This window comes from Anopheles moucheti, chromosome 2, assembly GCF_943734755.1.
Source record: "Anopheles moucheti chromosome 2, idAnoMoucSN_F20_07, whole genome shotgun sequence".
Lineage (NCBI taxonomy): Eukaryota > Metazoa > Arthropoda > Insecta > Diptera > Culicidae > Anopheles > Anopheles moucheti.
The window spans coordinates 59942367-60013643 of NC_069140.1; the positions used below are offsets into that span (position 1 = coordinate 59942367).

Genomic DNA, 71277 nt, shown 5'->3' on the forward strand with positions numbered 1-71277 from the left:
CTATATCATTCTTTTCATTTTGATATAATTATACAAATCTAAATACAGAATTTAAAATTACAATCCAATTCTATTCAAATGATCTGCCAACAATCAAAATGGTTATAAAAAACTATAATCTTTATTCTATTCTCAAAATACGACCTGTTCCACTGTAGACGCGTTGAGCATCTTTCTATTTACTCTCGTTACTCGCGACTTCATTAACACATTAGCTGAAACAATGCTAGAAACAGCAAAGAAAACGATACAACTTGCACATGTGGCTTACTTACAGTGTAAAAAAGCTTGCTGCTGCGTTGTCATTAAACTTGCAGTGTTAGTAAATCATTAGAATATAATAAATTTAATAAGATACATTATTTATCTAAACCTTACACTGTTCATAACAATAGCTTGTGGTACAATGGTGCAAAAAAAATATTCGAAAACAACTAACTACAGAGAATACCGATAAATACAGTTGTATCAAATTGGTTACATTTACAAAGTTAAATTGTGTGATTCACAACCCCTGCTAAGATTGTCGTTCCGACAGCGAAAGCGCCACCTATTGTTTGAATTGTGTCAATTTTGAATTGTTTGAACATGTCATATTGATATCCTCCGCATGAACCAAATGCATTCAATACCATAGATGGCGCTAGTATGACATGCGTGGAATTATTTTCAGTGGAACAGTTTTCAATTATTATTGCGTTTAAAACATACCTTAATCTCTCACAAATGTGATTTGAACATGATAATAAAAATTTCATGTTTTGGACCTGATGTCATTATTTCGTTTACTGCATGAGTTCTATTTAGCCAATTGGTATTAATTTTGTGTTATGATGTATGTCACACAGTGCATAGTTTAATATAATTTTTATGTTTTATAGCTTTACTGTTATTTCTCTCACGGATTGTTTCAATTCGAAACCATTTCGCAAATACGTGTCAATGACTGTGGTTTTACCATTCTAGGCTTTTTATCACGTGAGTTTTAGTTCCGGGCAATTTGACAGTGTTTTTAAATAACCTTCCTATAGAATAAGTTTCCATGCGTTTTTCCGCAGATTTTCAGATTTTTAAATGGATTATTGGACAAATATTCAATGTTAAACTGCAGCTTTCGTAAGCTATTTGAAAAGTAGTTGTACTGCTAGTTGTTCGCTGCAATTACACATGCATTTTCGGATGGATTTCCTTGAACGTTTCAGGAATTTTCAGAAAGGTTTTCACGGGCTATCAGTTTTTTTTTTCTTGGGGAGGCAACACCAAATCATAATGATGCGGTCCAATCAAAATAGGCAAAATATGTAATTCGGCCATAATTTGTTCAGACATCTATTGTATGGTATGATTAAAAGTTAGGCGACAATCTGAATTTCATCACGATATCTAAATATCTCCGGATATTTCGCGTTTGCGGATGAAGAAAAGTAACCGTACGTATTTGATTTTTGACAGAACGGGCAATCTTTGATGGAACGAATTAAAATCAGACCGGTTCCTGTTCAAGGCTTATCCATTCTAAGCTGATTACACCTTGAGCGAAACCGAAACGCTACGTCAATACTCCATTTCTATAATAACAACAATGATACAACCACCGATTGTTGAATTAGCAAACTTGCACATAGTTATCTCATTTTAGATTAGAAAACCCATGGCGAAATTCCGCGTCATAAAATGAAGACTTATGAGACTTATCACTTATGAGGTTATGAGTTGCGCCAAGCGTATGATTCCAGCCTAAGCGACAGCTGGAATAATAATAATTATGTGGTAGAACATGGGTCAATCAAGCCGAGTATTACCATGTTTTGCTGATTAACGAATGAATCAATTTCCAAACATCGCACGATAGATACAAATAGACTAAGTGTGATTTGGAATACCCATGACAAAATGGTATGCATTAAGTATGCCGATTATAGTCCAGGTGTTAGTTGAACGCCAGCTCGACGTGTAGTACATTTTTCCGATACATTTACTTCAAGGTTCCCGACCGATCAACCATCATGATCAAATTGTTATAATACTACACCAGATGTGTGACGAATGATTATGCCAGATATAGAATATCCATATGAAATATAACTTTTTGTATTACGACGAAACTACGATTTGTTAAGCGGTAACGGTAATGCGGTGTATTTGGTAACGGCGTCGGTTTCACACGACTCGATCGGTTCAAAATTCCACTCGGATACAAAACTGACTATAGAGCTAAAGGTAAATGAAGAATTAAAGAAGGCACGAAATGGTAAGCCACGACAACCTATCAAGTTGTTGTAGCGCTAAACAAGAAAAAATAGTCCACACCAACAAGACATGATATTCTATATTGATTGACTTCTGCATGGATGACTAACGTTGAACTATTAGAAAGAAATTCGCCTTCTATGCAACCTGCAGTTTATTAAAACCCTGGAATTTTGTTGAGTAGCCCTGTAACCGGGTCGATTAGCTAGACTGTACAATATATAGACTTTCTCTCTTACTTTCTCTCTTTACTAACATAATGGCTACTCGATCTCTACTCCACCCACGTATTTTTGTTAAACATCATATTTTATGCCTAATTTATTGATTTGAAATTTTATCATGATTAATCCAAAGGACATCTCTGCAGTATAAATTATAAAATATTTGTGATGCTGTAATTTAACGATAGTCGTTTGAATTGATTTGATTGAAAAGAATTAAAAAAATAACAAAAACTTGAAATCTCGTTTTTTGGTCAAATGCGCTAAAACGAAAGAAAGCAATTTGATAAATGACTAGCATGATTTAATTCAGAAACTTGAGACTTGATATTTGATTTGAGTATTTGATTAGTCCTTTTACCCTTTCAACGCCGTATCAAAATCGCGTTAGGCGATTTCCATAGAGCTTCGCCCAAATCCGGTTGGTACCTCCCGGAACATGTTAACTTTATCAAACCTTAACTTTATATGTTAAAATACAAAAGGAATACTTCTCAAATCAAACCGTAAGTTAAAACATTCTAAACATTTCATAATTTGTTTTATACTTTTATAGTACATATAATATATCTAATGTGACGACGGATATTTAAAGTGCCTGTTAGTCATTTTGTATATTTATCTCAATGCAATGTTAACACAATGAAGCAGAGATCCATTTTAAAAAATGATTATAAAAATAGCTGTGAGAACGTTTCGATTTTAGTTTATTTAATCCCTTTAATCTCCTTAAACCTTTAATCTTTGATTTAAATGTGTAAATGATATACAGTAATAACAAACTGAAAAATTTAATTAGTATGTTAGTCGTGTTTGTTATTATTACAGTTTAGAAGCATGATTTCAACGATTCATGTATGTTCTTTCCAGTGTTTCAACCAGTGCTGAGTGTACCCGAATTACGCGAATAATGCGTGCCAGAGAGATTTCACATTTTTACGTTAGTGGAAATCGCTTTACATATTCGTTTTTGTTTAGTATTCAGGGATCGAATATTTTCTTCCACGTTACGAAGCACATTCCTAAATTAATATTTCTACACTTGCAATAATTAAGAAAAAATTGCAATAATTAAGAAAAAAAATTACCAAAAGAAGTTATAATAAAAGCAAAATTTGATATTTGGCAAATGAAAAATTGAATTTCATATACAACTTTAAAATATCTTCCAATCAATGCAAATGAAAAAAGGTATCTTAAACATTCTGCACAGAGAGGTATCATAAACATTCTACAGTTGCAATCGTTTATTTTTTTGTCATTAATTGATTCAACTTGAAAGCTATCTGCACTTGAGATAACCAAATTAATTAGCTAATCATTACTTGGCTATTTGAATAATTCACTTATAGTGCTGCTTAATACATAATTCTGTAAAAATAATGTAAAACATATAATAAAATGTTTTGTTCGTAACATTCGAATATAGAAAACAAATGCAATACCTACATCAATTATAGAAACGTTATACTTTTTAAAGCAAGCTAACCATTTAGTTGTTGCCATTTTATTTAATCGTAAAATCAGTATGAAGTGAATAATTTACGAAATGAACCAAACCTTTACCATGCTTGCGCTGTGAATTTATGCCTTTAACGAAACTCGTTACATTTTCGAATAGGAGCCACGCCTACTTTTTCGTTCCGCGCCATCTTAGTTTTTTTGGGGCGGTTCTTCGTTGAGTTTGATCTTTTTCAACATTTTAACGAAGAAGCGAAGCCCGCCATAATGCGCACGCTCTATTGCAAAACCAAATGCAAATGGAAGCCGCCCGAAATAAATTCGCCATACTCCTCATATGTCGCCGCAATTGTATTTATTGCAACCCACACATACCGGGACATGGACAGCTAATCCTTTCCCAAATTTCTTTTTAATTACATTTCCCGGAATTTCTGGCGCATGATGTTCTCTTAACTCTAAACCCCTAAAATAATCGCTGCTCGAAACTAATTTATATGCTAAATCTGATTCTAACCTGCTGGCGTTGAAAGAAAATAAACACAATCAAAGCGAAATTTGAATCTTGTTCGACACAATGACCATTTCAGCTAGTTTTTAAATATGTTGACTTATGAAAGGTTGCCTTTACCACGTGTGAATTGTTTGAACCTGAGGTGTTGTGTAAAACAATCGCGAGACACCACATTTCCAAAAAAATTCCCAAAACAATAGAGCGCCTCTAACAATCGTCAAACCAAACAAACATTTAGCATGCATCGATTAGCTCTTGCGTTCTGCTAACACACTCACTAAAGCATTTGAATAGAATCCATAGAAATAATAAATCACACCTTCATACATTCTTAGAGTCTTACGCTTCCGCAAAGACCCCGCACAAGGAAAGAATCTTCATAACTTGCTTATGTTTATGAGAACAGTAAATATTTGCTTTTCTTACAAGCGGCATGTTTGTGTTTGCTTTTCATGAGCATGAGCCGGCGCGGTAAACCTTTTTTACATGCTAAAGTGGTTCGAATTTGATTCACCCGAAGTGAGGAACGGTCTTTTAGATGTAGGAATGTTTTCATAGCGGAATTTAATTGTAACTAAGTAATTGAGGAGGAGATGCGTAACCAACCATTAATTTATTTTCAATTAAGCATCGTTTTTATTTAATATTTCATCACCGTTTACCGTATCATTTTACCATACCATTAATTAAAATGTAGTTTCTAAACAGTATTTATGACGATGATTTATAATTACGTCGTGAATATAACCAAGTAGCTTATAGCTGGTATTCACAGTATGTAGTAGTAAAGAATACACTTTCCCAATATTCAAATTGCTATAGGATTTAATATTCTTGAAAGAGCATTGTCCAGTAACTAGTGTGTTGCAAACGAATCGGTTTATTTTTTCTGCTTTGACCTCAATGCGCTCATAACATACGTAACCCTGTTTTACTGCCGCGTAGATCGCAACAAGGAATATTGATTATTTAAATGTTTGCTTTCCGATACGTTTAGTTTGCTTATGTTTCCGTTCTGTTTTCCCATTGTTAGGGCCTTTTTTAAGACAACATTACAACGAGGTCAAACAAAGTTCACATCTCGTAGCCGTTTGAACGGGTTTATTGCGCCCAAGGTTGCGCCTGGTTCAAAATCATAACACTGCTAGCCATGTCTAAGGATTGCGTTTGGTTTTTTTGTCAATCGTTGTTTCGGAACCTTCATGAATTTTAGATTCTTTGTTCTCTTTTTGCCTATTTTCGCTCTACTTCAGTAATCCTTTGAGGTCATTTGGTTGTAAAACGTTGCTACAAATGAAGGTCGAACCTTTTCAGTTATGGTCTAAAATAAATAAGTTAAATTGATGCTTTCTGTTTACGATTTTAGATTTTTTTGGCGAGCTTTTTTATTGTTTCTCAATATTCACTTCATTTGTTGCTTATTTCACGGGCCATCTCAGGTTCAGAAAGACTCCCTGCACAAATAATTGGTATCTTCAAGGCGAATGCGATACACTTTTGCAAGCATTGTGGATTTTACAACATATTCCCGGCCACATTATGGTTTAGCTTAATTTTGTATATATCACTAACTACGCTCATCAACAGACTATTTCTGAAACAATCATACTTACCTTTTTTTATAATCATTTTCACAACGGCGTGTAACAGGTTTTCTTTTCTGTAAATTGCACCACTCCTTTCACGATCTTCACTAAAATTATGCTATCACAAATTAATGTTTCTGTTCGCTTCAAAACCATACATCATATCTGCAGATCAAATATAAAAATTCTGAAACTTTCCACATATCTTCAATAAAGTATTTTGAATTAATTCTTCATTATCGGCTAGGTTTCGATCTGCTATTTCTGGTTTTTTTTTAACATCATTGCAAATATTTCAACATTTCGGTCGGTTTTCTGCTCTTTGCACTCTTCCAATATCTACCTTGTTTATGAGTCACACGCATACGCACCGGTGCATGTGAAACATAAGCCAAGAGTTTTATGATTTTATAATGCTTGTTAATGTTTATGGTGGGTTGTTTGCTACTACTTTTTTTGTCTACTCATTTCACATAATTGTTGTAGCACCCCGATACAACGCGAGCACAGCTATCACGCTTTATTTTTCTTCCGTAACGTATTTTCACAGATTCTGACCTATCTTTCTGCATACATTAGTTAGTGAATCTTTTGTCATTTTTATTTCACAAAAATATAGGTCAAACTTGTTTTTGCTTTGAACATTCATCATTTCACTTAGTTTGCTGAACAAATCCTAAAACAGTTTGTCCAGTTACTTTTTAACACCTTTTGTCGATTTATAATTTTATTGAAAAAATCATTCAATAATCATCATAGCTAAGGACCGTGATTGCGATACAGCAAACAAAAATCTAATACTCTATCTATTTTCTTGAGTATTACATGCCGCAATAATTGAAGAACACTTTTCACCATTTATATGGATAAAAAAAATATGCACAGACATAAAATACACTACAAGATGCAACACTATTCAGTCTTCACCTGTTTTAACATATCACACCTATTCCGGTCGGTTTGTTTTGTTTGGGCACATTTTTGTCACTCTTCCTCGTCGGATTCGGTAAGGGTTACTTCACCGTTATTAAATGATTATGAGATTGGTGATGTAAATAAAAATTTTATGGAACACCATCATCACCGTCGGAAAGGACCGTAAAAATCCGTACGACTGCGAGCACACCCCGTAGCAAACCAGACTGCCTCAATGACTGCACTCGTTCAACTGAGGCTAACAGCGTGCAGATCAAACCGCACCACCGGACTAATGTGTCCAAGGCAAAAGGACTCACTGTCAAACTCTTGGTACCGGTGTCTCTGTCTAGAAGCACCGATAGTTGAAAGAATTCAACACCCCACGGTCCACTGCTACCGCGACCACCGTTTTCGGGAAGGCTGTCTCAATGCAGGGGCCATTATAATGATCAGAGTAGGCGCTGTGCTTTTCTTTCCTGGCATCCCACAGCCCCCATGTTTATATTGATGGGTAGGATTTCGTGCTTAGTCGACTGGTGCGACTGGTGCTCTCTTTCTATCTTTGCCCTGCTGGGGGATAGGTATGTTCCCGACCAAAACGTATTTATTGCTACTTCGAGCCAACATTTCTTCGCTTCACGTTATATATGGACATTATAACTTAACATTGAACCAAAACGTACATATACACAAGCAGCAGCATAAGTCATACAAACACAACAGAATACCCCAACGTACTAACGTGCATATTATCGTGGGAAGAACCATGTCATATAATTACACACACACGTATACGAGTGTAGCCTGTCCATGCTGAAAGCAAACCACTCTTCAAACACCACAAACTTACTCAAACAATTCTTAATTTATTTCAATGTTAATTAGTTTTATACAGCTAAAGGGTAAAAATAAATAAAAAATGTATATTATAAAACTAGGCATCTATAAACACTAAAATCGTCCATTTGCTGCAGCATTGTGGCGTAACACTTGAATTGTATTGCACATGCGCACTGGGTTCGCTTAAGCCTTTTTTCGCTCTTCTAACATATCATTTTGGAATGGTAAAACATGCAAAGCGTTCCTTTGCTAGTACAGGAAAACGAAAGCAATGGGTTGTCCGGAGAACACTTTCAACCTAATGGAAATTTTCAATCATCGTAATTGATCATGCGGCATGCTGTCGTTATTGGACTTTGAAATAAAAAAGGAATTGAAATATACGCTAACTACGATATAGCTAAATCGATAATATATCTGGTACAAATGTATACAACAAAGATATACAATTCATGCCAATTACATTGAGCTTTGATGAAATGTTCCTAAACAAGTTTTAGAACCTATCTAAATTATTCAAATTTATTTTAATTGAATACATATAACTGCAGCCCGGCGGGTTTGACCATCTTCTTTCAATTTTCGGCGTGTTTTCTTACAAAAATTTACATATAACTGAGTAGTCAGTCCAGCATAATAACGAACGATCAGGGGTGACAATAATACATTACATTACAAATACATTTGTTTATTTATAACTATATATTTATTTCTTTTTTATTTATATTAATACCCTTTTAATAAATAACTACTTAGACAGTATTTCAAGACATTTTTGCTTAGATGTTGTTATGTACAAGGTTAATTAACTTTAGATATTGTTTTGCATCACCAATAAATGATAGCATCCGAATTTCGCTTCTTTCTAACATCAAACCGAATAACTATACTTTCAGTTTTATCTGCATTCACATGAAACTTTCTACCATTAAAATATTCTATGGTCAACATGGTTGCTCTACCCCCAAAAACAAGTACATCACATTGTGCAATGTTTGCGTGTTGAACTCACGCTGTGGCCTTACTCGGGATGTTGGTAATAAGAGGAAAATATTTAAGGGCACGAATCTCATTATCAGTCTCTTCCATGTTCTTGTTGACAAACAGGAAAAATTGCTTTTGTTCACCGGCTTATCTACTGCCTCTGTTAGCTTATTAGGGATTTATGGGATATTATGTTTGCATCAGCAAAACAATTCTTCATAACGCCAAACGCTACATCATTGTAACTTGGCGATGGTAAAAGCTCTTAAAAAGTATGCTTTAAATATTAGGATATGCTGGCGTAGCGAAAGATTGAAAAGATATCCAGATTATAAGGAATGTTCAGAATATAGAATATAAACTGAAATTGTACTTCTTTATGTATATATTATCTATTTTTGTTATGAATTAGGAAATATTTGTACATTACTTTAAAGATCCATCATTTTTATTGATAACGTAATACGTCTAACATCAGACATTAAAAATAATGATTTTTGAATGATTAGTTAATTAGTTTACACTACTACGAAAATATGAATACGGTGCAATATTCAGTACCTGTGATTCTACACAGAAGTCAAACATACTTTTTCCATTTTCTGTAACGTTGCTTTATACAAATCCCAAATACTTAAACATTTCAAACAAAAAAATTTAGTCTGAAATCGTTATTTTAATGAAATTGGATAAACGGCCAGTCGTGATCTGTTAATCAAGCAAATTTAATTTTATCGCAAAACGCATTAAAATTATTGCTTTGATTTACATCCACACATCCTTAAACATTCATTTAATTGAAAAAATCGAATTTTAAACCTATTACTTTAATCGAAAGTTAAATAACCTTTCTAACACACTATGCAGCTTTACTCAGATTAAAACTTAGTTCAAATATATGAATAAACATATGAACATAATAACTTAAATAGCAATTTATTCCAAATTATACAGTAAAATTTCTACCATTCCGGATGTTCTTTAAATCACACGTAGCTAGGAGAGCCACTCTTGCTTGGTCAGGATGGGAATTGGTAATATTTTTTTTTTATAGTTCGAACAATACTTCAATTTTTACACTATTTTTTTAACAAAAATTTAATTTACAGGTATAATAATCAGGATAGCAAAACTCATCCATTAAATTAATCCTTGTACAATGCAACATTTTTAAATCACTCGTGTTGTATTACTTTACCGACGGTGCCAACGACATTCATTTATTTATTTCATTTTATTTTACTTTATTTCTCAAATAATATAGCCTGCGGCTTGATCTTAACAACAATTATTAATTTACCTCAACTACGTTGTTGCCTTAATTAACCTGTATTATTCTTCAAGTTCTATTAGCTATTTTTTATTTAAAAACGTCTCCTAACTCTTTAAAACTATTTAAATATATAAATAAACTTTTGACAGTTTAGTTTTGTCACGATTTAGATGTTAGATTTACATTTACCATTTATTGAACGGTAGTAATTTAATTCCAAATCTCCATCCTGCCCTCAGTTACCCTTTTCTCAGTTACGAAAATTACTACACTCAATTACTAAATTAAGCCTAGATGCATTTTCGTCCAAATCTAGTTTTACAAAATGGAAACAATTCGACCAAATGATCTGCAATACAACCCCCCGACGGCCAAAAACGTTACGTTTATAACTGTTTCAATCCTGCAACAACAATATACGGATAAAGTTAAACTCTTCAATGCTACAAATAAAATATAAGCCAAATGAAAACCTCTCGAACCAGAAAAAATGCTACCCCTTCACCATTTTGGAAGGGTTTTTAATCACTGTGATCGTAAAACTAGTGCCTTGGTGATGGGTATAGTGTTTCTTTTCTTCTTTAATTTATTTGTTCCTTCGTGTCCGTTGATTACGGATGCGTTGATCCTGATAGGCACTATAGTAGTCGAGGCACCCGCTACAAAAGCTTTGATGAGTTTTTTTTCTTTTTGGTCGAGTGACTGGAGAAAAAGAAACAAACGAAAACATTTCTAACGAATAAACGTCGCCCAATTCCAACCAAGACGCAAAGAAAATTGTTTAAGCGAGAATCAACCGGCGGTTCCCTTTCATCGCTCGTCACAATATCACATTCTTTGTGTGTGTGTGTTTTTTTTTTAATTTATATACATATACATATTTGTACATAAAGTTTTCTACCCAGCATCGAATTCAGAATGCAAATCCTTACTTCAACCATTCAACTACCATCCCACATTGGAAGCTTTTAAATAACACCAAGCTCCATTTTAAGCCGTTTGTTCCTTCGCTTTTGCCTGCATTTATCGAATTCCCACCAACTAAATCGACATGTTTGCCTCTTTTTTGTCACGTTCTTTCCACATTCTGTTCGAATAGTTCGAATTAAGAAACCCATTAGAATGTGCTCACAAACAGTTTTCTTTTATTCTTCTTTCATATTCTACGCATATTGATGGACGACATTTTATTGGATACCGCATAAGTAAAATGTGTGATCAGAGCTCTTTTTCAAATGACTTTTAAAGCATTCAAAACATTTTAAGAAATTACTTTCATGTAAATAGGCAGTGAATAGTGTCTGTACTAAATTAATGTATATCTCCTCCTTGTAGCCTGAGTCCTTGCAACTGTGAATATGCAATATGTTAGCGAAAACATGTAACAAAAAACATCAAGAACAACGAAAATATTCGAAACAAGAAATTACTACTAATATTCATTTAAGACATTACGATTGAAACCTTTTTTATTGACTAACCCCTTTACAAATTACCCTAAGCTTTTAAGCACTCTGCATAACTTTCTTGACATTGCACTTAATTGACGAAATCGGTACTGTCTCTATTGATCGAACTCAGCAGACCCTAGGGATGCATGCATTTATCGACGGCGGTCTGTGATCGCTTTTTTACGATAACTTAAAGCGGTTTTGAACATCGTAAACATACCATCTCAAATGTATTGGTTTGACTCTTTCCGTTGGCTCTTTAAATATACGGGGGACCCTAAAACCCGACGGTGACGAGTATTAGCAACCCGTAGGTACATATAGCAGCAATAAAGGCCTTTACAACAATGCTCAGATCGCCTGGGCAGCTATATCGGTCAGATCACTAGTAGTAGTAATCAGTTTTATGATGCAAATAGAATAAATCTTCAATACTAGTTCCCAAAATGCTACCCATCCGTTCGTCATCAGATGTGACCAAATTTGGCCACCTACGACGATAGCAGTTCAAAAAGAAGAGCATAATAAAATAATATTCCATTATAGAAAAAGATCTGTCACTACAACCATATCTGAATTACTGGATTCTGTAATAATTACCCAATTCGCTGTTCAACAATTACTTTTAAGTAATAATAAATTCAAACAAACAAATCGATGCTAATGTATATCATTTACAGTAGCTCAACCTATAAAGTACATCACTTATACATAATGTTTTTAAAGATATAGGATATTTTATACCATTAAATTTTAATCCTAACCATATTTAGCAAATGTACAGACGCGCCAGCATTAATCGAATATTTGAATCATGTACGCAAATCCTTCTTCTTTGTTTTCTTCTTTGTCGGTCTGTCTTTGTCTTTGACAACAACCCCAAGACGAGAAGCTTCAAATTCTGGCTTCCTTTGGCTTTAGTTACCCAAAGCTGGATAGTCTATCCTACGGATGAAGGACTGATTTGGATGGAATTTTTGGCCGCTCTTGTTGTGTGAAGACCGGCGCCGGTAGCAAATATAGCATCGAGTCACAAGTCTTTATTAAACCAAATTCCTCTTTCAGGTGGTAATTTCATGGCATGACGACAAGGTTGATATTTGTAAACATGAAATTTGTTTGTTTGTTGTTTAAAATCTATGTTGTTGTTTAAAATTGTTTGTTTAAAATTGTTAAAAAACTATGATTTGCTTCTTTGAAACGCCCTTTTTGATTCTTTACTCATTTACCTGTTTTTTTTTGTTGGAACGGCCTGGCCGTATCGACTTATTTCACCGCGTAGCTGGATAGTCAGTCCTTGCTACGGGGGATTGGTCCGGATGGGATTTTGGTCCGGTCCGTTGGTGTGAAGAACGGCTCCGTTACCATCATGCCACCGGACCGCCCCCTGTTTGACTCATTGACCTATTTGTCTCACAGAAATAAGGCCACAGCTTACAACGTAGGGACTAATTCTAGTTGATTACAGTTGGGTTGGTATAATCTATGTTATCGATATTCTACACAATCAACACAATTAAATTCGTCATATCGTTGAAATGACTATCGTTTTCAAGAGCCATATTCTACATGTTATTCCATAGTCGATTGGTTTGAGTTATTCTTCGTACTTGTGCGTGATAATACATTTGCGGGTAGTAATTATCAGAACGTTTGTGCATGAAAGTTCCATACATCTATGATAATGCGAAAAATAGCTATTTATATTCAACTTCTTTTGGTTTCAGGTACGTGTGAGGATTGCTTTGCATTGAATTGGTGAGAAGGGAACTTTTAAGATAGTTTCATAAGTAGCTGTAGCAGATTAATAGAGAAAAACTCATGTTAGTTCCTGAATGTTGGTATAGAAATGTGTCTTCCACCTTCAAGAAAATATACACATTACATTAAACAGTCTAAACTATCGCATGTCTTCTCTAGAACACAAAAAAACATAAATGGTGGGAAACCAGCACAAGCTGGAAGGAAGAAAATGAAACTTTTTTTCAAATGGTTCATAAATTTTATTCTGACATTTTTTTCTGTTTCTCTCATCAACAACAAATTCTTTTTTTACGTTTTTGGTATTACTCCATTCCACCCTAATCCGCAGCAGTTTTCTTCACCATTTTATTTTGCTTCGCTTGTCCAAGATATTCCTCCATCGTGGGGGACATACACACAATCTTGATACCATTCAAACGAGACTTATACGAATTTATTTACTTTATTCGAACCTCTATCTTTCTTTCTATTTTCGTTTTTTCTTTCTCTCTCTCTCTCTCTCTCACTCTATCTCTATCTCTCACTACTCACTATTCACTATCTATCTTTTATGCACCCTCTAACTCACAAGCATTTTCCTGGAACAATTATTCGAATCAAAAGTGTCAACTATCATTATATTACAATACAGATAAATATGTTATATTTTCTATAATAGTAGATAAATACAAAAATTTGCCGCGAAATTCAAAAGAATTTCTATGAACATACAAACAACTACAAGCCACAGAATAGACATTCACAGTTTCCTTCAACTCACGCTTTCCCTTCAGCGATGGAGTCACATTTACCCCATAGTTTATTATCACCCAGATTGTTAACGTTTGCCGATCATTCGATTCCTTTGTTTCCATATATTTGTTTACTAAAATAATACAGAAAAGACATGCCCTGTGTATGAAGATGGCAGTGTTTCTGAATTGCTGATCGAATTGTAAACTTACCAGCCCATTTTGAATCTATAGAAGCATCTTCAACTAACCGTGTTTAGTTCAACATTATATGTAACAACGTTATTCCTTTGTACGCAAAATTGACTATACGACTACGGCTAAAACAATTCATGATATCATGAAGTGCCTTATATTAAGCAACCACTCCAGCCCCTCAACCTGCTCAACCCTTGACAAACCAGTTCGTTAATTGTCTATCGTCTGAGTCTATGAATATTTAAGATTAATATTAATTGTCTTTCGTGTGGGGCCATGGCAGATCTACTGCCCCTAAATCTTATGCAGTCTGTTTCTCTACACTGGGAGTAGTAAACAAGTAGACGCTATTTCATGGATTTTTAAGCATCTTTAGATTCTGCCATCCCTTGCTGTTAGCTATATTTGTGAAATTTCTTTTTTGTATGCTCATTGTTACATGAATAAATCTTTGTAATCGATCATGCCATGTCATAATTGGCGCAATATTCCTTGCACTGTAGTTAGTAAAGTAAGTAAGTGTACTATCTGTGTAGTTATTTTTGATACCAGTCCATCATGTTACCTGCTCGCCTTCCGATCATATACTATAAGTTGAAGATCTTTTTACCTATTTCCAATGTAAATAATTGTGTTAATCTTGAAAACTTCCTTAAGCACCCTTGAAGGCTACCAATTCGCAATTGGTGCTCTGCAAATTTGAATGCGTTGATAAACATTCCGTAATATCTTTTACAAGTTCGATCATCGAATGTGCATTCGATTCTGCACTTCATTTATCTGGACTAAATCAAGTGCCTTCTATCAGTGATCTCGGATCTGATCTTTTGTGGTTGGAAGTGTTTATTAAATCATGCAAATAATACACGGATTAACACAGGACGTTAAAGACTCGTTTATGTTAAGACGTTATAACCTTGTTTGGTCATCATTTGAATATATAAGTATCATTTGCATCCGGGAGGTTCCAGAGGAATTTTAGGTATTGGCGCCGGTATTCACAGGATAGCAATCTTATTTGAACCAATCCCCCGTACGCAGAGCATTATTATCCAACTACGGATAAATAAAATCGCAGAAAACCAGATACAGTAGGCTCTCGAATCTCTCCTTTACTTACACTCTCATCAATCATTTGCCCTCGTTCTGTTCTCTCAAAACCTTTTCGACGTATCCATTGCGGCTCATCAGAACCTTTCCTACTCTGTCAATGTTCTTTTTAGCATTTTCATTACCATTTCATTTTCTTGCATTGTTATTCCCACTGTTAGCGTTTATTATTATATTATTATATATATATTTATTTGTAAGCCTCCAGGGGTTTACACAAAAATTGCTTGAACTAGGATGGACTGGATAAAAGGGATAATTGAAGATAAAAGGGCGAATGCATCAAGATCATGGAAGCTGGTTCAAAATTGGATGAAATAGGATTGTCAGTGGGAGTTTCACATTCTCAACGGTTCTAGACCAACTATACGACAACAATAGGGATAGTAGAAAGCAGCAAAGATTTTTTTTTCTTGTATATTCGTCCCCTCTTTCCTGCCCATCGCCTTCAGACTAGCATGCAACCAAATGACCAAAACATATTCCAGTACTGTGCGAACCTTGCATTGTTTTTTTTTATTTTTAACGGACAGTAAGACAAGAGTCAAACAAATATGTAGCGAAACAGTGTAACGAGCGAGAAAAGCGTGGCCTATTAAATTGCCGTTAATTAATTTTTCGCGCTGAACGCGCGTTACACTGGACATATTCTCACAGGCAAATGGATTTACTCACAGTTATTAAACTTGAGTCACCGTTTCGATGTTCCCTGATCAGGTAATATTCCCCACCCCACCTACCCTCTCCAGAATTTTTACATTTTTTTTAATTTCATAATGTTACATTTCGCGCGCATGTTTCTAATCATTGTTGATTCATTCTTCTTATCTTAACTTTTTTTCTAAACATTCTTATTATCACTAATATCCGAACAATGACGACTGTCCAGTGTAACTAAAACCATAATTTTACAAATATCCAAGAACTATTTACCTGAAATATTCGACGCACAAGAAACTATACAACGATGGTTCATTCATTACATTATAAGGCATTTTGTTATACATACTAAAATTTAGTATTTCACATTATAGACATTGAATAAATTCAACTATTGCTGAGATATTCCTCAGGCAGCAATATTATGTTTGAAATTAATCGCATAATCTGAACCCCTGTGATTTTATTCGATTTAAAGGTTTCGTTAATTTTATGATACTCTTTGAACATAACTTGAGCGATACCAACAGTCTTCAGTATCGGACATATTTTTTGCCTTTCGGCTGAAGGGACTAAAGGTAAGTTGTTTTGGGGGCGAATTTGTTTAGTTGGACCCAAGAAAAGGTCATCCAAATTGAAGTATTACAAAGGATTAAAAAAGTATTACAAAAACATTGCAAGCTAATTTTAAACCAGGGAGTCGATACTAGGTCAATACTACTATAATGGGGCTTTAAGCTGTCTGAAATCGTCACTCTTTCCAGGACCCGATGGCTCACCACCAACTGTTCTGAAACGTTGCCATGCTACGGCGGCACCCACATGCTCCAAGGTAGCAACATTGGCCCGCTCCTTTTTGTCATCTTTATGGACGACAACACTCAAGCCTTATCTTCCGGCAGCATCCTCTTGTATGCAGATGACGCAAAATTCTATGTATCGATCAGGGAATAAATGACTGCAACTCTCTCCAATGCTGCCTTGATTCGTTCTGTTCTTGGTGTAAGCGCAACGATTTGACAATCTGCATCTCATTCTGTAGGGGTAGGAACCCTCTTTCAGCTTTCTAACATATTGACGGCATTATAGTCAATCGACAAACTTATGCTTAAGATCTGGGTGTACTGCTCAATGCAAACTTGACCTTCAATATGCACACTGACGATGTTATTGCCAGAGGTAATCAACTTCTAGGTCTCATCATTAGGACTACCAAAGAATTTCGAGACCCTGTCTGCAGCAAAATAGTTTACTGCAGCATCGTTCGTTCGCTTTTGGAGTACGCTTATGTACTTTGGAGCCCTTCTATTTTGTCTATTTTCATTTGTATAGATATCTAATATCTATTTTCTAATTTTGTTTTGTAAATTCTGTTAACTAAATGTGCATCTTAATTAGCCCTCGAGGTCCGTTCAAGATTAATAAACACAATTAAATACGATACAATACATTCTAAAGTTAAGCCAAATGAAATAAATCTGTACAGTTCGTTAAATTATTTTACGAGAATGAACAAACGCCATTCTTCAAATTATGTAATTTCAGTTCGTGAAGTCAGTCGAGTTATGCTTTCATTGTAAAATAATTAAACGAACTTTTAAGCAAGTTGAATGGTAATGCAGGTTGAATGGTTTGTGATGCAGTCTGAACGGGTTTACGGAAGGTACTGTAGGTAGAGCGAAATAGAACGGCAGATTGGGCAATCTGCCCGTAGAGTAATGATCATTTAATGAACGACCTGGGCGGTAGGTTGAGTGAACAATATAAACGAGATAAATTATAAGAGGAACATATTTTATAAAAGACAAAAGAACGAAAAATCTGTACCGTTCGTCCAGTTCTTCACAACGCATCAGTTCTCTCAAGCTTTAACAATCTATCAATCCTTTTCTCAATTGATTTGGCTTGTTCTCTTAGGTATGCCTTGGAGCACGCCATTTGAACGTAAGGTGCCTCATTTTTTCACACCATCCGATCATGTTTTACGTATAATGTACACATGCCACCACATATACCAAAGCAATACTAGACCATCATGTTTCCGGATCAATGAATCATAAACGGCGATTTAGTGCCAGGAGTGTGACTACGCATCATTGTCTTCATGGTCTCTGAAAATTTGTCACAAATGGTTCTGACCACATTCAGACTGCTGTCTATCGTTTAGCTTCCGAGCCCGCACTTTAACGGATGCGGCCTACTTTTTAAGCCGAATCAATCAATTCGTTTTAGTTATTTCTGCATCTTGAAGGCCTTTAGACGAATTCTTGCCTGGGCACATACGATGTTGATCTTTAAAGTAGCTACTCTTTGGTCACATCTAGAATAGAACCCCCTGTTTTATTTTTAAAAGTCATCAAGATCTTCCGGTTGGCCGAGTACAGCCGGGATAACGTGAATTTTCACTGTTTGGGGGAGGAAATGTCTTCAAACAAATGTGAATTGTCCATTAGATTAAACCACTAGTTATAAGCAATAGGCCGTATTCCGTTCCCCGTTTCCCCCGGAATAAAAAAAATCTTCCGGTCGAACTTTGGGTCTACATGTCCTGGTTATCGACCACATTTAGACACATCTTCAAAGCTGAAATCGTCGCCAATCTTTCGAATTCTATTCTCTATTTCCGTTTCCGCCAATTGACGCAGCGAGATGATTGAAGTAGAACACTATATGTGCCCGATGGTTTTACGATTTTCGGGAGAAATTCCTTATATTTTGATTGAAAATAGTTCTTTTTTTGTTTTGCTCGAACGGCCTGGCCGTATCGACTTATTTTACCACGTAAAAGTTTCATTATTTTCAATCAAAATATAAGGAATTTCTCCCGAAAATCGTAAAAGCATCGTGCACATATAGTGTTCTACTATGAAAATAGTACCGACGCACAAAATTCTTGTTTCGAATGTAAACAATAATGCACACTAAACATCAGCCTTTTTTCATGCAGCCACATATAGAAATCGTGCTTATACTTTCTGGGCCACCAGAGCAGAAATACAATTTAATTCCTATTGCATTTGAAATATGCAAGGATTAGCCCTATTACGTTCAACCGTGGCCGTTTCGAAAATCGAACTGTTCGACATATATAGTTAAGAAGCGACTTATGCAGCGTAGCTAAAACATCGTTCTCACGGGTACCCTCCAATGTCATATTACAACTGCCAGCCAGTAACAATATCTGTCCGGTAAACTATATCACGCGACTCTCGATGCAACAACATCGATCCAATGTTTCGCATATTTCAATCCAAATATACCATCTCATTAAAAATATTAATGAATTAAACCAAATTAGTCAAAATCATTATCAGCCCAGCTTGAACAATTTTATTGTATTGTATTGTGTTGCTCCTTTTTTATCTAATCTTGGTTTTATTTGTTTCGGTTATGATTACATTCAAGCAGATATTCCAACATCCCCAATGGAATGTGTGATGGCTGATGTAGGTCAATAAAAGTCAATTCACTTAATGCTGATCGTTCTTGCATCAATCGCTAATAACTTATTGTGTACTTTCTATTTTAGTGATAGTATTAGAATATGCCATTGATAATGATAATTCTACTGGTGAATCTTCAGCGTCGGTACGTACACCAGATTGCGATGAAGTTATTATACTGCACAGGTGGTGTGTTTTGTGGCGCTTAAAACTGCTTCCATCCAAAAATCTATCACCACAGTTATCACACGCGAACGGACGCTCCCCTGTGTGAATACGCCTGTGTACTGTTAGCTGACCGCCCTGACTGAACCGTTTGTCGCAGAATTCGCAAACATATTTCTTTTCACCTAAAATAATTAACATATGATTAGTAATATTAACAGTGTAGCAGCTAAGAATAGAATAGAATAGAGCTAAGCGAAAAATGTATAAAACTGAAACATCGAAGAAATAAAGACTATCACTCGAACTTCAAATAAAGTCCACAGTGTCGGAAGGCTCAGCGAGTATTCTCGACTTCAAGTCCCTACCCTAAGTTGCACTGAGTGATCGATTGAGAGGCCTTAATTATCATTAACGAAATATAAGTAGGTCTTTACCTTGGAGGAGTTACTCAACTTCTTTGTGCAACGCTACACATATTAAAAATACTCAATTTTCGTGCCATGACTTGCGTATGGCGCCAACCAATGAATATAGATCGATATTTCTTAATAGACACTTTTCAATACCAACACATTTATAATGTATGTTTGTACTAACCAGTATGAGTTGTTAGATGCTTAGCAAGGTTCGAGCTGGATGTAAATTGTCGGCTGCACACTTTACAGTTGTACGTCTTGTATTTTTTTCCAGTAGGGCCAGCTTCCGGGGGCATTGCTACAGACTGGGCATTCGGTATGAACAATTTACTTTGAGGATTGAAGTGGGATGTATAGTGCCGACGCATTTCCTTCTTATCCACGAATCCCTTCTGGCATAACTGACACGAGAATGGACGTTCGCCTGTATGTATACGACGATGAATCGTCAGGGAACCCTTCTGCGTAAAGGTTTTGCCACACAAATCGCACATGTACGGCACCGGCTGATCGGCATGCATCTTTATGTGGCGCATTAGATTTTTATGGTGCTTGAAGATGCGATTGCAAACATTGCACGTGATTATACCCGGCAGTGTATGGCGAAATTCGTGTTCAACCAACGATTCTGCCTCACGAAAGATTAAATCACAATACCGGCATTTCCTGTCAGACATATCTGGTTCATGTTCAGTTTTCACGTGTTGCAGAGCTATGGAAAGGCTATCGAATGTATGTGCACAGAGTACACAGTAACACGATTGACTGGCTTCCGGCCCGAAGCAACTGAGTTTGTGCTCCTTTAGCACCTGACGAATCCGAAAACACTTTCCGCAAACCTCACAAATAAACGGTTTCTCTCCTGAATGTGTTCGACGGTGATCGATCAATTTGCTTGTTTCCTTGAATTGTTTACCGCAAACATCACAACTGTAAGGACTATTTTGATCGTGATTTCGTTTCTCGTGCATAACCAGCGAGGAAGATTTGCTAAACACTTTGCCACAATATTTGCATTCCAATTTATTTTCCAGCTTGTGAACATTCTGGTGGCGCCGTAGTGTACTTAGCAACGTATACGAACGATCACAGCTCTGACACTGAAATCGTTTTTGTCCATCATTTACTATAACTTTTGTATCATGTATTTCAGATTGGATTTTAGCTTCCTGCAGCTCATCCAAATGTTTCTCTTGCACGTGTTCTCGCTCTTCATGATGCTGACAATCAGCTAACGTTGCGAAACGCTTCTCACAGTAGACACACTTAATGGCCAGCCCGGTAGCATGCTGACGAAGATGTTCCCGTAGGACTCTGGTTGAATTTATCATCTTGTTATCACACTTGCCGCACTGATACGGCAACCAATCTGAGTGCATTCGGACATGTTCGTTAAGATCTTCGCGCGATTTACCGACGAAATCGTTGCAGATGTAACACATCAACTCACGTTTCAAGTACTCTTCGTCGCTCGATTGTTCTATATGTTGTTTTTTTTCATGCTTTTCTAGATCATACTTTTTCGTAAACTTTTGGGCACAGTAACGGCACACGAAGCGTCTGTTCTTTTCCGCATCGATTTCGTATTGTAATTGATGTACATTACGCATATGTCTACTAACGGCTTGACCACAAGAAAAACGAGCTGGGCAATAGTGGCAGCGTCGCTTTAACGTCATATCATGCTGCTGATGGTGCAAATTTAAACGTTGTAAATTGGTAATCGTTTTCGAAACACATATTTTACAATTGAATGGTATTTCTGTCACGTGTTCTTTTTGAAGATGTTCGTGCAGTTCTGCTCGTATCGTAAATCCTTTTCGACAAATATAGCACTGGATTGTATTTTCCATTTCCATCTCATCGGTTTCGTTACATATTCCATCCCTTTGATACATATGACTTTTCCGCCGCTTGCTGGTAGAAGAAACGAACCAGTCCTCTAACAGTTCTGCTGGTTTGTTGCGAGGTCTACCAACCTTTCGACGTTTTGACTGTTGGTCATCTTTAGGGCAACGTGCCTTTGGAGCCAACTTGCTATCACCACTACCATCAATGTCTTCTGTACTCAACGTATCTTGGACAGCACTTGTGTGAAAATCTCCATTTTCCGGAAGATTGGCAGATCTTTGTTTTGAACGTTGGACTGCTTCGCTCGACGCTCTGTTGACATTTTCTGAGCAATCTGTTTCATGTATCACTTTACTAATATCATTTTTCTGACGAGATACAACTTTTACAGTGGGTATAGTTTCCTCTATGCACCATTCCTCGCTCTTTTCCCTCGTGTGTTCTATCTCATCAGCGCACTCTTGTGATGTATGATCTTCAGTACAATCAATGATACTTTTTTCTTCACAATACCCTTCAGCCGGGTAGGTTTCAGATGATTCCTCGCTAGGATAATGTTCACTCTCCGGTTCACTCTTAATTTCCACATCTTCGTTTACAAAAGCCTGCGAAAGAAATTCTGAATTTGCTTCAGAATCTAGCGGGTTAAAGATCGATCCCTCTGTATCATCTTCCTGTTTTACAATGTAGATCTCTTCCACCTCATTGTTTGAAGGAATAATATGACTGAAATAAAATATAAAATAATGGTAATCATTATTTAGAATTTAATATTTCGACCAAGAAAACAAATCCTACCGAAGCAGCATTTTTCTCTATTTTGACTTTACTGCGACCACACAACTCCTTATGAAAACACACACAACCAACGCTGAAGGCCCTACATGAATGAAGCACAAATGGTCTCGTACTCAAGATTTATACAATCTTTTCCCGAATTACGGAACACTCGAGTTACGTAGATCACAAAATTTTGACAATTTGTATACAGGCAGTTTCCTAGAAACGCGTTTACTTTTATACGCGGATGCGGAAATATGTGTTTTTTTTGGAAATTTGGAAAAAGGTGGAAAATTGGTCGAATATGCGATCCTTTCTCATATAAAACATTTATATTTTATTTGATTTTAATATATTCTTTCTAAAAGTCGGCTGATTCGCTGAACAAATTAAGTGCAACATGGAAGTCGACCCTGTAGTTTTTAAGAAAAAAATAAATTGCTCCAGGATTTCAAGGGGGTTTTTGGCCGGGTAAAGGCGGTCCGCTATAATCGCGTATTTCGGGAACTGGCTGTATTTGATTCTTTGCTCACCGAAGTTTGTCGACCACTGGTGTAGGCTCTCCACTGTGAAACGAATCTGTATTTTTTATCCCTCTGCAACGCATCTCGAATCGTGTAATGCTTGGCGCGATACGCATAAAACTATGATAGTGAATTTGTTTAACTTAATGCTAAAATATAATTCTATAATAAGAAGAATAAATATTTCTATTTGAAGACTTCATCTTTTGTTTTGCTGTTTTATTCGCTTCAGTATAATTTTACATCTCAATTTACTATTGTATCCACTTTTACAGTCTTTCGCGATCGAATGTCTCATAATGTTTAATTCGATTTTTTCAAATGTTGCGATAGGAAACATTTATTTCCCCATTTGCTGCATCGCTAGGATTTGGAAACGATACAAACAATTTGCTACCCTTCTTGTAATGTAACCGCTTATGACGGTTCTTGGTAGAACTGTATTGAAAACATTTTCCACAAATTTCACACTTATATGGTTTCTCTCCTGTATGCATCCGTCTGTGGACCGTCATCGTGCTTTGCTGTGAAAATGATTTCCCGCACATATCGCATTTGTACGGTATAACATTCATGGTGTGAAGTCGTTGATGACGCCTCAGGTTAGACCGCTGTTTAAAGATTCTTCCGCATTCCTTACACTCAATTACGCCAGGTTGTCCATGTTGGGTTTCGTGTTCCAATAAGGCCTTATCAGATTTTAGTTTCTTATCACAATAACTACATTTGCTGTCTGTAAACATGTACTGCGAATGCAATTCCAAGACATGTTTTGTGAGCAAATGTTCGCTAGGAAACACACGTAGACAATGTTCACATCTAGCATCCTGAGCAGGAGGAATCTGTTTGATGGCGCACTTTACGGTATGTTCTTTAAGAAGCGATTTTAAACGAAACTGCTTCATGCAATGGTCACACTGGAAAGGTTTTTCGCCTGTGTGTATACGTCTATGTACAATCAAATGAATTGTTTCTTTGAAACCTTTACCGCAGTCACCACATTTGTACGGAATATTGTCCAAATGGGAACGTTCGTGCTGTGAGAGACAGGACTTTTTTTTGAACATTTTGCCACAAATTTTACATAGGAACTGTCTATTTTCGGTATGAATGTTTTCATGTCTACGTAAAGTGCTCAAAAGTGAATATGACTTATTACAGAAGGAACACTCGTAGCGCAATATTTCATTGGTGTGATTATCGTTTATCGACCTCTCACATCCTTTCGAAGTTTCATTTTCTTTATCGTTTTTATCTAAATTGTGCCCGTCACCTGATGAACCTCCATGGTTATGTCTTTCGTGTGTTTCACATTCCTTAATTGAAATAAAGGTCTCGGCACAATACATACATTTAACGGGTTTCTTCTCTAAATGCAAGGCAACATGCTTGTTCAACAAGCGCACGGAAAAAATGGTCACGTTCGAAGTTACGCATCGATCACACCGATAAGGTAATCGATCAACATGTACATGCAGGTGCTCGTAAAGAGTTTGCTTGGAAGTGAACTGCTTTCGGCACAAATAACAATGATACAAAAAGTCGAAAATATCCACCTCTCCGGACAGAGTCAGCATTTTCTCGTGGTTGCGCTCGTGTCGGCCAAAGTTCCATTTTGCTACAAACCGTTTCCCACAATATCGACAGGTGTATCTCCCTACACTGCTTCCATTACGCACTGTATTTTGATGGAATCTACGTTGGTGTGCTGAACGACGCATTGCACTATCAAATCTAGCTTCGCAATAACTACATTTGTGCATTTTGTTACGATCATGCTGGGAAAAATGATTGTTCAGCTGTAAAACGCTTCTTATTTCGCTAGAAGCACATGATTTGCACTTGAATGGCAACATGTGATGATGATTCAATTCTAGATGTTGTTTTAACATAACGCTTGTTTTAAATGTCACAAAACACAGCTGGCAAATGTGATTATCAGGTCCGGACTGAGATTGGGCAGATGCTGCGTGTTGTCTATTATTGCTTAATTTTACAATTGACACCGGGTGAATGTCTGAAGCTCTTGCATCTATGGTGAAATATTCTTGACGTGGTTTAGTGTCGGTCGGTTCTGTTTTCCTGTTACCGATGATTGTATTCTCGATGCGTGAAGCAACGCCCTGTTCAGCAGTATCATGTGTATCATTACAAGTTGCACTCCCGTTATCGGTCGTTTCGTTTACAAAACTCGAACAATCCGACTGCACAATGTAAATTTCTTCCACAGCATTACTGCCAGTTACAAATTGCCTGTAATGTTATCAAAATAGGATCCTGATTTTATTTCTCCATATTCTAAATACAAAACCAATCGGCACAATAGGCTTGTTCCATGTTCCGTACTTACCGAACAATCATTGTCTATTGCTCTTTTTTGCACGCCTGCAACTGCCGTGCATAAATCGGGTGATTTTGCTATAAAAGTATGCTTGCGAACATTAGGAGCCTGAAATATTTACTGCAAAAACGGTGATAACCTACTCCAACAGTAATTAGAAGATTCTACATGCTAAAACTTTGATTAATTGTTGTATTTTTCTTGTTGTTCATTTCAATTGTCATTTTGAGTTCTTGTTTTACCAATGCGACGACCAACATATATATAAGCGAGATGCACCTAAATGGGATACTTTTTTGATGAAGCCCATGCAAGATCCAGACTCGCATTTCAGATTCGAATAGAATACAGTCTAAATGAAATTTAGTTTGGTGTATAATAACATAATTTTAAAATATTACTACACTCTTTACTGTGGGAAAATTATATATTTCTTTTTTTTTTCTTTTGTCACCCTGTGACTGGTTGCCATGATCGACTCCGACTTCTGTACACCTTGGAGAACATTTATGAAATCGAAAATGTCAAACAGTTATTTGGAACGTAAACAAAAAGAACGCCATCGTTTGATCAGTTGCAAATATTTCGCTTACAAAATGCATAAATCATCCCATTTCGATAACAAATTCATCGATAACCATCTGAGACGATGTGCTAAAGTGCTATTTTCCGCTGTGCCTTTGCGGGTAAACATCGAGAGTGTTGGAATACGTAAACCGCAAATGTTTTACACCATCGTTGAGCAGATAGATCTTCAAAATCTCATAGTATGTTTCAATTTACTTTCGTTGTGTTTACAGCAATTAAGTGTAGTAAATAACATTTACGTAATTATGTGTTACTATTCTTCCAGCAAATAAGAATGACACAAGTAAACGATCATTCCAGAATGTTCCTTAGCACCATTGACAACGCAGCATACGAACAGATAAGAACCGAACAATCCTTACATGTTACATTCCAAGGGTTTGTCGATCATCTAATTAAAATTCTTGACAGTTGCAAACGGGAAGAATTACATCTAGCTCTGGTTACGGAAAACAATTGCCATATGCTGCAAATCTTTGAAAAGAGCTCATTCAAGAATTTAACACACTTGTTACTTGCAATGGAAAACGCACCAACCGAAACTGTTCTTTTTCATATAAACCAATCACTTCAAATGCTTCAAGAACGGACCTCTGCTTATTCATCCCAAGTGCAGAAGTACCAAATCGAGATGAGTTCAAAAGATGATGCTATCGGGAAACTGCAAGAAGAAATTATATCCTTAAATGGGAAACTAAGGGAACAAGAAAACATGGTATTCAACAGAAACACTGAAGAAGTAAATCGTCTGCATCAAACGATTAAGCATTTAAATGAAAACAAAGATGCGGAAGAAAAGCGATTGAAATCTATACTTCACAGCATGCAAGAGAAAATTGACCAATTAACGCAGGAAACTTATGACCGCACAGAACGTATGGTGCAGGAAACAAAACGTTTTGAAATCATTCGAGAAGATAATATAAAGCTTCGTAGTCAAAATGCGCAAATCAAGGAAGAGTTGGAACGGTTACAGGCTAACGTTTCATCACAGCAGAGCCGAGAATCTAGATCAGAGATCACAGTTGCAGAATTAAAGCGTCAACTGGCGGAATTGCTTAACAAACAGAAGATAGCCCAAAAGCAAAGGTCCGAATTGGAAGCTGAATTAGAAGCGGAGAAAAATATATGCCACACTAAAAAGCATGCATTGCAGCTGACCACCGACGAACTAGCAAATGCCTCTTCGGTTATCAATAACCTCAACAAGGAAAACGTTAAATTGCAAAGCAAAATCGACCTACGTACCGAAATAGCGATGCGCCAGGAGAAAATGTTGCTCGAGAAAGAAAAACAAATAATGGAGCTAAACAGTACAGTAGCAGCGATACAGCAGGAACACGAAAAAAATAAATCTTGTAATGAAGAGTATGCAGAAACGATCAGACGCATCAAAGAAACAACGGATTTAATAGAGGGAAAATACCGAAAAAGTAAGTATTTGCCTGGTACTAAACAAAACAAATTTGGAAACGGTATGTAATGCGATGTACTTTATATTCTGTTACAGAAATTAACGATTTGATACTGCGAATCACAAACAGTCAGCCTGTTGAAGCAACATCCGTATTAAGTTGTCATGGAAGAAACTTACGACCTCACAATAGAATAGAATAAACTATCATTCTTCGTACTGAATGCTTACCAATTGTTCGTTGAAAAAAATCTCAATATCGAATTCTGATGAGGAATTACCTAATATACAATGATGATGACTGAATTATGGAAAAGCTGATTTTTTTTATTAATCATTTGGATTATACGTTGCTTGTGTTACAGATGCAGCAGACGCTGCAATATTTACTGCTTGAAGTATGTCCTGCTCTTGACCGGCCTTTAGCCGCTCACGTATCAGTTCCGCGATAGCTTTTTGCGTTCTACGTTCTAATTTTTCCAACTTTTTAGAAACATCTCTTTTGAGATCCCAGTCAGGTTTCCGAGGGGCAAGATTAACAATATCGATCTCTTCAATAACGATCGGAGTTTTCATCATTTCAAGATGTGTACCAACCTCCTTTTCGACAACCCCGGCGTGATCGTCCATTGGCATCAGTTCTTGAAGTTCTTCAGTTTCTGGCTTGTAATTTCGAAACACAGGTCTGCAAAGAATTTGAATGAAACACATTGTATGAATAAATACGCTTTCTAGAATAACTCGGTGATCAATTGGGAAACTACTCACTTAGGTACGGTTGTACCTTCTTCGTTGATGCTGTTGTAATATTCCTCATGTGTTCGCTTTCCTCGTAGTTCTCGCAAACGATTTTTACGCTTGAGAGCTTCCTCTTCCAATTTTCCTGTCGCTTCTGCCATTTGAAGATCTATTACAGCAATCGCTTAATTACAAACGAAATGCTTTGTGCACGGACAAATGCACAGACAAAAATTATGCTTTCGTGTTGTGATGTTATAACAACAAATGAATTGACATTTGATGTCATGTTGAAAGCGGTAGTGGGCTTGCTTCACGCACTCAGTATGTCATGAAACTGAACAGTCGTCTTTGTCATATTTCGTAACTCAACTGTTCAACAGCAAAGCAGTTGTGCCGAAACCAGTCTTCGTGCTATTAAATTAACGTGAATAGGAGCTACAAGATGTTTGTGTTTTGTGAACTGTGTCACGAACAGCGAACAACGGGCGAGCTAGAATTCTACATAACAACTTGTAGCCACATATTCTGTCGAAAATGTTCATCAATCGCGAAGGAGTGCCCGGTTTGTGCGAAACTGTGCAGAATTATGCTAATGAATAAGGACTTGCCATTGAAAGTGAAGGAGTGCTTCATGAACCAGGAAGACCAACTGGGTAAAATAGGGAAAATCTATCAATTCCAAAATAGCAAAATGGATCACTTTATAGAAGCGAACTGGAGTGTATTCAAGGAGTACGAAACTAGAAAACAACGCTTTCAGAAGTTGGAGAAAATGTATGAAGCATACAAAAAAGGAATCGATGAGGAACAAAATCTTATCATTCAGTTGCAACAAAAGCAAAAGGAAGACGTAAAACACGGTAACGAAGCAAACTTTGAAGATAACGCTAAAGAAGATTTCTTTCAAAATGCGACTACTAGCCGTGCACCACGATTCTAGTTCTGAAACGTTGTTGGACAAATCCTTTGATATTGTTAAACTTAGTAAACATTAAAAGCCAAAGTTACAAACAAAACATTGCGTTGCATACGATTGAAAGCATTTTTTTAATAAGATTTTGTCCATTCCATCCGGTATTGAAGTTTAGTGTAGCAAGTGATACGAAAGAAGGAGTAAGAGAGAGAGCCTAGTAAAAAAAACCTTGGTATAGCTTCACTGTATTACACAGTCCAGGTGAATATTAGCGTGGATTCCGACAGAAAATTCATAAAGCCATCGTGTAATACGTGTTTCATAATTGCGTTTTGATCCACATTTGTTGCAAGTCTCACTAATTGATGTTTCGCTCCTACACGGCTCCTCTGGTCACTACAGAACTTATTTGGTTTCCTCGTCACTCAATGAAATTTCGAATCATTATTATGCAGCAGCTCTTAAACAAGGTCCTAGCTGTATATATGAAGAGCGCTTGTGGTCAAGCAAGTGGTTAACATTACCCATATTTTATGACTGCTCCTACCTACGATTACCTTTACATGGCGCTGTAATCGATACCCGTATGAGCAAAGCATTTCGTAAAAGTATAGAGTTGTTCCTCGGGTAAATCTGCCATTTTCGCAAGTATTGGAAGAGTTTGCTCATTCATCGCTACAATGAGCAACATTACAATGTTGACAGTTTCAACGATTTTTTTTCAGCTTGGGACGCCATCGTAATATTTGGAATCATTGGCGAATCTCTTTATTCACGATTTCTGTCTAGATATTTACGATGATAAAAGTCTACAACAAAGGTCGTAATGCGATGAAGTCAAAATCACGAATAATAGATTTTGCGCCTTCTATGCGTGTGCGAAAACGCTTCACATTGTTTTGATCCAGCCAAGCTTATACAGATTATTTGATTTTCTAAAAGATCCGCAGGAATATTCCTTTTCTTTTCTCTTAAAAGTTCATTGTACTCTCTTGAGCGACTTTCCAGCTGTGCGACTAATCCCCCGTACGCAGGGCTGACTATCCAGGCACGGGTTAATAAAGTCACAGAAAACCAGGAACGGCAGGAATGGCTCTCGAGGTTGGTGTACCGATAAAGAAAAATAAGTTTTTATACACAAAAACTTGTCCTAGCATTTGGGGTTTAAATGCCAAAAGTTATGCACACTCGCCCGGCTGTACGGGACACAATTATTATTATTATATTTGGATTTGTGTTGTTTGCTCAATGGGCTATAACATATATAGCAATTAACTAACTAATAAATACATAAAAAAATCGAAGTTCGCAATATAGTGACTCGCTCATTCTGTATTTCAAATCGAGAGAATCAATCGATCGACGCTCGACAGGATCCGACTCTTGCAGAAACAGGAGCTGCAACCTTCTGGGGACGGCAACGTTTGCATTGCGGCATGGTTCCGATTCAGGGTTACTGAAAGCTACTTTCTGAAATTGTCGATGTCGAACTATAAGTTGTCGCTGCGGATCAGCTTCTTGATCTCAAAGTTGGGGCACGTATGATTGGGGTTCCGTTTGGAAGGATACATATCCAGTGGTAACTGGTGTTGGTGTTGATGCAGCCGGTACCGATATTGCACTCAAAGATGATAAGTAAGCCCTGGCAGTCGTCTGGCGCCTACCACAGGAACTCTGAAAGACTGGTCGACCGAAGCAGGGACCTGATCGAATGATGCTGATGCTGTGAGACGCTTCTTGGCACTATAAACTGATTGTCGTTTTCGAGCAAGGCTTGCCTTCCTCTAGTTATATGTTTCTTCTTGTGGAGGGTATCTTGCAGCGTTACCAATTTCCATATTTTCCATATTTTATGATGCAATACCTGACGCGAATTCAACCGGAATGCTTCTATTATTCGCATTGCTGGTACTCATTATAATCTCTCGTTCGCTGAACGTGTTAAGACTTCTTAATGAAGCAATAAATCTAGCAATCTAGCTAGTTGTTCCGTGTCGGTGTTTGTTGTGGCAGTAACGCTCTTGGGGCTTTTCCTCACTTTCCCTTCCCATTTCTCCATAATTCTGGCTTCGGACAACCCAAGATTGGCACGCAATTTCCTCAACGCAGGTGCATGAAGATCCTTTGTTAATATATCCGTTTCTTGCTTTTCTGTTGGTACAGGAACTATTCCAATGCTACCCTTTTCTACCAGTTCTCGGACATAAAAATATTTCACTCACTGAACTCATGTAATTTTATAATAATCTTGATAGACGATTTATTATCTTCATGAAGCTTCCTTTGACCGATGTTTTAAACGCACGCACCCATACTGCCAATAATTTGAGCTGGTAGCACTGCTGCCAGTCACATGACGTCAAATTGAACCAAATAGTTTCGGTAAAAACCACAATTTTAATATTGATCAAAATTTTGTTTTTACTATTTGGTTCATTTGGTTTTTGGTTTGGAAATTTGGTACAACATTTTTATCACATTCGTCGGTTTTGAACGAACGCTGTACAAACTCGTCCATAATTGGTACAGTTAAACCCGTATTACCCGGTTACCCGTAGACGTAATCCGTCGTATTACACGATGGAATTTTGGCTAATTATTTTATATCAAATAGCGCTTGAAAGATTTTAGTCAACCCGTAAAAAGACATTCGACGTGAAAAATTCTTTTTTACCACCTGACTAATGACAGAAAATACTGTCGTTCTAGCTTCACTGCATCACACGATCCTGGTGGATCTTAGCGTCAAAGTTTGGATTTTGACAGAAAATAGCCAGCCAGAAACAGTGGCGGATTTACACGTCCCGGGGCCCTAAGCGGTAAAAAATGGGGCTCCCATAAAATTACAATTTATTTTCAATTCGTACTTTTTTCTTTATAGATTCAAATTTATAATTGAAGCAATACGGCCGGTAAAATCGCATTAAAAATCCTATTTTATTTGTTTTAATAATACGCTCAGGCCATTCTTCAGTAATTAGTAAACCATTTATCACTTAAGTATTAATAAAGGTTACAAAAATATCGATTAGGCAATTAGGTTATAACCACTTTAAATATTTTGCTAACCCTGGATTCTCTAATGCTGGGTTTTAGTTGAAAAAAAAAAATATATAAAAAGTGAAAAACTACAACCATTGGACAGGAGAGAAAATGTGTTCAAAGTACTTTTACACCTTCAATAATATTTTCAATTTGTCAAATTGTTAAATAAGTAAAAACAAATACATACCAACAATCTTATGATTTACTTCACATTACATTCTATACTTATGAAATAAATAATTCTATAAAAAAACACTTAAACCGAATAATTAAACATTATTATGAAAAATAACACAGAAATGAGTATTGTGAGGATCTTTTATTGAAATTAAGTGTAAAACGTGCGCTAGGAAGGCTTAGCTAGGAGCTTGTTTGAAGCTCGATGCTCCTTACTTGCTAGGGGGCCCTTGCTAGCTCGGGGCCCCTCGCGGCCGCTCAGTACGCGTACCGTTAAACCCGCTGCTGGCCAGAAACCATCGTGTAATACAGGTTTTATTGGCCCAAGCTGTCAAATTTCATGCATTCCGCCAGCAATATCCGCCAGTTGGGCCAAGGCCTTCGGAAACCGTTCGGATATTGTCAACTGGGTACTGCTGAAAATTGACGCTACTTGGGTATCAGTACAGGCAGTTCCCGAGATACGTTATAACCGCTGTAACGCGCCGTACAGGCAGTCCCCGAGATACGCTATAATAGCGGACCGCTATAACCCGGGAAAAATCCACGTAAAGGAGCGTCCAGACTGTAGACCATAACAGTTATACGTAACAAAATTTTGTTATGTTATACTTGTTACGCGTAACAAAAACAGAATGGCCAAATGTCGAATCCGTACCGTAACATATGCTCGAATTTAGCAAATTCGAGTTGTTTTGCACCGGAAACAATTTTTAAACATTGGCGGTTGATCTAAGCACGGAATTAAACTTTTTCCCATGGTCTTTGTGCGAAAATAATGTATTTCAGCAATAAAATAGATTCTTGTTACGCTACGCGGGGGAAATTGCGTCCACACTTGTTACGGTCCGTTCAGTGTTACCAAATCATCCTAAAACGCAATTTTATGTCAATTTGGTTGCCAGAAACGCCGATTTTCTGCTCGAAAACCATTCGAGCGTATGTTAAGGAGCGTCCAGACTGTAAGCGTAACATACGCTCGAATGGTTTTCGAGCAGAAAATCGGCGTTTCTGGCAACCAAATTGACATAAAATTGCGTTTTAGGATGATTTGGCAACACTGAACGGACCGTAACAAGTGTGGACGCAAAATCCCCCGCGTAGCGTAACAAGAATCTATTTTATTGCTGAAATACATTATTTTCGCACAAAGACCATGGGAAAAAGTTTAATTCCGTGCTTAGATCAACCGCCAATGTTTAAAAATTGTTTCCGGTGCAAAACAACTCGAATTTGCTAAATTCGAGCATATGTTACGGTACGGATTCGACATTTGGCCATTCTGTTTTTGTTACGCGTAACAAGTATAACATAACAAAATTTTGTTACGTATAACTGTTATGGTCTACAGTCTGGACGCTCCTTTACGCTTACAGTCTGGACGCTCCTTAACTCGAATTTATTCCTTCGAATCCTTCGCTGCACTTAATTTATTGATCATATATATCAGGCGATTTTTAGACAAATCACATGAAATTGAGTTAGAAAGAAATGTTTTGTTTAACAAAAACCAATTTTTCGATCAAGTTTTTACCTTTTTTGTTTAGATTTTGTGCTATAAACTAGCTCATCTGCCAAATTTCCAAAAACCGCGTATCTCCGCGAACCGCGAATTCGCGTATAAGAGGAATCGCCGATTTTCGCGCAAGTCGAATCCTGGTGCAATTTTGTTAATACTTTAAAGTGACATAATCGCCTTCCTTCTCTGCACTTAATTTACTTGGCAAATCAAGCGACTTTTAGACAGCATACATTAAAATCAAATAAAACAAACGTTTTATATGACAGAGGAAGGTATTTTCGAGCAATATTTCTCTTTTTTGCTTAAATTTTGTGCTATCAGCTGTCAATTACCCAAATCCGCACATAAGAGGTACCGCGTATATCGAGGACTGCCTGTATTTGTAAATAACAAGACAAATGAATAAATGAACCTGTTGTATTTGAGGTTTAAGCGTATTTTTTTTATGATCTCAGAATTTTAAAATTAATAATCTAAACCTGCTCATTTTTGCACTGAATTGAAGTTGTCAGCCGATGTGCGTACCAAAATGTTGGTCTAACTCTGTGTGATTGGACTGGAATGTGTATGTGCAGGCGTGTTTGAGGTGTAGAAGATAATGAAGAAGAAGAAAAGCAACAAAATACCAGGAGGTTGTGATGCGTGCATTTACATAGCTAATGCGGAGGGTATAGGTCTTCATATCGACACACGCTTTGTAAAATCTTGTTTATCTGCTGGCATAGAAAGTCGTAAATCAAAGTGCATCATGTCAGTAAAAATAAAAATGTGAAGTGGCATTTGTGCAAATGTGAAATACAATCAAAAATGTGATCACAAAAGGTGACAAAGCCAGCAGAAGACGAATAGAATGGGGTTTTCTGTTTTACAAGAGCCGAAAAGAGAGCGTGATCTCTGAGTTAGTGACACCAGTGGGCGTATGTGTGTATATAGCCAGTATGCGATAGCTGGGCGCATGACGGTATGTCAGTGTGCGTAAAGCAAGTGATATCCTAGGAAGGGAATTTTCTCGACCACGAAGGATACGAAAGCATTCTGTACGACGGTGGGTGAAGTCGTTTGGAGTAAATTGTATCATTTTCTGCTTTAAAAGATACCCAAAATGCATAGATAAAATGGGATGGTGTAAAACTTGCGCGGCACAGTGAAATGTAAATTTAAAATGAAGAAACGTGAAGTGCAAATATCGCTCTATCGTTTACATTGATGTGCATTTGTACGATGGAAGTATATATATGAAATGGTGCTGTGACGTAAAATTGTTCTTCGAATGGGTTGCTCTCAGCACTAGAGCACATTCATGCTGTTTTGGTTCAACCCATTTCAGTGAAAGTTGCATAGAAATGGAAGATAATGTGTTAAGAATTGTGTTTTATGCAACCAAAACATACATTACATACAAACATACATACAAAGTAAATACATTATTAGAAGTGAATTAACGCTGAAATTTCGTGTCTCAAGATATTTGCTGTTCAAATACTTATGCAAAAGGCATAATAGTTTTCTTACACGGTTAAATTGTTTGTAACATCCATCTGATAACTTAAATTCAAGTTTTGCACGTTTGATAACTATTATTGAATAAGTTCGTGAATTTGTTCGATTGTTTCCATTGCTATGTCGAGGTTATATTTTTGAAACTTGAATGTTTTGAAAAAAAATGCTAATCGAAGGTGCATGACAAGTGATTTGTGCTTTACTGCTTGCTGAAAAGAAAACCATACAAGTTACATTAAAAATGATTATGTGGAAAAAGAAAAAAGTGCACCCATGGCAGTAGTATATCGATGAGTTTAGCGTAAACTTAAAAAAATCGATTCGTTAGCATAGAATCTAACATTTGCTGTACAACGCAAAGACTGGAGAGGAAAAAATCGATGAAAACAGTTTGCTTTTAACGCAAAACAGTGCAAGAGTGACAGAGTAAGAGGAAGTGGTTGTTGAGAGAAAATTGAGAGAAAATTATGAGCCAACGCACGTACACACACGCGCGTAAGCAAATATACATCAAGAAACATTCACAATATAGCGAAGATTTCGAGCGTGGTCAGAATGCAGTGCGTATAGAAAAATGCCTTCTGCAAGAAAAGGTGTGCCGTCTTGTACTGAAATGTTCGCAAAAATTGCAAAAGGAACTACATTTATACATAAAAATAATACGAAAAGGATTTGTAATACCAGTTTAAAAATTATGTAAAGCCCATATTCGCAGATTGACACATAGATTAAATATTTTTCAATGTTCACGCAATTGATTGTATTTTTTGTTTTCACAATTAAACACAGGTAAAAGGTGTCAGGAGACGATTATAGCCAATAAAACGAGCGAACCGCGGTTGCCCATATTGGGCCAACCGGTTAAAAAGGTTTAAAATTCGTTGGACCGTGCTGAGTTTTTGAAGAACAAACCAAATTAAACGTGTGTAATGAACAAACGGTACATCATGGGACATAAAAGGATTAGCTTGCTTTTGTTAATAGGTAAGTTTCAATGAAATATACTATCAATATAGTTTTCTGCAATATTATGTAAATAATATCAATTGTTTGAATCAAATGTTTTGTATTTGGCACTGGTGCAGTGCATGTCAAGAACGTTAATAGTTATAACTTAATTTGCTGTTGAATGTTATGATAATACTTATCAAAATGATGCGGACCTCGGCGGTGTATTTGATAGCGGTACCGTGCCAACACGCTAGGACCGATACAAAATCGCATCCGAACCAAGGACTGAGAACAGGTGGCAAAAATAAATCGTTATTTGAACTTATTCGACCTAACGTTTACTAATGAAAATGTTTGCTTAGAAAATGTGACGTTTACGATAAGAGGTCTTTTAAAAGGAATGGCGTTGAACATAGGTTTCCAAATCATTCCCTTTTCTTTTGTTAATTATTTTTTTCTTGTACAAAGTTATCACTAGCAATACCGTCATTGGTCGTCCTGGAGGTTTCAATGGCCTCGTAGTTTGAAGTCCCTTGATGTAAAGTATGCACCTTACCCCGAAAATTACATTAGGTTACTTGCATACAAGTAACCCCGAAGATTACGTTAGCCATCACTTTTACAAGTCTTTCTTCAGAGTACTGAAAAAGCATTCGAATTTTAGGTACTCGGTGTAAGGTTTTGAGATATTTCAGGCCATGGCCATATTATAATGGACGCATTTGAATATAATATGTATATTGTCTGTGTCTGTGTAAGTGTTCTACACATAATTGAATTTTATGTATCAAATTTCACGCTTTTGTTTCGTCCACGTATATTGGAAAGATTTTTAACTCTTTTCTCCGTAAAATGATTTTTACATTTTAACATGTTTTGTGCTTTAAAAAACAACCCGTCCATCGTTATTAATGTTGACTCATAAAATGGCAAAGAAGATTAAACTTACATTCAACCCAAAGTGTTTTTAAATTGGGACATTGGGACATTGTAAAATCGAACGGACGCAAACATTGACTGAATCGCCTATTTATGGTTTTGAACGGAGCATTAGTAACGTTAATAAATAAATTAAATTACTTTTTTCTTAGCAAAATTATACTACTGTATGTAAACCGCCCGACCGATTTAGCATTCTCCAAGAACTTCATATACATAATTCAATTCACTTAAGTTTTTTGTGTTTCATTATGAAACTCACCGTGTATTTTGGGGAGTATATGCCGATACTGGTACTTGACATTAGTGTTCCGTGTGTACATCGCACGACACCAGAGTTGAAGGAATACCATTCAAAAGCTGTTGAACGTTTTGATAGAATGGTAATACAATATGTAACACATCGTTTCTCAGATTATGACAATGATGAAAGTAATATTGCTTGTGGACAAAAAAACGGAAACGAAATGAAAGTTATAAAGTTTACCAGATTCAGTATCCCTACAACAACAACAACAGAGGAGTATAGCGAATATTGTAGTAACTGTAATTAACAGCATATACCAAGAATACGATCATTTACTTACTTATCCGGCAATACAACCACTTCGCGGTCTTGGTCTGCTGCAGGAATCCTTTAAGCCACTCTCGGTCGAACGCCTTCGTCTGCCAATCAGTTATTCCTGCCTTTCTAGTAGACACATCAACGCAATCACTCCATCTCTCTGTCCATGTCCATGTGTTGACCCCAGAAAGATGAAATTTTTTGACGACTTCGAAAGTGTTCTATCCTATTTGTACGTAATTGCACGATTTGTTAGCAGGGCCGTTGGTGGTGCCACCATCAACTTGGCTTTGGTAATCTCCAACTCGAGGTTTTCCGCCGCCTTCTCAATCCTTTGGTAAGCATCCGCTACGTAGGAGCGCCGTAAACCAATGATTTCTGTGTCATCAGCTTATTCCGGGATCAGGATTGACTTACAGAAGATGGTTTCCGAAGTTTTAAACCACAATGGCGCTGCTTGGTGGTAGCAAACGGCTCTGAGAGTTTTCCATCCACCATCACTTGGCATGTGAAGTTGGTCATTGTCATTTGTACTAGTCTGATAAGTTTGGCCGGATTTCCAAAATACCTTATTACGTCGTAAAGTTTTACAAGTCCACTAGGTAGTTCCGATTTTGAGCTCCAAGCACTACAAACTGCTCGATACTTTCAAGTCTGGTGATGAGGGGAATGATGTATAGGGCAAAAAGGTGCATTGAAAGTGGGTCACCCTGGCAGATTGATCTTTGGATAGGAAAAGGAAGGAAAAGAGCACCATTTAACAGGATTCGGGAGGAGACTGCTCATCAACTCTCTGCAAAAGTCTCACTAGAAATGAAAAATAAAATGAAATAAATGCCTCAAAAGACATAAGCTTGCCTGACCTTTTCTCCAATTTTATTTCGATAATCCTTTCCTTAACAGAGAGCATAGCTTAAAATATGTGTTGAGGCTTGCTACTGCATTTTTGAGCTGCTGGAAATATATTCCATTTGGTGATAATGCTACTCAAACGCCGCTTTTACATTACTGTTGTAATCTGTGTTAAGTAGAGCTATTGGACGAAAGCCGGAAATCCTGTTTCGATATTTTTTAACTCAGTACTTAACCTACTCCAGACTCCTGGTCCTCACTGCTGGTGTGGTTAATGTGGTGTGGATGTTTAGTTAATTTTTTTTGTTTCGTTAGAACGGTCTGGCCGTATCGACTTATTTTACCACATAGCCGGATAGTCCTTGCTACGGGGATTTGGTCCGGATGAGATTTTGGCCAGGGGTCCGTTCGTGTGAAGACCGGCTCCGCTACCATTGTGCCACCGAGCCGCCCCAAATATTTAGTTAAAACATAAATAAATAAAATGGAACTTTGGAATGTGACAAACTTCAAACCAACTAAAAATTTTAAAAATTAATTTAGAAAAAGTAAATTTTTTTAACCTACAACCATGAGCCGTATTTCTATAGGTATTTTACGAACGAAATACGTCTTACGTAATCATTGCTATGATCTTGGTACGGACCAATGAAATCGAAACAGCTATTTGAAGCTGCTTTTAAACTAATGCTCTTTTCACTTGACTGAAACTGCTAAACGTTTATTTCAGATGTATGCTTGTAGGCAATCGATTTTTATTAGCGTGATCCAATTTTCCTTTAACAAACCAGCCTAAAACCTATCGTTAATGTGCTCCTTGTCTTTGCTCCATGAACTACATAAACACCACTAAGCCATGGAGCTGCAATCTCTTAAAAAATCAACAATATAAACATAAAACAGATTGCTATTTTATTTTTTTGTTGATTTTACGTGGGTCTGGCTTTCATGGAGAATAGGGATGATCATGACAAGATATTTCAACAGCGACTTTTCCTAATTGCCTTCGGCTTAAGTGCCAAGTGCTGATTGGCACTCACTTCACACGTTAATATGTTTTCCGATTTCAAGAATGTAGTGAAAATTGAAGCATATTCATCCGGATGCCTGTAGTGCGTTCTATTTTCGTTCAATTTTCGCTTTTTTCATTCTCTTCGAAACTGTATGATATTACACACTGAAATACTTGAGAAAGGGAGAGATAGAGAGGGAAAGATAGAGAGATAGAAAGAGAGAGAGAGAGAGGATGAGAGAGAGAGAGAGAGAGAGGGAGATGGAGAGAGATTAAGTGTTGAAGTGGGGGAAGGGGTTGGTTTCAAAATGCCGCGTTAAACGTTTTGTTCAAAAATATCACAGGTAGAAACCCAATTCCATCTGGATTTATCAACACCATACAAAGCACTACCTATACTGCTAGTGGGTAAACTAGGAAAGTGGGTAAACTGCTAATAGATAATGTCTAGGAAAGCAATATACGCTGCCTCAACCTAGTTTGACAAACTCCTTAGGGACAGGAAATTCTGCTCCGCCAAACTGCTCAGCTAGCTCGTGGCTCATTCTCCTTCTCCACTCGCCCTGCTCACAAGTACGGCTAAAGATAGTCCATAGCACTCACCGCCCGAAATGGTGAGGACGTTGGCGACCTCCGCCCGTATCGCCGAGGACTCATGATGAGAGAGAACTACCGGACGTATCAGTATGAGATTTATGCTGCATTCCGAATTTAATGAAGTCGGCTGGATCTTACGAGTTTATGGAGCCTATTTGATTCCCCATTGTAACGCGCATCCGTAGCTTAAGTGAGATTTCGTAGCTTAAGTTGTTATCCGAAGTTACGATCGTTCCAAGGTAGCAGAACTCCTCCTCTATAACTTCAAGATCGTCACCGTCAACTAATACTCTGGTCCCCAACTGGACCCTATAACAGTCAGAGCCTCCGGCAACCGGGTACTTTGTCTTCGTCGCATTGGTCCTCAATCCAATCCTTAAGGCTTCGCATTTCAGTCGGGTGTACGCTTCGCACACCGCCGCAGATGGCGATATCATCCGCGAAGTCAAGGAATTGAAGTGACGGAGTAAAAATCGCATCGAACAGATATTGAAGCTTCTCATGACACCTTCCAGAGCTATATAAAATAGCAAACAATAGAGTCTGTCCCCCTGCCTCAGTCCTCGGTGAGGTTCGAACGGTTCCTACAGCATGTTCGAGACTCTCATCCTGTACTGCACTCCATTTATTGTGGCCCTTGACAACCGACAAATTTCCCTGGAATTCCGTACTACTGCATGGTGTTCCATAGCTCTGTCCGATTTATGGAATCGTAGGCCACCTAGAAGTCAATGAGTAGATGGTGCGTCTGTCGTAGAATGCGGATTTGGTGATGAATTTTTGTTCAAAAAACCCAGCTCGGTAGCTTCCTATGAAATCTGTGGCAAGGGGCGCCAGTCTACAGTAGAGAATTTGTGATAGGATCTTGTAGGCGATATTTTGAACTGTGATGGCTCGAAAGTTGGCATAGTTCAGTCTATCAATCTTTTTATACACTATGTGTATGACAATCAGCTTCCACTCCTCTGGTAGTTCCTCCTGTCCCCAAATCCTTACGATCAACCGATGTATAATGGCGGCCTGCTTCGCCGGGTCCATCTTGAAAAAACTCCATCACTGCTCTGATCTGATTTGATCTGATCTGATTTGTTACATTTTAGCTACTTGAAGGCTCTGGTAACTTCGTATAAGTATGGCGTTGGCACTTCGACATTCTCGTGTCGGCAGTCGAACTGATACTCTTTACTGGTCCGGCATCCCCTGTATTCGCTCCGTTAAGGTGTCCATCGAAGTAGCTCTTCCAAGTGTCGGTCACCTCTCGCTAATATCGTTATGATGTTCCTTTCTAAGCTACGACCCATGGCAATGTTGGAAGTAAAACCGCCGCATTCAACATCCTGTAGAACTTGCGAGTTTGAGATAAGTGCTGCATAAACTGTTCGTCCGACTCTTCAAATCGGCGCTTCTTGTCCTGGATGAGTCGTGTCTGTTGCTTCCTCAGTCGTGTGTAGTTTTTCGCGGTCTGCCGAGTCTCACGTCTCACTAAACGTTCTTCACCAAACCGGTACTTTTTTTGGTTACGTGGTTTACGGTCGATAGGTTGCTCGGCTGTGATGCTGATAACTTCTTCCACCATCTGCCTGTGATCTTCTAGGGACTTCGCGTCGGTTGTGTTGTCCTCGAGCAGCGCTTCCACTAGCGCAGCCGCAAAGTCACTAGTTACTTCTGTGAGCATCCGCCGGTCTGTATTGGGCATCGGCGTTGGCTGTCCACGTAGTTTGTTAGTTACGGCATGATTATATTCGAAAAGTGCTTTACATCGATTAGAACGAAGTCAATGGGGGAATTTGTCTGGTGTGGTGATCTCCAGATGTAACTGACACTAGGAGCGTGCTGGAAGAAGGTGCTGCGGATGGTCATATGCTTAGAGGAGGTGAAGTTTATAAACCGAAGGCCATTTGTTAGCTGGTGGGTGCTAAAATTTCCGACCTGAGCATTAAAATTACCGATGATGATTTTAATGTAGTGTTGTGGGCAAAGGTCATACTCCCTTTCCAGCTGCTTGTACAAGCTGTCCATCTTATCATCGGTGCTTCTAAAGTGCAGACTATGCACATTGATAATGCTCAGGTTGAAGAAATTGGCACGTATCCCCTACCGGCACATCCCTTCATTGACCTTCCACCATCCGATCACTTTTTTCCGCATGTCACTCTCCACTAAGAACGCTGTACCAAGGTTATGCTAATCTCCACCGTTTTGGTAGATCATGCAACTACCACGGTAGAGACGTTCCAAGACTCTTCACACCTCTTGAAGAGCTACTACTTCGAAGCCGCGAGCCTTCACCTCTTTCGAAAGAATGTTGGTATGTTGAAGTTTGTCCCAATAAGTGTTCAGTTATTTCGTATATTCCTCACACCTATGTGTTACTTTTTTTCTGTATTCAAAAAGAACGGTCATGTCGTATTGCTTAGAACTAAAGGTAATTTAATCTAGTATACAATACACATTCGTTTCAAAACATTGTCTCCTCCAAACCGTGAAAGGTTACTGGGTGTACTCGGCCAAAGTATGTGTTTTTGATATGTTTCAAACCATGTCCATTGTCCTTCTGTGGAATTCAATTCATACTGTCACCAGATTAGAATAGGACAAGCAAAGTCCACTTAGCTTCCGTTATAGAGTTTGATGCAAATCCAAGTCTTTTTTTATTTATCACAAATTTCAACAAAACCCAAACTCAATTAAACTTTCGATTATCTCGCCACCAAGCCTAATGACGTAGCTCATCGTGACTTAACTTTTAGAAATGACGGGAAGTTTGGTTTTTTTATCGTTGCGGCAGATCATATCATAAGTTCATAGATAATAGATAAGATAGATAGATAGATATAATAGCATAGATAGATCATAGATAAATAAGCCTGTATCTTTCAAATAATCCAGATAACGGGCCGCATCATTTTGTACAGAATCGTAAAGACCATAGCATTTTGACATAAAGAATGACATGAAGGATAGTTTTTTGTGGAACCGAAGCTTTCATTAGGAAAGCAATCTAATCTTTTTGTATGGGGCGATGAAAGCGGATATGACTGGAAACGTCAAAACGCATACAATAAAAACTGACTCACAGTATAATCTTGTCACTGTAACTGTCACTGTTTTTTTTAATTGATCCACTTTTCAAACGCTCTAGATCTATCCAACGCGGTTCTAAATCCGTATGTTACATGCCTCATCTGCTTGTTTATCGGACTCAAAAACTATCGCTTTATCTGCGATATATTTGTATATTATTTATGTATGATATATATATAAAGTATCACCCTACTCCAGAGCAATGGATAGGCGATTCAGTCAATGATCGTGTCAGTTTGATTTTACAATATCTATGTGTCAATTTCAAAATTCCTTGCCTTTCGTGAAAGTTCATGCGTCTTTGTTATTGTATGAGTTAAAATCCTCGTTAAATCGTTGTCGGTTGACGAATTAATTCAAAAATATTAATTAATAAATATCAATAAACACTAAACGGGACATGATGGTAGCAGAGCCGGTCTTCGAACGAACAGACCGGACCAAAATCCCATCCGGACCAAACCCCCGTAGCAAGGACTGACTATCCGACTACGTGGTAAAATAAGTCAAAACGACCAGGCCGTTCTAACGAATAACAAAAATTAACATTAAACATAAATCGAATGGCTCCAAAACACTATCTTATGTAGCTCCAAGTGTGTTTTCAATCCAATGGAGTTCAATGTGTAGTCCAATGGAATAAGATAGACATATCCCAAACATAGTCCCCTGACTTCTACAGTCCGTAACCTAACTGTATGAAGAAGAAGTACCTAACTATATCACACCTAGTGATTTGCTAACAAAACAAAAAAAGCTGGAGAAATAGGAAAAAATATGTTTTGCAAAGTTGTTAAGGTTAAAAAATATATTTTTTTGAGGGGGACACATATTTCTACGCACGCTTATACATATTTATTTCTAAACATTGAAAATTAAGTCTGATTTTTTATAATTTTTATGTCTGAATTTCGGCTACTCTAGCACGTTAGAAGCACGTTGCATCGAAAAATTTGCATTTTTTCTGTTTTAATTTTATTGTTGTACACGTTGTAGTTTATGTAATCACAATGTTAAAACATATTTTGAAAGGTTACGTTAGGAACCTGGGTAACAGTTGTAACGTACAATTCCTTTTTTCTAAGGAGTTCTTTTTATTGTTATAATATCTGTTTGATTTTTTTCTATTCTTCTTCTTCTTTTCTATTCTATTTTTGGATCGTTTATCGATCATTTGAAAACATATGTTAAAGTGTGCGTAGATTTACTCCATAAAAAGATGTTCTTTTTTAAGTATATTGCTGTTCTCAAAAAACTTATGTGTCTTATAGGAATGTTACAGACTGTATCTTCTGAAAAGGTTTTTAAGTATTTGAGTTATGTGTTTCCAATTCTTAAACTCAGCTCAAACCGAAAAATCAGCCAGCATTACTTGTTTTCGCTAGATTAACTATTTCCAGTTTGCTTAGACATATCCTGTGTCACAAGTATGTTCCTTTTCGGTTCCGGTATCAGCAAATGGTGGTGAAATATTCCATAAGCTGTTTTTTACAACAACTTCTAGAATCTTTTGCAGTATGTTTAATAAATTTACGGGGTAAATCTCTTCCATTTTGACAATGCTTGACACTTTCTCTGCTTTGGCACTGATCTTAGATACCAGTCGAAATGTCTTAGATACCAGATAATGTCGAAATTGTGTGAAATTGGTTATTGCGTGAAAACAATCTGGAATCACCCGATAATTTATGTTATTGATATCTTCTGAGTTATTTAGTTTGAAGCAAATGGACCTTAGTTTATTACAATCGATTTGTCGGAAATGAAATTAGAGTGTAACCGAACTCATTGATCGCAGTTTTGCCGATTCATTTTATAGAGGCATACTGAAATGAATTTCTTTTATGATATTGATTATTTAACAAATGGGTCTTCAACAATGTACAATATATGAAATTTGTTAAGGTTTTTACTTAGAATAACATTGTAATTGATTGATTGTTTTGTTTATTACAGGTATTCTAAATCTGACGGTTGCAGTAGAAGTTCACTTCGAAACACCCGACAGTGGATTTTTTCTGAAGCATTCTCCACGACAAAGTGCATTGGCATCAATCGTTTCGAGTGCAACATCTAACAATGGCAAGGTACGATCAGTTAATGGCGATTCCTTGCTTTCGGTGGATCGATTTACGGTAGTACAAACTTGTCAACCAGTGTCTGTGCGAGCCAGCTATGGGCCTTTCTCAACGAAACAAACAGTACCCGCACGATACATCGTTCCCGATGTTCTGGAAACCACGAACCTTGACGGAAACTCTTCACAAAATACCACTGCCGCATTGATGGACTTGCAGCAGCAATCTAATCTGCATCTGGATATATCAGCCCATGTTGTACGGAGCACAGTTGCCCGTGATTCACCGGTGCTTCGTGTTTTGTTTCATGCCGGTGCCGATCCTGGTGGTCATTTGCAGCGACAAAAAATATGCGTACTATTGCACGCTTCAATGGGTAACAGAATCCCACTTAAAGGCAAATGTATGCCTGAAGGAGAAGATGGTGTATGTGTGGCGGAAGTAGTAATACCATCCAACTGGTGGCCGGCACTACCACCTCCAGAAAGAGATGGCCGCCTATCCAGCACTCCACCAAAAAGCCCACAAAGATTAGTACAAGTATCTTACAGTGTGTTTGAACCTCCTGCTAGGAGTCCTGAACTTTGTGAGCCTAAAGTGCAGATTCAACCGCTAACACCATTTGCAAAAATTCCTCTAAGTCAATCTCAATTGCCCTATAAAGAACTTCGCGCTGATAATACACTTACGATGATGGTACCACAGATACCATTGTACCCTCTTTCAAAAATACACGTTCCAGTTTTTCTTCATCCGGAAAATGGACAAAATATTGCAGTATTCATAGTAAGGTACGTAGATCATTACTAATCATAAGCAACCTATATAAATTTGCTTTTAATTTCAAATTTCTTCAGCTTTACCTACATGTACACAATATTTACATATACATATTTAAAAATATTTTTATTTTTACAATTTTAAACTTATACAACAAATATATGTAAATATATTTATATCTACACAATTTTTAACTTTTTTATATCATTCCGGATTATTTGGGTAGAAATTACAATAAGTCTGAAAAAATGTAAATATTTGTATAATTTCAGAGCTCGCGTAAAAGCCGGAATGCGTATCCTTGGTGCTGTAGCATCATCAGATGAGTGGAACGTTTCAGTAGAGAAGGAAAACACTAAACACACTGTGGCTCGGGTAACTGCATTTCGCAAAGATCAGGATCCAGACAGTCCTACGAGAGGAATACGTTTTGATGATGTATCTTCGAATGAGGGGTATGTAGCGTTATTGGTAAATTGGATATATTACGTATACACACACATGTGTAAAGCTACAATTATTTTTAAATTTTAGTGTTGTTGAAGTTTTTTCATGGTTACTTGAAGTTTCTAATGATACCAAGGAATATTGGGATGGTGGAAGAATCATTTGGTCCGTTAGCTATGTTCACGATGGACCAAAAATGAAAATAGATTTGTCGACCGAATCTTCACTGATCAGCGGTACTGGATTGCAAGACGAGAGTCGGAAAAAGATTGTGGCAAAACTTGAAATACAAAAGGATGATATTCAAGCTGTATTGCCTATTGCGAAGGTAAATAAAATTCATCTGTGAAACGGGTAGAAACAACAATATTTATGATTTTGAATTTACAGAATTGGGAACTTATGAATACGGCTGTTCTTACCGGTAGACAAGTATCACAGGCCATGAAAGTATTCATAGTATCACAAGCTGGCAAAATGGCTGATGTCACACTTCAGAGTTCATGCCAGACAGAAGATGAAAGTGTGATAAAAGTAAGTGAAAAGATGTAACTAATGATCGAACTTACGAAATAATTAAAAAAAAATCTTCTTTTTCTTTTCTCAAAGGTATCTTCGTCATGTAGCTCTGTTTATGTAGATGGGTCAGAAGTAAGAGGTTCATCCAATGCTTCAATATTGGTAAAATATGGAACATATTCGGGACTGGCTCGGTTCACCGTATGGATGCCTGAATTTCCCTTAGAGGTATCCGTCGCCGATTTTCGATTATCTCAGATCAAAGGTTGGAAAATTCCGGACGATCATAGCACGTAAGCATAATTTCACGTACTTTTTAATATATATTTCTCATGGCATTACATTCTGAACAAACTTACATTAGCAGTGCAAATGGAAAACCAAATCGGCGCAGGAAGCGAGCATATGGCAATGGTGGTGCATGGGGTCATCATAATGACGATTTAAGCAATGGAGTTTCACCAGAAAGAGGTGTGTGTCGTGCGAGATATCAACAAAGTCCGGTGGAAGTATATGCGAGATTCGTAGCAGTGGATCAGGATTCAGGACGTGTTAGCTATTTAATTTCCCGTCGAACTGGGTTGCGGGTTACGGATTTGGTTCAATCGTTACTGCGAGTAGCAGATCCAAAAATTGCTAGTCTAAGAGGACGAACACTTCAAGGGCGTGCCATGGGCCGTACGGATGTTCAGGTAAATCATGCAAATGTATCATGGTACAACATTACACAAACATACAATTTACGTTTTTTCAGGTTCTATCACCAATCAATGGAAGGGTAATAGGCGCTCGCGAAGTGCGTGTGGGTAGTGACAAAGTAACCATAACGCGGTTGATGGTTAAAGTGGTTTCCGGATTACAATTATCAATATCTGGTGACGGTTCAATCGACAGTGGATATATTGCCGAGACCTCGGTTACACGCAGGTTAACTGCACAGTATCAAGAAGGGCTTCTTGATATTGAATTAGAATTTTCCGATGGATCCAGAACACCTCTCAGGTTAGTAATGCAAACATATTACCTATTTAGGTAACATCATGCGTACTCAATTAATCCACACTGGTCTGACATGGTTTGTCATTTTGTTTTCTTTCTACAGGGATATTTCTGTCGATGATTATTTCCTCCTGGTCGAAAGTCTTGATACGGAAGTAGTTGCCTTTGCACCAATGCTTGCATCGCATCATCCAAGAGTGATAGCAGTTGGTGAAGGAAACGGGGAGTTATTAAGAGTTACCTTACTGCTTTCCGAGGAATGTCGTATTCGTCGAAATATGCCGGTTTCCAAACAGGTGCACTTTAAAGATACAAATCTTTAAACATACTACAATTACATAAGTTACATTTTTCATTTTATCTTAGGGTATTAAGACATCTGTTGGTCCGTTAGTTAGTGCACTTGCATCTGTTCAAGTTGATTTCAGTGGATCGGATACGAATACCAGGACAGACACGTTACAGAACGATGGCGCTGTGGGGCGTGATCGTAACAAAATGGGAAAAGAATTAAATGACTTAGAGGATATACTTATTGGGATTCCGCTGCAGGATGATAATGGCCACGAAACCGCAGCTGTTGTGCATTCTTCCAGCAAGCATCATCGAGGGAATGTAGGCGGTGGCATTATCAGCAGTAACAGCGGGATGGTCGGAGTTTTCTCATCCAATAAAAGTATGGTTCATGGCGATGCATCCACACTTGAGATAGGCATGTACATTGTGTTAGCTGCCTTTTGTTTGGCCATTGCCGTATTTGTGGTGTCATGTGTGGTATACGCGTCTAAGTACCGACCAGTAATGATCGATGCAAATGGTGATGCTAGTGTACGCGATGGTATGGGACATTCAACTGTGTTTGATGTTGGAAAAGGTAACGAGTCCTGTGCTACCAATGCGCATGATTGGGTATGGTTAGGCCGGGCAACTGTTGATCGATCTAACGCGGATGTTTTAGAAGCGGGTGCATGTCAAAAAGGTAAGTAAAGGCATTGTATTATATAATCGTTGCTAAATACTAATGCTTACGTTTCTTTGCGATCACAGATTCACGGATGAACATAATCAGCAATCCTATGAATTCTAAATACGATGATATGGGCGAACACCACGTACAAATTAACAGCTTCGATAATCCCAATCATATTCAATTACCATCAGCTGTAGCAGGTACTCGTACAGGTATCGCAACAAACGACAAATCGGTTACTCCAATTAATTCCTGCACATATAAAACACGTGATCGGTACAATCGTGCAATACAGTAAGATTAGTAAATTCATCTGGTGAACAAAATTAGACGTTTAATTACAATTTACTTGTTTTTAGTGATGAGGCATCTATACTGCCGCAACGTAGTATGGCAACGACGGTGGTTGATCGAATCGAATACCGTCCACCAGTGCCACCGCATCGTAATATAGGAGTAACTGCTCATGTTTCTAATAAGGTAAGGTTTATTTCTTTTTGTAACGCTGTAACAATAGAACGTATTTTCGTAAAAGCATATTTCACCTAGCATAGAATAATCATAACCGAATTATGTGGCTTTTTTTTACAATAATACGTTTTTCCATATATTTGGTCGCAATAATCATTTAGCAACTGCCTATTGACACCGTTCCGCAGTTGAAGGTATCTAAGCGTTATCATCATCGTCCTCCCAGGAATAGCGGTGGAGTAGCGCTGAGTAATGTGGGTAGCAGTTGCTCGAGCACGAATCCCGCATTTGATATACAGTTACAAAACAGTTCTGGATTGCAACAGCGTAACATAAATCATACTCAACAGCAACTAAACTTGGCCCTCTTCAATGGTGGTAACAATGGTAACTCTAAAAATGCAAAACAATTTGAAATTATGCATCCGATACCGACTAGAAAAACGAACAGATCACCGCACTCGTTTGAAAACATGGGCTTCTGTATCACCTCCCTATCTAATACTGAAAATTATCAAAATGGCGATAAACACCATCAACAACATCGGCCACCAAAAGAATTGCATATGGCTGAACGCTTGGTAGAACAACCCAATGGCCAACAGACGGCATTTAAATTTGACACAATAAATCAACATCAAAAATATCATCAGCCATTTGAATGTCCTAAGTCCCCAATACAATCACTCGAGACTGTTGCAAAGCCAGGCGATCGAAGAAGTACTGGTTACAGTCAACAATTCCAGCAACAACTGAATAAATCGTCTGATGATATAGGCCGCGTTGGTAAACCGAAACACATCGATGAGGAAGCAAGCCAAAAAAGCGTATCTCTCTCCTCAGATGACGATGGTGGCTTTGCCCCAACTGTTGAGCAGTCGTGTAGAAAAATTAATGTTAACGTGGAAAGTATTACGCCAGCCTATGTTGCGTCTATGATAGCCGCAACGAAAGAAGCTAACAAAAAACCAACTGTCGTGGGAAATCCGATGTTTTCAACAACACCTGACAGTGAATTGGGACCTGGGGAAAGTCTAGGGTTAGATGATCTAGACATGGATTACGAACAAATTATGCATTACTTCGATAATCTGAAGGTATGCTCACAAGTACTGCGCGATGCATGGTAAACTAAAGTAAAATTTACTTTTTCTCTTGTTTTAGGAATCGAACGCCTGAGTGCAGGAGATCATTGCAAAAATTCGCGAAATATTAGCCACATTTCAGCAACAGTATAGAAACGTGGCGAAAACACCGCTGTCCAGTCCAACTTGTATTCCCGGTATAAAAGATCCTAACTTTGAGCAGTTTTTTGAACATTTAAGTGAATCGTACGCATAAAAATGAATAAGGCTATTGTAGGTTTTACTGCACCAACGCAACATCTGCCTCATAGAGCTGGAAAAAGTTATAGCAAAGTTGTCATTTACCAGGCAAAATACCGAATGATGTAATTACAAAACGTCCGTACAAAGTGACCACAATCAGCGATTGTGATTTATTGTTCTTAGAAATATTTTTGAAACATTTATTTATTATTAGGTGCCATATCACCTAGCGAAGCTTAGTGTAATAGCATTTATTATCTTCATACATACCAGCGTTCGAGCGTGCTTGAAGCGAAAGAAATGAACAATGTATATTTTTATTATAATTATAAAGAATCTCAATGCATAACGTAGTTGAAGCCACAGCATAGTTCATTTTCGTGTAATGTTAAATAAGTCTCAGGTTTTAGTTGTAGCTTTTTCTAATGACTATGAACCATTCAGTCGATGCGTGCTACTGGTACTTTGCTGCGTAAGAACATTTGTTCAAATGTTCAGTTTATATTATCAGTTGCAACATTTATTTTATCCCGTGTGCTGCTATCTATGATTTCAATTCTTACCTGACTAAATTTACACAAAGAGCGGATCTACAAATTTTGCGAATTTGCAGTGATCTAAACAAAAGCTATCGAAAATCTCAACTTACTAACAATAATATCGTCGAAGTCAATAGAATAAATATACATAACTATAATGGATTATTGCACCTGATGTCATGTGAGCTTACAAAGCAAAATTCACGCATTGAATTGGAAAACGTAAAATAATTTAAATATAGTGCTATCCGGTATGACATTCTACACATACTTCGAATGTTGTACATTTGCTGTACTAAAAATATAATATATAATTATAAAAGCAGCATGACCAGGTTAGTTCACGGGAAAGCAATACGTGAAGTACTGAGTGTGTACGCTTTGGTCTTGTACAAATATGATGCATGAACATGTAATTTTTGTACTGCAAAAAATCGTACTGTTCTTCTATAACGCAATCACCCAGTGTAAAAACTAAACAAACGTAACATAATCATAACAAACGTCAATCGAACTATTTGGAATCTGTTTCACTAAGGCAATGCGTCCGTGTTACTGAAACAATTTCACTGCCGTTGTTTTTTTCGGTACTTCATTATTAGTACCACGATGAGCGTAATGAACAGAATTGTATAGCCATAATTATTTTGATGAAGAAAGTTTGAAAGAGTGTATATTGTACTGCACTTTCGACATATGTATTCAACCAATAAAGCAAAATTAAAAGCAGCAAATGCACGGACAGAATTTAACAAAATAATCACGATTATCTATGCATAATACCGCAACAATTTAGCTAAATGAGTCAGTGACCAAAATAAATGTATATAAATCTATGTGTGTAAATGACGTGGTTTGCAAACAAGCACACCTGCTTGTTTATTAACTTGATAAATTTAAATTGCAAAAACTTTGTGAGCTTTGCAACAAATCACATTAAATTCTTTGGACGTGTTTTGAGTAGATCTGCAATAAAGAACTGCTTTTTGGATGCTGCATATTTTGAACATATAAAAATATTACGGCTGGGAGAGTTTCGGGAAAATACTCTTATTATAAATGAAGTATTGAAAACAACGCATGCTATGTGTATTGGTTTGGTTATCGCTGGAATTAACATTCCGCAAATTGTTAGTTATTGGAAGAACTATTTTAAGTACTTATACATACTCACAATCAATGTACAAACATTTCTGCTGCAGCATTAACTGAAAAGGTGAAAATGTAATGTTTATACTATGCAAGGAAGTTTCATAATATATTTTGCTAAGCTTTAAGGAATATGTTTGTTCATTACCTTATGATCAATATCTTGTAGCAACCAATCTCTCCCTATTATTTTTTTTAATGCGACTATCACGAATACAATACAAGAACAAAAAAATGAAAATTTCTCACCATTTTAATCTATGTATAATTAAATTATAGCTCATAAGACTACTAATATCTTATGCAAGATAGTAAAACCTTCATACCAAAAATTAGCTTTACAATATTTATAAATCACGTGTAAATGACTTACTACGTGATATTCAACACCCGCACATGTAATCAGACCTCCTCTGGTCGTACATACCATCGAACAGTTTTGTTGAACTAAAATCACTAAACTCTATTCCTGGTAATATTTGTAACCTTTTCTTTAAAAATAAACCAGTGCCATAAAAAGTGATTTGCGAAATAGAGTAAAGGATCTAATTTTAGTACAGAAACCCCATGTTTTGGAAATAGTTGATCAGTTTTTTTAAACAAGTTTATCACATGCAAGTAAAACATTATAGAATTAATAGATTATCGAAAAATATTATAATCTTTCTTTCTGTGGGACATTATTGTTATTAGCTTGTTTTTTTCATCGAGTTTAGAATGTTCGGGTGGTTGCTATTCTTTCAGTTAATCGATTATTTTGCTACCTATTTTATGTAGCTTTGGATATCAAAGCGATTCGGTTTTTTAATAGTTTCAATTTACATAACTCATGGATTTCGGACTACTTATCTAAATACCACAACACCTTTACAATTTGCGCTTCCATGATAATTTTATGTTTACATTCACTACGCCGATGAGCGTCATTCGTTAACAGAACACACTTCTGTCACTTCATTTCAACATCAAAATGTTATAAAGCTTGTTGTCGATGTTTATTTCTATACTATTAAGCAAATGTTTTTCTCTGCTTTAATTTTCCTCACAGCGCAGAAAAATGCACAAGAATTTATGTTTAATTTTTTTAAAAGACGAGTTCATAATTTTTCCTACATTCACTTACAGATAGGAATCATTTCATAATTTGTATGAAGCCGTCTCGTAGGCCGTCACATAATATCTGTTAGCCATGAAACATTAAAGGATAGCTCCCAATTAGATGTTTTGCTTGATTATTCTTCCACAGCAGTGTTTTGTATTGTTTTATACAGATTGTGCGACGTTCTAAAGAGCTCTCTCTCTCTATAATTCTACACAACGTATACCCGGAATGGAAAAAAAACAAAGCCAATATATGAAAACAAGGATCAATAATAAACAAAAATAAAAAAAACGAGTATTAAAATAAATTGCTTCGCTTAAAAGAAAATCAGTCCATTACATGTATTCCTGCTAATAAATGGATTACGAATTGTTTTGTTCATCTACTACTTATATTCAAAAACTGCAATGTTTAACTCGTATAAAACCAACAAAATTGTATAATATTTAAAAGAGCTTGAATATACACGTAAACGCGCTATACATTTAACATGCAGAAACTCAAAAATATATAATATAATTATGTAATACATTTAGCAATATCTAATAACGATTATTTTTAATCATACACAAAACTCTTTATTTGAAAAACGTTTCTTCTTATTAATATAAATCACCCAATTTTGTTTCCTGTATCAAAAATGTAGCAAAAAAACTCAAATGGAAAAATGGAAACTGGATATTAAAACATTGTTAGTTTACACGTTAATTTATTAAGCAATGATGCAAAACAACCAAGACAAAGATGAACGTGTGGCCATTAATCGGCCATGTGGAATACAAACGTTATATATTTAACGGAAGCATTAATGCGTGCAAGACAGAATAAAAGTGTGCAGCAGCGCGCAATTACAGAATGGAAATGAAACATAGACTAAAAAACATTCTATAGGAAAACATATGCGTGAACTTAAGTAATGCTTAGAGTACTAAATTGGATGTACATTTGTGTGTCTGATATTGCTTGATGCCATAAAATGCTCAACTGTTATAACCAACAAACATCACAGACGAAACATGCATACTCATACCTACTGCAATAGAAATACAAAAACAAACTTGAGTAACAACCATTAGAATAAAACAAAATGAAAGACGGCAAGTGGTCAATAAAAAGTCACTAACATGGAATCTTATTTACTGGAGAAAAAAGAATAATGTTACTCCGAAAATCGAACTATAAGGTGACGATTTCTAGTAATATTACTTGATGAATTTGCCAAACTTTAAGTAGTTTAACCGTAAAAAGCGCTTTGGTCTGTTTTCAGCAAAATGGAATATCACTTAGCGAATAGCGAATTGCCTTAGCCATATCGTTTATACTTCATACTGAAGAGCTGAAATATAATCATGGTTAAAGGATCAGAAAAAAAAATCACGCTGAACTAAGAGGAATTAGCTTATTTTTAATTCCTGCTATCCAAATAACTAATAAACTTTCCATAATTTATATTTGTTCACTGCATTTGAAAATTTGAGGACTGCCGTTCGCAGAATTCCTTTGAGTATCTATGAACTGTTATTTTTCCTAAAAGCTGCGCATTGCGAAATCGCGTATATCGAGTATGGCGTACTACAGGGACTTGCTGTATAGTATACAGGTTTATGCGTATAGAGTAAATTAACAAGTAGCCGTGAGAACTTTTTTGGCAGTTAGATGAAAATTGTTTACGTTTATCGTCCATACAAAAGTGTTGCTATGCAGAGACGAATCTTCCGAAGTGCGGACTAACCGGTCATTTCAAACTCAAACTCCTTTCCTTAGGTTAAACAAGTATTTGTAAACCCCTTGAGGGAAACAAAAAAACATTTTGGGGTTCGAACTTCAAGTGACGAAGTTACGAAGTGGTGGTTCCTAAAGCATTTGATCCATATCCGGTTGATGCAAATGGTTACCGCCTGACCGTATCACCCGACAAATGGGTGATGTGCTGTACAAAAAGCCAAGTAAGCTTTGACAGCGGCCCCACGGCAACGGTTGCGATTTTTGACACGGCGCCGAACGTGTTGAGTCTCCGCCGTCAAGAGGGACTCCGAAGAGAGATAGAGTATAAAAAGGTTTTGTATTTGCCTCTCATGGCCTTAAAGAAGTTGAATTAACCACAGTTGCTACGTATAGTGCGTATTTTGTTAGTTAGTTCTTGTAAACACTTTTTCATCTAAATGTCAAAATCAAGCTCAACATGGCGAGCTAGACCTAGTGATCGACTTGTATACTATATAGACTTTGAATGTACCATTTACTCGGTATTTATTTTTTGGGTTTCTACCGGGTTTTTTATTTCGAATTTACCCGTAGAAAAAATGGGATTTTTTTCTATCGCTTCCAAAAATTGCCTTCCTAATCGACCATTCTTTTATCTATTCGTAATGTAGAGTGTTAGTTCGTAGGCGTTACTCATCCGATTTATTTTCCCCTTACATCAGATAGATAAATATTTTACCCTTAGATTGTGTTTCTTACCGTACCCTCTTCTTACCCTTCTGAATGTTGGATGACGGAGGCTCTAGAAAAAGTTAGCAAACAAAAGTTTAGTTAAACAAATCAATTAGTCTCTAATAGATTGCTCAAGTTTTCATGCTCTTACTAGATGTGCTTAGGTTAATATGATAATCTAAATTTTAAGTTATTGGTAGTATGTAACAAGTAGACTTCCAGTTCCATTTTGCGTTTTAATTATATTACACTATTTCATTAATTTCCGAATGGATTGTTCAAATTGTCACTTTAATGTGTAGCGTTAAAAAAAAGGTTTAATATCCTTGCTGGTCGATATTACGCTGCTGAGTCCTCCGTCGTACGGAATACTTGATGGTCCCATGGCACGATCGCTCGAGTTCTCTTCCTTTACTCGCCAGCCGTTGTTTCCCATCAGTGAAGCACTGAAGAAGTTCACGTCAACGATTGAGCCCCGTGGCCGTTCCATGTATTCCCGTTGCCTTGGTTTAGCAGGACAAGTCCAAGCGACGCTGCTGCATCCATGACAACTGCCCTGTTGACCTGTTGTATGTCGTTGTCGCGTAGGTTCATGCCCCATGCTCCAGATCAGGCATTGACGTCGCCACCGATGACCGTGTCTCGGTTTCGTGGAAGCTCTGCCGCGATCTTCGTCCGTTTTTGCTTGTAGTCCAGTGGTACCTTAGTATTTCATCAAAAATACCGCGATCGGACCCGTGGCTGGTACCTGATCAGATCTTCATCCTTATTCAGACAACCGGTCACCATAAGTCTGAAGTTGTTTCGGTGACCTGCTATCTCTAGGTGAAACTTTCTTCCGGGTCCGTAACGTACTGTGGTTTCTTGAAGTTCTCGCACCCGCTGTTCCTCCCAGAGTTGTTTCTTCAACTGCGGTGAACTTTTTTCTCCTCCCGTCTGAACCGCGTGCATTCCACTGCGCATACCCGTGTTCAATGCCGCTGCTTCATTGCTCGGTATACGCAGTTCATATGTTCGGTAACTTTTCTACATTATTCGTTGAACTAGCCAGATCTGGTGTTGCCCCGTCGTGGTGGCTGTAGCATAATTGATAATGTTCGTTTTTAGAGCGTTTCACCTTTCGCTCGTAGTTGTGTATTCATTATCTGGTAGAAGAGCCTAACTTATGGCGGTTGCTAATGCCTGTTTGACATTATTGTCGAGTTCGTGTTGAATCGAACCTGCGAGTTTACTTCACCTCCTTTACCGTGAACGACGATTCTGCAACATATTACTAGGCTAACCAAACAGTGTTCGGAATCGATATTGGCACCTCGATATGTTCCTTATTCCTCGATATGTGTTCGATATGTGGCTCCTTTGATACTCATGACTTTATATCATGAAGCATGAACCTTGGGCAATGGCCAATGGTTTTTTTTAGTGAAACAACCGTTAAACAGGTATTTTTCCGTTAATGAGGCTATTATTGAAGAATCTCCCTCGCATACGTAGGGTATATAGCCAAGTCATCAATTATTATGTAAACATTCAGCATGAATCCGAAGATTTTCGCAAATATAACAATGTACAGTCTTTTTTCGTGCCAGAGAAATTCGCGGAACTCGAATTCCCTTTGCAATATCGTTTTTCTATTTGATTTCAGAGATGTATTTCTTTTTTGCCTGTCGAGCTTTTTCGAGCACGGTCAACTATACGTTGCACTTTCGCTTATGGAGTAGTAGTAGAATATTGAACCATTGAAATTACCAAAGTCGCGTTGGGTCAGGGTTTTAAAAAACAATTGGTGATACTTTATTTCTAACACTATGCCCATTCAAGCGGGCTGCTACTTCAGAACTGATTGTCTTGGACGCTGTTGGCTTCGATGGTGGTGAATCGTCGATATCGCTTGCGCTGCGATTCCCACGGTTTGGGGTTGATTCCGCAGACCGTGAAACATACGTGTCGATGGTGTCATCATCCGATGCACGGGTAGCAGTCGCTAGGTGTCCCAAGGTGCACGCGTAATTACCTGATGCTCTTGTTGACGCGGTAACTTGTATAAACAATCAAACTTTAATTACTATGTCTACGATATCTGTTTATCTGTTTCTGTTTTATGATTGTTTAAACTTCTAAAGCCTAGCGATTCCATATTCAACCTATGCTTGGATTTCAATCAAAGTATTTCATATGGAGTTTGTTTGCATCATATGCTCCGGGTCTTTAGTTTTTATAAACATTGACACATTAAGACACAGAACTACCAGTAACATAAAATTAGTACTCACTATAGTAGGCAGAGCCACCGCAGTTCAAATTTCTTACAACTTTAGGCTAAGAAAAGAAAAATGCTCTATCGTAAAATACTCACATTAACTCAACTAACTAAGAAAATAAATAACATAATAAAATATCCGGAAAAAGCTGGATAATGAAAATGTTAACGACACAAATACCTGTATCTAGTCACCTAATTAATTAAAAACCACATTTTTTTCGTAACGTCTTACTCGAACGTCACATCTTGCTTGAAATATAATGCAAATGAAAAACTATATTTTGACATGGGACGTTTGAAGGCTGCTTAAAGGTAATTTTAAAGTTCGCGGAACTACACAGTTGGTTATCTACTGCAAACAACCTAATTGAAGAACGATCTTTAGCGTTGCCAAATTGGCTACAAATTAAGCAAATCCGGCTATTTTTGCTGGTACAATATCGTTTATACTTCAAAGCTATAGAGTGGACTTCCTTCTGTGCATTTTATGTATAGAGCAACTCGGGCGTTCGTATAAAGAAAACATGAATAAACATTAAAAACTGTTATTTTCAACGAAAATGCAGGCATTTAAAAAATAGTAATTTGTCTACTTTTAATTTGTTGTTTGTTTTATTTAAACCAAGATTTTGTGTAACAGATTTCCCGAGTTTCGCGACACCCGAGTCACGCGAATTTAAAAATTTTGATAGCTTGTGTAATTTTGCATTCGGATGTGAATATTTTATTTGTCAAATTTACTGTAAATTTGTACAGCGGTAATATAGCTGCAATATCGTATTGCGAAATAAATCGATTTGTTTCATGTCCAAAAGAAGCCGAAATATATGTAATCATCTGGGCATATCGCAACATCGATTGGAAATGGCCAAATTTTCCCTTAGAAATGTTCCAACCAAGTTGACAACCTCGTTGGTTGGAATGGGATCCAACTATTGAGGTGCCTTCTGTCGAGAAACCCAACCAGTAAAGGTTGACTGTATCTGTGATGAATGAACTGTGGCACGTTTTCCCCGTTTTCGTAGTTTCTTCCGAAGCCCAAACACACAATCGCGATCGGGTTATTGTAGGGGAAATTACTCCCCAGTACGCACCTCAAAAGTTAAGTAATTATTTGTGCCTCCTAACGAATGCACTTGACTAAGATGAAGATATACAGCTGATCTAAGGAAAATTTCTTGAACACAGCATGATTTGAGGTTAAAAAATGCGAAGCTGCATAATCTTAAGGGGAGGCAGTTGATGGTTTAGTTTATGCACTCAGTTTATGCAGTTATTGCAAATATTAGGTACAATCTTGAAAATTTCCACGTGCAAACAAGAACTTTGGATAGCCTTAGGAATAGTAACGAAGGAAAATCGAAACAGTAGTATTGAGTCGTGATTGACTCGATGATTGACACAAATTGTGAATCATTTTTATTTTGTAATAAACGCGTATTTTTAATGTTTTTTTCAACTTATAGTTTTTGTTTTATTTGTTTCACGCATTTTATTTGTATTTAAATTTATCATCTTTGTTTTGAGATTGGCTTACATATTAATTTTCATACCTGGACACCCAAAGTGACTTAAAACTCAAAAAAATTATCTTACATTTTTCTAATGCATGTTTGGTAATATAAGTAAACAATACATGTATTATTATTAATGGGGGAATGGTGGATTAATGGTAAAAAAACATACAAATGTATATGAGAAGTGTTTTTTAAAGTTTTTTTAGGAAAACATAAATACGCAATATTTCAGATGAAATTGAAATACAGGGTATTGAGTACCGATGGCTTTTTTGTTGATTTAAATTGGCATGCTCTTATTGGTTATGGTGCATTGCACTGCGAAACAATAAAACTGTATGCACAGCAATCAAATTAGGCTCTATTTTTCTTGATATAAATCTAAAAAAAAATTAACGGCTTTTTCAATTCTCACGCTCTCTTTCAAGCTCTCTTTCTCCATCCCTTTTTTAAAGTTGATCACTCTCCAACATTCTCAGGTGTCTCTTAGCTTGCAGCAAAAAAACATAAGCCGAGAGCATAAAAGCCGGTTTAATTCTCAACTACTTCCCCTCAACAACGTGTTCTCGTAACGCTTAAACATCTCCAGCGCTGCGTCGATGAAATCTATACACAATCCGTCAGCAGTGTATCTTTATCTCATTCAGGTGCATGCGTTTGGAGGGTAAGGCGCACGCGTAATTTACTTAAGCTATGGAACACACCTTGGGAAGCGACTTCCCCTACTTTTTACCACGACCGCGATTTTGTGTTCGGGCCTCAGGAGAAACTATAAAAGTGGAAGGATATACCGATTCATTCATTACAGTTGTGCTTTTTATCATCGTTGTAGTTTGGAAACGTACAGGGTCCCGCAACTAGCTCTGCTTGGTGATTCAGATTCGACTATTAGTGTCTTAAGTGCTACACGCAAAGTGTTTGCATGTGCGCACTTAAATTGTACAATCGAGTGGGAGTTAAGCTTTGGATCGTTACCGTGTGCAGTGTGTGTCATTATTGTGAGCTTCAGAAGCAGATAGTACGAAGTGATGAGAATTTCTTCTACGACTATATGTGATAGCGTTGCTAAAGCGGCCAACAAGTGATATCATTTATTTCTGTTCCATACAAATCGAATGTGATAAAGGTTTCCTACACAGTGTGTTTGATTCTTCTGCCGCCATATTTTGGGTTCATGAATATTAATTATAGTGTTGCATTTACTATACTACAAGAAATAAACGCCTACAAATTGCTCAAACGTACGCAAGTGTCGCTTGTTGCGAAAAATGTTCATCGATTCGTATATCGTCGGGTTGATGCGCAAAGAGTTCTTTGATCCATTAAACGCTCGAAAAACGTTGCTGGTGTTTTGTTGTGCGCTGTCCTGTGTTTTGTTCGTGCAATATTTGTTCAACTTACTTAGCCAAATAAAAAAACTGCCACCGGGTCCGTGGGGTGTGCCAATCTTTGGGTACTTGACCTTTATCGGTCATGAAAAACATACTCAATATATGAAACTGGCCAAAAAGTATGGTGCACTGTTTAGTGCCAAGCTTGGAGCCCAGCTAACGGTAGTAATAAGCGACTACAAAATTATACGCGAGGCATTTAAAACCGAGGAATTTACTGGCCGTCCCCATTCACCATTGCTGAAGACGTTAGGAGGATTCGGTACGTAGTACATATAAAACTATTTTCCATGTAACAAATGGTACCCAATTCCTTGCAAGTGTGTGTCATTGTGTTTGTGACTGAATACCACCATCAGAAGCAATATAAAGTTTATCTTTCTTGCATATGTCTTAAAGAGACGAATGCCGTCGAAAGACGCAAAGTCTCTAAAGCCAACACAACAACAATTGCATATGGCTGAGATATGAAAGATCAAAGATGGATATAGGGTATTATTCTTATTTATCCTACATATCCTTTTTAATTATCTTTAATTATCTTTTAAGAGTGCTATTCGAAAAATACTTTAACATTCATGTTGAAGCCTGCATTATCATATCGTTTTGATAACTTAAAGAGTAGCAGCGCTGGAATGTAGAAGCAACGCAGCATGCCCTGCATTCATGTTCGTAATTAATATTTAATTTGATATTATGAATAGTATTGAAATGTGCGTTGGTACCATTTTCAAACTTATTTACATTATGCTGCATGTTATGGTCATTTATGGAAACCGGTATTGTGGAAGCTTTCAGTTGTAGCAATTGTTGTTTTTTTATTATACCTAGGCATCATCAACAGCGAAGGACCATTGTGGAAAGATCAGCGCCGTTTCTTGCACGAAAAGCTTCGAAATTTCGGCATGACGGTACTCGGCAATAAGAAACATCTCATGGAAAATAGAATAATGGTACGTACGAATCAAATACCTCATCTCATATGTTTAGTTAGAGCAAGCAATTGTAAATATTAGTTTTTGTTTTGTTTTCGAACGAATTCAAAATATATGCATTAATTCATTGCGATGTGTGTGTGTGTGGGTTTTTTTTTAGACCGAAGTAACAGAGCTGTTAACTACGTTGAGCTTCGTCGAGAACAAATCCACCGATCTCAGCCGGTATCTGTCCGTATCGGTAAGCAATGTGATCTGTAACATCATAATGTCCGTTCGATTTTCGATCGAAGATCCAAAGTTCAAACGTTTCAACTGGCTCATAGAAGAAGGAATGAGACTGTTTGGCGAAATACACACGATTGATTATATTCCTCAAATCCAATATTTGCCCGGCAATATCAACGCAAAAAACAAAATAGCGAAAAATCGCGAAGAAATGTTTGATTTTTATCGTGAAATAATCGAAGAACATAAGCGTACATTTGACAATGATAACATACGGGACATTGTTGATGCTTATCTTGCCGAGATCGAAAAAGCACAAGCAGAAGGTCGAGATGGAGAACTGTTTGAAGGCAAAGATCATGGTAAGCATTATGACAAATCTGCACGGAATCAGCTAATCCTTTTATTATTAATTTATATTCTATTTACTTTTTGTTTTGTTATATCTATTGATTTGTTTAGAGATTCAGATGATGCAGGTGATTGCCGATTTGTTTTCTGCCGGTATGGAAACTATTAAAACTACGCTTTTGTGGTTGAATGTGTTTATGCTCCGTCACCCAGATGCTATGCGGCGTGTTCAGGATGAGTTGGATCAGGTGGTTGGACGCAGTCGACTTCCTAAGATCGAGGACGTTCCTTATTTGCCGATTACTGAAACGACAATTCTGGAGGTTATGAGAATATCCAGTATAGTGCCGCTAGCTACTACTCATTCTCCAAAGAGGTAAGCATAGCCTTATTTGGTATAATACATACTATGCTAATGTATTGATTTGTTGGCGATTTTCATGCTGCACTTTCAAGTAAAACGTACATTTGTTATTCATTCATAACTCTTACAAAGGTATTTCTTTCTTTAATTAAATTTAGAAAAATAATGGTAAAACTTATATTTACATGTATATATTTTTTTTATTTTTACCTTTCTTTGTTTTAACAAATAGTGATGTTGTTATAAATGGGTACACAATACCTGCCGGTTCATACGTTGTACCACTCATCAACAGTGTTCATATGGACCCAAACCTATGGGACAAACCAGAACAGTTCAATCCTAGCAGGTTCTTGGATGCCGAGGGAAAAGTCCACAAACCCGATTACTTCATACCGTTTGGAGTTGGCCGGCGTCGCTGTCTAGGGGATGTGTTAGCGCGCATGGAACTGTTTCTGTTTTTTTCGTCAATTATGCACACCTTTACAATTGAACTACCGGAGGACGAGCCAATGCCAGGATTGAAGGGTATTATCGGGGTTACTATTAGCCCACAGGCATTTCGGGTCAATCTTATACCACGTCCTCTGGAGACAGATATACGAACAATAGGTATGTGTTGACAAGGATTGACTTACTTGCCATTACTGGACAGATTCGCTACGTTCGTAGATCAGAGATATATTTCCGCCCTCCATGTATTAGCAAATCAGAACAAAAAAAGTATCATTAGCAGAGCACGGTACGTTCCTAGCGTAAAAAAAAATATAATAAATTATCGCGCAAACAAAAGGACAAGCATGACCACAACTGAAATGACTATGACTTAGAAATAGAAACAGAACCACGTAACCTGATCTTTACATGTCAATATAATGAAAATGTTATGTTCGCCTATATTCGATCGCTAGTCAATTCTGCATTGAAATATTTCTTTTTCATGTTTGCATTTTATTTTATTTCTGCAAATATGCTATTTATAATTCTCAAGCACACCTCACGCATGCTTACAAAGCAACGATTTAGAGGTACGATATAAGTCGTTTGCTAATGCAATCATGTTTAATCAGCAAAGACGTTAACACAATCTACGAAATTTTACAAGCAAGCAAAGTGATGAAGAAATATTAACCGAACAAAACTAGCAATGTACAACGAAAATGGAATAGAACAGGAAATATAATGGACAGAACTATATATATAAGGTACAGACAGGAATTTTACGCGAATGATAATATTTAAATGGGTAGTGCAGCACGACATCTGCCTCACTATAAAATAGAAATTAAGGATGTTCCATGACAAAACCAATCAACAAAAACTAGCTGTTATTAGTGTTAACAATCAACTGCGCTAAAAAAAGGGGAATATAAAAAACGGTTGAATATTAACAATAAACAATAAGTGTTACAGGATTATTCCCAAAAAGACAATGTGTTCATCTTAATATATTTTGAATGTTTAAACAAGTGCGGAATTAGTTTAATAGAATTTCAAACAACCTGCAAATAGCAACTTAAGAACAAGTAAATTCTGCTGATAACTAGATTAATAATAATTAAAGATGATTGCCATATGATGTGTAAGATTTTTTTTATAACTTTTTTTTTACATAGCCTACATTACGACACACTAGACTAGCTGTCATTTGTTAGAGATTTTCTAAACTACAACTTCAAACAACTTTAAAAATAATCGCTCGATAGTATTCAATCACAACACAATTAAAATATTTTGCATGTTTGGGGATTAGATAGGATTCACTTCTAATGCATTGCGTTTTTTTAAATTAAAAAAAGAAAGGAAATATTACACATTAATTTAAATTTAGCAGCTATTGAGTTATTGATTTTACGGCAAATTAAACCACCTACGGCAAAATTAAAAATCAATTGACGCATATTTATTTTGTTACTTTTTTATTACTGTTCATTAGATCTAGGATGCAAAGTGTGAAGAATATGTGAGCTTTCCATAAAATGGTTTACTTCAAACAACGCATTGCAACCTTGTTTAGTGTAACCTTGTTGCTATAAGTGGAATGAAATAAAAAAAAAAACAAAACCGAAGTGCAAATATGTGGTTTAGTGTTTAGTTGCTTTCGAGAACATTATACGATAATCTGGCGGTGTTAGAGTTAAGCCACAGTTTCCGGTCAAGTCGATGGAACATGCATCCTCCGGTGCAATGCTAAACCAATCGTAATGGAGCACGATTTGAGCAATGTACATATGAAGAATATTTCTGGCTAGTTCATCTCCCAAGCACATACGTTTTCCGACCTGAAAAGGAAGAAAATAGCTTGGCGTCGTAAAACGCCCCTCTGGATCTAGAAAGCGTTCCGGTTTGAAGGTGTTGGGCGTACAGAAGAGTGTTGGATTCATGTGTACTGCCCATATCAATGGCATGATCATCGTATTTGCGGGTATCTTAAACCCAGCTATCTCAATTTCCTGTGATTAAAAAAAGCGAAACACCAAATAATAGATATTACATTATGTATCGATCGAGAAATTGTACATTTAGAATAATGTTCTTACTTTTGTTGTGCCGTGTGGTATGCCAACTGGCACAACGGTACGAATACGCTGTACTTCCGCGATGGTAGCTCGCAAGTAGGGCAATGCTTCCACATCGTCCAACGATGGTGACTCATTGCCGACCAACCTTTGTCTTAACTCTTCTCGAAGACGCTGCTGAACCTTTGGGTAAAGGGCGATGTATAGCAAAGCCCAACGAATCGTGGTGAACGTTGTATCGACGCCCGCTCCGAACAGGTCTGCCATCAAATGACGCAGCTGTATGTCATCGCAAAAGGCGGCATCCGGGCGCCCTGCTTCTTGCCGTTTCGCGGCTTCTTTTATAAAACATTTTAAAATGCATTCTTGTTGTTCTCCATGCATTGAATCAGAAGTGCGCATTTTGTCGCGCTCTTTAGCTATTATTGCGTCATAAATTGTGTGCGTCTTGTTTTTTCCGTTCCGAAGAAAATTTATGGTGTTTCGTGTGGACGGTAGATGTCTAAAGAAATGTGAGATTATGCACACACATTTCCGAATTAGTTAGTCATAATTTTCATCAAGGCGTCAGTATTGACTAAAGGCAAACAGATGGAATAATCTTACCTCAAAATTGGTAAGAAATTCACTGCCATTGATACTCCTATATGCTTGACGCCTTCCTCTTGAAGATGTTGTAAATATTTCCATGTTTCATTGTTCTTCTGGTATTTAATCCCAAATACCAGATCGTTTAACAAATTGCCTAAGCCGTGATGAATTAAAGCTGACGGGTTGAAGCCTTGGTTTTCGGTAACTGCTTTGTTGTCAATGTTCTGGCAGTATCGTAAAATGTATTATGTAAACAGAATTTTGTAATTTAATCGTCACTATTTCTATCTATAACTAAGCCAGTTGTCGCATGCGTCTTTCTACATATTGCGAAATACTAACTATTAAAGATATATATTTTACCTCAATGATTTCCATAAGTCCAGAAATAATTCTGCTTTCTAGAACAAGACGCGTTGCACCATATTTGACCATACCTAGACGACGCAGCCATTCAATCGATAATCGGCGCTGATCACGCCATAAATCGCCTTGGGCACAAATTATTCCTGAAATCAAATTGCAGTAAGAATGAGGTCTGTCTTGAAAATTCTACTTCATTAGTTCATAAAATGAAATAATCATAATCATAATCATAAAATTATCTACATAAAGTGCTTTTTACACATTTTCATACAGTTTTTCATCACTATCATCATACTTCAAACGTCAACACTTACCATAACCTCCCATTATACCATGCGTAACAAATAGTGGAGCACGCCCAGTAGCTTCTTCCTTTGCCAAAACAGTGCGAATTAAGGCAGGGTCAGTTAGTACAACGGCATACACTTGTCCCATCCACAATCCATATATAGGACCATATCGTTTGGCAAGTTGAGCAAATGTTTCGTATGGTTTGCGAGAATTAATGAATGGTAAGTAGCCGATAAATGGTAAACCATATGGTCCAGGGGGCTTTCTGTACCGACTGCGTACATAAATGATGAATGAACCCATAAGGAAAAAGAACACTGCTACAGGTATAATCATGGCTGTTGTGTAACTGTTAATGGAAAAATGAAGAACATTTAAAATCGTATTACATATTATGTTAAAACTGGGCACATTCTCGTAATTTAATTATAGTTTATCGCATATGACACACAATTTAATCCTCTAGGGAATATCCACAGAGCTAATTGCACAATTGTCAGGGCAATGGAGAATCCACTGAAATGACGAACTCTACGAACTGTATGATAGACTTAATGTGCTGGTTATGTCATGAGAATGGCACCGAACGTTCCTGCCCCGCACAGTCCTTTTAGATCACTCAACTGGAAAGACGAGGCGAAAAATACGCCGAACGAATAAACTACACCACTCACTACGAAAAAAACGAATAAACTAAACCACTCACTTCTAATTTACTAAACAAAATAAACTCAATACGTAAATAGGCTTTGTATACACACGAGTGAACATGAAACAAGAGGTTGATAATACGTTTGAAGGATATTCCATTGGCAATTTGCTATTATAATTGTATCACTCCCGCTGGTAACATCAGGGTATGCACGTTTGTAATACCTTCCGTTTTATAAACGGTCGGTTTCTCGATCAGCTTTTTCTTCAGACTTATTTTTAGTAGCTTGATTGTGGCGACTTGATAGGCATGAGGTATGTTTTCATATTTTATATTTACATCTCTGAACCATTGTGATTGTGAGTTTAAATAAAAGAAGATTACAAATTTAGAAATACATCAAAAATCCGTTTCGGGACAAGGTAATAAAGATGAAGAATGAACGAGGTGATGCCAAACAGTTTTGTTTGTAAGTCTTCTTCTTTAACAGCACTATAGGTTTATTTTTGTCATTCTTGGCTTTCTTTGACTTTATTTACCCGTAGCTGGATAGTTAGTCCTGCGTAGGGGAGATTGGTTCGGATGAGATTTTGAACCGGTCCTGTCGAATGAAACCGGTGCCACTACAAAAACAAAACCGGCCTGCAGCGGTCGAACCGTCCTAAAGAAATAGGTTCTTTTGTATCAAGTCAAATCAAGATTCTTTTGTATTGAAACTGCAGTGCAACTCAACAATCACAAAAGCACAAAGACCTTAGATGAACACGAAAAGAACACAAGTAAAAATTGTCGTTTCGACATAAGACTTATATTTGTTGAATACTTCACACATTTCAAGATTTAGTTATATTTATATGTGGCACACTAATAAAAAGAAGAACACTAGAATAAGAGGAATACAGCACCCCATTATAATTTTTGGCTGTTAATACTGTAGAACACAATGAAATAATTCCTAAGCATCCAACATTCAAATCAATAAACGTAATGATTATTGAGATTCTATTTTTCAATATTAACCGTATTGCTTATTTTGACTAATTGCTACCAAACGAAATACAGTTTTTGATGGCTTCTATGTTCATATGGGTAAATGTAACTTTTTTCATTGCTACCCAAAAACACATTGTAAATATACGAATTGCACATGGTAAATGCTTTGCTCGAATAAACGAAGAAATATTTTTTTCGAATCGATCATTAACTTGGAAAAAGGCTACAAAACACAAAGCAAAGACAGTTTGCCGACCCCTGAAAAGACGAAATTCATTGAGTTTCTATGTGTACGTTTTTGGTAACATGGATATGCGTATGCGTAGGTTACGATGGAATTGACGGATATAAATGTATGTTCTCATTGACAGTAATTGATTTTCAATCACGGTTCACTAGTTGCAAAGTGCAGAAAGATGTAACACATATCACATTAACATTCGTATAAGATAATTATGTCGGTCTGATGTGTTTATGTCATTACTTAACCACGTATATACTAACACGAACACATGAAACGTTAATACGCACACCTACACATTAACACATACATATCTTGATATATAAGCAAATTTGTTTGGTTTTAATCAATCAGGCTCAAATAACACAGCACAATATACACACAAAACCCTACTACTGCATGATTATCACAAATAACTGGTGCTTACAAAAACTCGAACAGCTAGATGGTCCAAAGCTTGAAAACAAAGTTGGAATGTGCTTACTCTACGATGCTAGTGTTTCTATTGTTCGGTGAAAACTGATAAACTTTGGCTCAGTGTGATCACATATAAAATGTCCTCAAACAGCACCGAATTTGGTAGTCTAATCAATTAATCAAACTTTCAAATAGAAAAGCTCTGGAATCGCCCTTGTTTACAAGATCCCGGCTTGTAAAGATCGGAACAGCGTACCAACAGTAAGCCGGTCATCGAGAAACTAAACCGCTCCGAGAATGTCAGAAACGATGGGATGTTCTTTTTTGATTTTGTTTTCATTATTTTTTCTCTTTCATTCTCAATCTTTCGGCGCCTTTCGACTGATGGTTTGCTTATTTTGTTTATTTCGTTGGAACGTATCATGCTTAGCAAAGCTATAACAAGAACCGAAGGTTTTATATTACCTGCATATGTTCTTGCTTTTGGATCAAATGTTTTCAATCAAACAATGTCAGCAGAAAAAAAGTAATACTAGTACTAGGGGTTGAGAGAAAGAAAAAGTGCAATATACTGTATTCTTTACCCCTGAATGATTCACGGGCCTGATTTATTCCCAGTGAATGCTGCTTTGTTTAATGTATTTAGTTATTTATTTTTACTTATATATTTAATTTACCATTCTTTTCGGCCAAGCCGTACCGACTTATTTTAGCACGTAGCCGGATATTCAACAACACTCTTTGTTGTTCAACTACACAACACACAATAGTTGTTTTCATTCCTTAAAAATGTTTCGTCTTTTACAATTAGCATTACAATTTTAAGCTTCACGGGAATAATATTGTTCGAGCTGTTCAATATTGTTGTTCAAACTCATAAATGAAGGTCCAACACACAATTTGTATTCGAATTTGTTAAAAATGAATTGTTTGCCACGATGGATTTACAATCAAGGAGAAAACTTAGTATATTAGAAGGCTTAGTATATTAAAATTAATTAAATAACTAATCCTAAACTAGCTGCAAAAATCGTACTGAACTGCACACAAAAAGAAGAAAGAAAAGAAAAGAAGGAAGCAAAGGAACGTAGAAAAGGAAAGGCAAACAATTAGACTAACCGAGAAGAAGCAGACGGCCACGAAATGAAGACAATGACATCGAGAACACGAAAAGGTCAGCGGAATTATAAAATATCCGAAAAGCTGCCCGTAGCGAATAATCTGTACCAAAGCGCGTAAGGCGGTTGAGTAGCGCCAAACGAGGGCGAGAATGGAGTGATCGAAAAGGAACGAAGAACGGTAGGAGAGACACGAGAGAAGGCATCCGTGTCGCAGAGGATCAGACCAGCAATGAAAGCCAACTTAAGATTTGAACGTATGGATTCCAAAAGTGGAATCATCATCAATTGACAGCGATCTGAGTAGGGTGGCAAGAGATCATTCACTCGGTCAAATAGACCACCGATAGCGATTCGCGTAAAAAATTTTTGCACTATCTCAATTCGTACAATTAAGGAAACTTCAGATGGGTTCCATACAAAATACGCATATTCTAAAATTGGGCGCACAAGCTTCTATACAGTATGCTTTCAAACAATTCGGATCAGACTATTTCTAGGACATTCGTTTGACCAAGTATGTTCTGTAGCCGTGTTCAAAATGTGATCCTGGAATAATATTGTAGAATTAATGGACCAGTTCAAGAACAACAGAAACGCGTTCAATCGTGTTAGGAATATCATCATGTCAAGCCAGTGTCGATCCAGAAAAGGAAAACAATTAAACTAACAGAGAAGAAGCAGACGGCCACAAAACACTTCGGGATACAGAAAAGAAGAAAGTTCACGGAACACCATGAGTAAAGAGAATTGATGAAAAATTGAAGTAAAGGATAATCTGAGGAGCATTGGATAGGAAGGATGAATTGGTGATCATCTGCAAAAAGGAGATGAT

At 37.1% G+C, this 71277-nt stretch overlaps 8 protein-coding genes across 10 annotated transcripts; 4 read left to right on the forward strand and 4 right to left on the reverse strand.

The window, feature by feature from the left end:
* Positions 1-19083: 19083 nt before the first annotated feature.
* On the reverse strand, positions 19084-22723 carry LOC128309404 (zinc finger protein 571-like). The gene is made up of 3 exons (XM_053045778.1): positions 22641-22723; positions 20173-22568; positions 19084-19757 (listed from the first exon to the last, which is right to left on the reverse strand). Exons 1-3 carry the CDS (start codon positions 22649-22651, stop codon positions 19471-19473), a joined length of 2694 nt encoding a protein of 897 aa, XP_052901738.1. The 5' UTR covers positions 22652-22723; the 3' UTR covers positions 19084-19470.
* A 637-nt stretch (positions 22724-23360) lies between these two features.
* Positions 23361-25707, reverse strand: LOC128309405 (zinc finger protein 135-like). The gene is made up of 3 exons (XM_053045780.1): positions 25631-25707; positions 25497-25564; positions 23361-25399 (listed from the first exon to the last, which is right to left on the reverse strand). Exons 2-3 carry the CDS (start codon positions 25505-25507, stop codon positions 23464-23466), a joined length of 1947 nt encoding a protein of 648 aa, XP_052901740.1. The 5' UTR covers positions 25508-25564; positions 25631-25707; the 3' UTR covers positions 23361-23463.
* Positions 25708-26040: 333 nt separating this feature from the next.
* Positions 26041-27727, forward strand: LOC128296780 (spindle assembly abnormal protein 6 homolog). The gene is made up of 3 exons (XM_053032264.1): positions 26041-26254; positions 26341-27508; positions 27586-27727. Exons 1-3 carry the CDS (start codon positions 26084-26086, stop codon positions 27690-27692), a joined length of 1446 nt encoding a protein of 481 aa, XP_052888224.1. The 5' UTR covers positions 26041-26083; the 3' UTR covers positions 27693-27727.
* Positions 27589-28478, reverse strand: LOC128296781 (coiled-coil domain-containing protein 12). The gene is made up of 2 exons (XM_053032265.1): positions 28258-28478; positions 27589-28174 (listed from the first exon to the last, which is right to left on the reverse strand). The coding sequence occupies exons 1-2, from the start codon at positions 28386-28388 to the stop codon at positions 27820-27822; spliced, it is 486 nt and encodes a 161-aa protein (XP_052888225.1). The 5' UTR covers positions 28389-28478; the 3' UTR covers positions 27589-27819.
* Positions 28479-28623: 145 nt separating this feature from the next.
* On the forward strand, positions 28624-29438 carry LOC128298376 (RING finger protein narya-like). The gene has a single exon (XM_053034129.1). It carries the CDS (start codon positions 28673-28675, stop codon positions 29168-29170), a length of 498 nt encoding a protein of 165 aa, XP_052890089.1. The 5' UTR covers positions 28624-28672; the 3' UTR covers positions 29171-29438.
* A 6878-nt stretch (positions 29439-36316) lies between these two features.
* On the forward strand, positions 36317-55041 carry LOC128310896 (transmembrane protein 132E). Its single transcript, XM_053047644.1, has 14 exons — positions 36317-36371; positions 45344-46256; positions 46518-46700; positions 46780-47020; positions 47083-47226; positions 47302-47504; positions 47579-47903; positions 47966-48213; positions 48314-48506; positions 48577-49189; positions 49258-49474; positions 49540-49660; positions 49813-50748; positions 50816-55041. Exons 1-14 carry the CDS (start codon positions 36317-36319, stop codon positions 50828-50830), a joined length of 4407 nt encoding a protein of 1468 aa, XP_052903604.1. The 3' UTR covers positions 50831-55041.
* Positions 55042-61253: 6212 nt separating this feature from the next.
* Positions 61254-64236, forward strand: LOC128299748 (cytochrome P450 18a1). Its single transcript, XM_053035796.1, has 5 exons — positions 61254-61638; positions 62208-62329; positions 62472-62901; positions 63002-63266; positions 63487-64236. The coding sequence occupies exons 1-5, from the start codon at positions 61254-61256 to the stop codon at positions 63875-63877; spliced, it is 1593 nt and encodes a 530-aa protein (XP_052891756.1). The 3' UTR covers positions 63878-64236.
* LOC128299749 (cytochrome P450 306a1) lies at positions 63523-69541 on the reverse strand. Of its 3 annotated transcripts, none has more exons than XM_053035797.1 (6): positions 69335-69541; positions 67045-67370; positions 66728-66873; positions 66380-66588; positions 65795-66275; positions 63523-65707 (listed from the first exon to the last, which is right to left on the reverse strand). In XM_053035797.1, exons 2-6 carry the CDS (start codon positions 67355-67357, stop codon positions 65339-65341), a joined length of 1518 nt encoding a protein of 505 aa, XP_052891757.1. In that variant the 5' UTR covers positions 67358-67370; positions 69335-69541; the 3' UTR covers positions 63523-65338. The 3 variants fall into 3 exon arrangements, with proteins under 3 accessions (XP_052891757.1, XP_052891758.1, XP_052891760.1); XM_053035798.1 differs by having other exon boundaries at positions 69392-69520; XM_053035800.1 differs by lacking the exon at positions 69335-69541 and having other exon boundaries at positions 67045-67723.
* Between the last annotated feature and the right edge of the window lie 1736 nt (positions 69542-71277).

What these genes read in the sequence shown, in the direction of transcription:
- LOC128309404 (XM_053045778.1), bottom strand. An exon ending in GCATCTAACAACTCATACTG is followed by an intron (nt 19,758 to 20,172) that starts GTTAGTACAAAC and finishes TAATTATTTTAG; the next exon opens with GTGAAAAGAAATATGTTTGC.
- LOC128296780 (XM_053032264.1), top strand. Translation starts at nt 26,084, where the DNA reads ATGCATAAATCATCCCATTTCGATAACAAATTCATCGATAACCATCTG. An exon ending in TAGATCTTCAAAATCTCATA is followed by an intron (nt 26,255 to 26,340) that starts GTATGTTTCAAT and finishes CTATTCTTCCAG; the next exon opens with CAAATAAGAATGACACAAGT. An exon ending in AGAGGGAAAATACCGAAAAA is followed by an intron (nt 27,509 to 27,585) that starts GTAAGTATTTGC and finishes ATTCTGTTACAG; the next exon opens with AAATTAACGATTTGATACTG.
- LOC128296781 (XM_053032265.1), bottom strand. Translation starts at nt 28,388, where the DNA reads ATGGCAGAAGCGACAGGAAAATTGGAAGAGGAAGCTCTCAAGCGTAAA. An exon ending in GAAGGTACAACCGTACCTAA is followed by an intron (nt 28,175 to 28,257) that starts GTGAGTAGTTTC and finishes AATTCTTTGCAG; the next exon opens with ACCTGTGTTTCGAAATTACA.
- LOC128298376 (XM_053034129.1), top strand. Translation starts at nt 28,673, where the DNA reads ATGTTTGTGTTTTGTGAACTGTGTCACGAACAGCGAACAACGGGCGAG.
- LOC128310896 (XM_053047644.1), top strand. Translation starts at nt 36,317, where the DNA reads ATGAACAAACGGTACATCATGGGACATAAAAGGATTAGCTTGCTTTTG. An exon ending in TGGGCCGTACGGATGTTCAG is followed by an intron (nt 47,904 to 47,965) that starts GTAAATCATGCA and finishes ACGTTTTTTCAG; the next exon opens with GTTCTATCACCAATCAATGG. An exon ending in CTGCTCATGTTTCTAATAAG is followed by an intron (nt 49,661 to 49,812) that starts GTAAGGTTTATT and finishes ATAATCATTTAG; the next exon opens with CAACTGCCTATTGACACCGT.
- LOC128299748 (XM_053035796.1), top strand. Translation starts at nt 61,254, where the DNA reads ATGTTCATCGATTCGTATATCGTCGGGTTGATGCGCAAAGAGTTCTTT. An exon ending in TCATGGAAAATAGAATAATG is followed by an intron (nt 62,330 to 62,471) that starts GTACGTACGAAT and finishes GTTTTTTTTTAG; the next exon opens with ACCGAAGTAACAGAGCTGTT. An exon ending in GTTTGAAGGCAAAGATCATG is followed by an intron (nt 62,902 to 63,001) that starts GTAAGCATTATG and finishes TGATTTGTTTAG; the next exon opens with AGATTCAGATGATGCAGGTG.
- LOC128299749 (XM_053035797.1), bottom strand. Translation starts at nt 67,357, where the DNA reads ATGATTATACCTGTAGCAGTGTTCTTTTTCCTTATGGGTTCATTCATC. An exon ending in TGGTATAATGGGAGGTTATG is followed by an intron (nt 66,874 to 67,044) that starts GTAAGTGTTGAC and finishes ATTTGATTTCAG; the next exon opens with GAATAATTTGTGCCCAAGGC. An exon ending in TACCACACGGCACAACAAAA is followed by an intron (nt 65,708 to 65,794) that starts GTAAGAACATTA and finishes TTTTAATCACAG; the next exon opens with GAAATTGAGATAGCTGGGTT.